General features: G+C 42.2%; 2 protein-coding genes across 2 annotated transcripts in view; one reads left to right on the top strand and one right to left on the bottom strand.

Annotated features, from left to right (window-relative positions):
• The window catches only part of SYPL1 (synaptophysin like 1), a 14,555-nt gene extending 3,909 nt beyond the window's left edge, over window positions 1-10,646 (top strand). The window contains exons 2-5 of the mRNA XM_041405407.1: window positions 5,883-6,001; window positions 7,204-7,408; window positions 8,325-8,513; window positions 9,379-10,646. Coding sequence (XP_041261341.1) covers window positions 5,883-6,001; window positions 7,204-7,408; window positions 8,325-8,513; window positions 9,379-9,495 — 630 coding nt within the window. The 3' untranslated portion in view covers window positions 9,496-10,646. The remainder of the gene's footprint in view (window positions 1-5,882; window positions 6,002-7,203; window positions 7,409-8,324; window positions 8,514-9,378) is intronic.
• Window positions 10,647-26,631: 15,985 nt separating this feature from the next.
• On the bottom strand, window positions 26,632-66,163 carry CDHR3 (cadherin related family member 3). The gene is made up of 19 exons (XM_041405322.1): window positions 66,115-66,163; window positions 57,175-57,377; window positions 52,689-52,857; window positions 50,272-50,357; window positions 49,212-49,306; window positions 49,003-49,107; window positions 44,840-44,988; window positions 43,324-43,513; window positions 42,857-43,025; window positions 41,287-41,386; window positions 41,029-41,127; window positions 40,196-40,422; window positions 38,400-38,571; window positions 36,554-36,798; window positions 33,825-34,000; window positions 32,451-32,464; window positions 30,941-30,972; window positions 29,828-29,876; window positions 26,632-26,876 (listed from the first exon to the last, which is right to left on the bottom strand). Exons 1-19 carry the CDS (start codon window positions 66,161-66,163, stop codon window positions 26,632-26,634), a joined length of 2,574 nt encoding a protein of 857 aa, XP_041261256.1.
• Window positions 66,164-72,089: the final 5,926 nt, after the last annotated feature.

Here is a 72,089-nt window from a genome sequence, read left to right as displayed (position 1 = left end):
ATGCATTCCCACGGCGTGCGCTGTCTCAAGGCGCCGCTAGATGGTGGAACAGGACTCCGCACAGCCCCGCATTCCCAGACAAACCCTTCCAAAAAACAGCCCGGTCAATCCTGCCTGAGGATCCACAGCTCTACAGTGCAACTTAGAGTTTTATTCCAGCTGCACACACCATATTCCTTGTCCTTTACAGCTAATTGATATCTTCCAGAACTCTCTCCAGCGATGGTTTTCCAAGGAGCGCTCGGAGAGCCAGGCACGCAGCAGCAGCACACTGCCCAGGGCAGGTCCCATGGCCCCCAACCAACACCCACAGGGGATAAACTATGGAAATTAACCGCAGGATTCGTCTGTAAGCTGTGATCCCGTGTGTGGATCGCATTGCCTGGGAGGCAAGGGCAGCTGTAAGAAACTTCTGCTCAGAATCGTCTCCCAGGCGAGCCACCGCCGCTCTGGGCAGGGCTGTGTGCCCTCTTGCCCTTTGGAAATGGGCACAGAAATGTGGGGGGTAGGGGACACGACTCCCTGCTCTTCTACAGGTATCAAGGAGAATAATGAGCATTTTTCCACAAGCAGTAGTAGAAAATTTAAATTCAAGGCAGCAAGGATACCAGCAATAGCTCAGAAATAGCTAAGCTGATATGAGCAAATGAAAGAGAGGCAGTGTAAAATAACTAGATGTTTTTTATGGTACAATATCTTGTAAAAACTAACTTGTATTAGCCACAGAATTTAAACCTGGTTGGATGTAAAAGATGACTGGCACATGTGGTGGAATATGTCTCAAGGACTTTCAGCAAAGATCAAACACACATTAAACAGTGATTTCCAAAGTTTTGGAGTAAAGGCAGAGGTGTGCTACAGAAGTCAGAAGAAAAGGAACAATCTAACTCAATGTTGTTATTAGAGAGCCAGCAGGAAATAAACTGAATAATAAATATACTCACAGGTGTAAAGAGGAAAGATTTAAAGCGCCAGAGTGTACAAGGAAATAGAATTATGCAGATACTTGAAAACATACAGATAACTAACAAAATGCAGATCATTACATGACAAGGAGCTATTTGCAGACAGATATGTGGCAAGTAAGCTTTATTTACTATGGGAGAAAGAAAAGTACTTTCCTCACCTGGTGTTTCCAGCCCTGCTGAGTAGACAGTGATGGGGACATGTGCTGAGGACAGAGCAGTCCTGGGCAATGGTTCCTCCCCTGACAGATAAGTATTCACTTAATCACCCACTTTTGCTTTATCTGCAAACACAGAGCTCAGGACTTCCCTGAATTAATCCCTGTTTGGACTGCGTAGGGGATTGGATGGGCAAAGAACACCATGAACCATCAGGGGTTTTCCACTGCTATCACAAACAACAATATTGCAAATATTCTGAATTCCCTATAAAACAACTTCCAGTGTTTATCTTCTGTTGGAAGATATTTTAGAATCTCACACTTTATGTTCAATATAAATTATATTCTTTGATTACATGCAGGATCCCTTTGATAAAACTGTCTCAGTATAAATCTCTGCCTTCCCTGCGTGCACTCCCTCATAAGCCAGCAGTAATACCTGTTAGTTACCCTGCATTTTGCTAAGCCACCCAAGCTCTTTCACTCTTAGAAAATGAGCTCTCTGTGACTCTTAATCATCCAGGTAGTTTGAAGTAATCTTCTGCAGGCATTAGTAAAGGAGACTGCTACACCATGCTTCAGGGGAAGCTAAGCCACCCGAGCTCTTTCACTCTTAGAAAATGAGCTCTCTGTGACTCTTAATCATCCAGGTAGTTTGAATTATCTTCCACAGGCATTAGTAAAGGAGACTTCTACACCATGCTCCAGGGGAAGTTCCTGTCTCCTCACTTTGCTGTCTCTGTTGCACACACACCTCTGGGACAGCCAGGAATCCCACTGGTCTCTCTCACAGCTTTGTCAGACACCATGATATGAGACCAGATATGTAGATGCCACAGGTTTTGTCCTTTTTTTAACCTCCAAGGGATGGGACTCAGTATTCTGAGATTTTTGGTTTTTTCACTAATAATATTGATTTTCAGTTAAAGCACAGTAAGGTACCTGTTTTCTAATTAAATCAGTGATTACATGAGTTTTATAGGTACCAAGAGTCATCAAATAACAGGCATAACAGGCCAACACCTCACAGAACCTGAAACTATGCTACAGTGTCAAATATTATCTATCAGCCCAGTCTTTGGATCAGCTTAAGCATCGGCTAATCAGCAAAACCTGACTCCCAAACAACCGTGCAGCTTGACATTAACCGCATTGTTCTAACTTAATTCCCTGTCAAGAGGGTTCTGCACCGTCCCCCCACCTCTTTTCTTAGGAGCAGAGATAAATGGATGGGCCTGTACTGCCACAGCAGTCAGATCTGGATCTCAGCGTTTCACATCTGACCGTCAGGCATTGTCCGTATTAACAGAGCTCCTTTATCAGCCCTGTCCAAACTGGGGTTGCTGGGTATTGACAGCTGATATGGAAGCTTTAGCAGATGTGACTCAGCACTCCCCTGAGCCCTGCCAGAGTGGAAAGGATTTATTACATGATTAGCATATTAATTCTGTCCTGCTTTTTCCCAAATACAGAATGCAATACTGGCTGTTCCTTCTTAATTTTTTTTTTCCTGTAGTTTTTTATACTTTGGTCACTTTTTCTCTAAGCCAAGCTGATTTTGCAATCAAAATAATTTTTTTTTTTTTTTTTTTTTTTAGTGAACTTTTTCAATGCTCCTTACAAATATAGAGTCTTTCTGCCTAAATCTTCCCTTGCAGAGACTTGATCCAGAATTGCTTTCAGGTTATGAAATTAGCCATTCAGAAGAGCCACCTGCATTTAAATGTTTGGTATCACTTTGGAATAAAATCTACAAGCAGAAATGTTCCAAAATATTTTTAAACTCAGAGAAAAGATAAGTTACATGAAGTGAAAAATTAAGAGCCCTTTCCAGTTTTGAAATAACAAGCCCACAGCTAGAACATTGTATATAGTTCAGAGTACATCCATACTGGACATCTGACAAGGCTTGAGGAAGAAAAAGCATAGAAATCAGGGCTAAGAGTCTTTTTGAAAAATGCTTTAAACAATAAAATGGTTTTAATTAACTGACAAGTGGAAAAGCAGAGTAATCAAACCAATGTCTATATGTATTTTTAGGGAGATGCATTGTTTACAGGATTGAAGTAAAAAATGCAGAAGAAGGAAGACAAAAAATTACAGAGGCACATTGGATGAGAGGACAAAGAGTTACTTGGTTCATTTAGGCTGAACTAAGATTGCATATGCCACATATATGGAACAGATTTTATTTGGCATGGAGTCAAGAAGATGAGCAAATAGACATTTCATCTTGGTCTGTCCCTGGTTTTACACTCCTATTTTACTCCTTAAAGGCACTGGCTACGCAGGCAGTGAAGCTAACCAGGGTGGCTCGAACCCTCAGCACACTTGTCTGGATCACGGTGGATTTTCTGTGAGATTTATGTGCTATTTAACAAAGCAGCAAAAGAAAGGAAAGAGCCATCATTTTCACAGCTTTAGCTTGTACTCCCTCCAGGATCTGCAGCAGCAGGCAGATGTCAGCACCTCTCTTGGTCATTGCACAGAAAAATTCTCCTTGAATTGCGTGAGAATGGCAGACCCTGCAGCCACTCAGGCAGCTTGCAGCAGCACAGCCCCAGGCCAGCTGAGCGCTGCCTTTTTTACCATTCTCACAGGTAGTCCCCAGCCTGGAAGCTTCCTCCTGTATTCCCACCTTCGGCTGGCCTCCCATGACTTATTCACAGCAAGGACATCTGTTACACAGCAGACTCAGCCAAGCCCCCAGCCTCCACAGCCCTGAGCAGTCCTTCCTTAGCTGCTGGTCTCAGGTCCATAGAGCCCCAAGGCTTGTCAGCCCCAGGACTGGAGAGCTGCAGCCCCTCAGCAGCTCCATCTGAGCCAAGGGAGAGCTGATCCCAGCAGTGCTGGGACTGAGACCCTCAGCACACCACCACCACCACAGCTGAGCACATCTGCTGCCCTGGGGAGGCTGCAGGCCCCCCTTGGCACAAGTTGCTGCAGCCTCTAGCTACACCCAGGAGCTGGACTCAAAGCCAGCTCCTCCACTGGCATCTCCTCAGCACCTCCTTCAAGGCTGCCTGGCAGCAATAATGGCACTCAGCCGGGACCTGGGCCTTTGGCCAGGGTCTGCTTGCAGGTCTTGCTATAAACTGCCAGATCCGCTGGATCCTGCTAGAAGCAGCCACAGCCTCCCACAGCCACCCCTTCCCAAGAGCAGCATCAGGCACCCTGATGTTCCTCAAAGGCCCCCAGCAATCCCAGAAGAAATTCTCACAGAATCCTGAATGAGAGCCAGGAAACTGGCAGTGAGTGCTGTGCCCGTGGCCACCTTGGCTATCCATGGTCTGGCCAGGGCAGAGGGCAGCCCCTCTGAGAGTCCTCAAACCTTCTTCACCATGAGTTTTAGCTCTTCACTTTTACTGATGATTAACATATCAGCAACAAAGTGCAGTCACAGAAAACAATTAAAGCTTAAAGAGTCAAAGGCAGTCAATGAGATTTTGGCAAGCACATAGACTGTCAGGTGCCTGTGCCTCGTTTGCCATCAAATCTTCAAGCTCAAGGTACAGCACACAGGACTGTCTAAAGTGTGCTGGGCGGGAGAGAGGAAGAGGAAGAGGAAGAAGTCACAGCTGCCTTGTGGATGCCAGTCAGTCAGGGAGAGAAAAACTGCAATCATTTCTCACAGCGGCTTGTGAGAATTTTTAGGGAGTTGTAAGAACATGATAACTTGCTTGTATAAACAATCTGCAGGTGGTGTTTTTCCACTTTGTTTTCCTGTTCTTGTAATAAACCCTTCTTTTCTCCTCTTGCTTTGGGTCCCTCACCTCTTCTTATGTCATTCTTGGAACAAGGGTGACACTGCCTCACGGCACAAAATGGCCAGTGCTGTTCCCCCTTGTGACAGCCAGCATATCCCCAGCCAAGGCTGGGGCTGAGGAGCCCCAGCTGGTGAGTGTGGGTGGGTCCATGCCCACCTCCAGGTGAGGGGTGGGGCAGGGGCTGCCCTTATAGGAGCTGCCCAGGAAGCTGCAGCAGATGGCTGGTGCTGGTTCCTGCTGGCTGCCTTGGTCTCTTCCATGGTGGTGGGCTTGAGGATGGACTTCAGCACACTCCTGGAGCCTCTGGGCTTTGTTAAGGTCCTTGAATGGGTGAGTGGAGCTGGGGGGGCTGTTTTCTTTGCTACCCCAGGGGAGGTGTGAGCCCCTGGGCTGGCAGACCCTGCCCCAGGTTGCTGCTGCTGGGGTCCAGCACTGGGCTGCCCCTCAGCCTCACCCTTGGAGTGCAGATACGTAAACTTGGTGTGTTAATTACGAGTGTGTTGCAGCAGCTTTTACTGCTCTGTGCTTTGTGTTCTGATGATTGGAGATTTAAGGTCTGGATAGTGAAAAAAGGGAGCATAAGAGCTATTTAGAGAGTCAAGTTGATGTGTGATACTCTGAACATGTACTTGCGATCTGAATTCATAGTTGTGGATGTGCAAGACTTGTAAAAATATTTCCTGTATCACCTGCAAGAAATACTATGCTGGCTGTTAGCATACAAAAAACCCAGCAAAACACAAATCCCAAAAAAATTTCTGTGCAACTGAAAATAAGATATACAGAAAGCACTTTTTAAATGGGGATTGGTTAGCAGCGTTGCTTACACTTTTGGATTTTAGAAGCTTGGCATTTTCTTCTTGACATCACTTCAGCTTTGCTAACTTTGTTGCTATTTCTTGTCTTTAGCTATTTCAGCTAGATGTTGAGTTTGCTTCCTTTGAGCACTAGTGGTGTGAACTAATGTGTCTCTGTATCAATTCCTACAGGTTCTTGCCATCTTTGCTTTTGCCACGTGTGGGGGCTTTCAAGGTGAAACTGCTCTTCTAGTTTCCTGTGAAGGTGTGGTAAACAAAACAGTTACGGCTGCTTTTGCTTATCCATTCAGGTGAGCGTTAGCTCTTCAGTTATTGCTGGACAATTACTTTTTATTCCTCTTTTCCCTATCTGCCTCCTTATGATCATATGCTTCCTGTATAAGTGAAGATGTGAAACTTCTGGCTTGCTCTGTAGCAGCAACAAAATATTTAGCTGTAATCATTCAAGGCACTGTATTTTGTTAGTGCCTTATAGACAGAAGTAGTTAGAAATGGCAGTAGGCTATTATGCTCTGTATTACTCTATCTTAAGCTCTAGTCTAGCAGTGTATGAATGCTACAGAAAGTAATTAGTAAGAAAAAAAACCCTCAATCCATTTTGACAGCCTAATTCTCCATCAATTTGTAGCTGCTTTGGAGGTCCAGATAAGATTATTTTGAATGTGCCATTATCTTATTTTTGTTCAGAGACTGAATGGAAAATTCTTTTCAGTTTATTCCAGCATTATCTTGGTGAGGATGTTGAGCACATAAAACCTAAATACTTCAGTGTCATTGCAGTGCTCTTGTAGAGACAAGCTCCTTTCCTGGAGCAGGAGGAAGAGGGATTCCTCTTTGCTCTTGCAGCTGCACAACTAGGAAGAGTGCAGGGTGGTTGGTGTTCCACATGTGTTCAATAAATATGATAACATAAATTGATATAGAAATTAATTCAATGGACAGCCAGTAAAAAACAATACAAAAGCAGAGAATTTAGTCACAAAGACCAGCATTGTGATAGCATTTGGAGGGGAGAGTGGGGATCTGAAATAATTCTGTGCTGGTCACAGAGTGGTCAATGGTAGTCACACAGCTTTATTTACTCAGCTTCAGTGCTTGTGTTTTTTGTAGCCATAATGCCTTTTAAGTCCTTATCACCTTGTTTAACTGCAAGTCTCTCAAGTAATGTTGCTGTCTGCTTCCAAATGGAGAATTTTTTGTTCAACTGCTCTAAGAATGCAATTAGAGTTCTTCTCCTGAAGGTACTATTGTATATCTTTGTGTAGGATTGAATACAGTCTTCAGAGAGCTTGACAAACCTCTGTGTTGCATAACTGATTACTTAGATATCTATAATGTATCTTTCAGAGTAAACTTATACAATCAGAATGCTGAAGCTCTGTTGCTGTGAAGCATGGAGTATAATAATAATGAAGTATAATAATAAGGAAGTATAAATAATGAAACTCCCACAGTATAGCAAACTCTGACTGCATGGATATAATCTTCACAGGTTGAATACTGCTGTATTTAGTGCACCAGACCCAAAAGGCTGTGGTGGTACTTGGACTGATGTCTACCTCATGGGTGACTTCTCCTCTCCTGCACACTTCTTTGTTACACTGGCAGCATTGGTGTTCCTCTACTCTATTACTGCCCTTGCGGTCTATATTGGGTATAAACATGTGTATCAGCAAAATAACAAGTTTCCACTAACTGTAAGTAATACTGAGATATTTTAATGCTTTGACTTTGAAGCTGCAGAAAGATGAGCAATATTGCTAATGCAAGAATAATTGGTGAATATCCAGTAGTTACTTTTATTCACCCTCCATTTAACTTTTGTATCTCAGACTGGTCCCTACAGCACTCGAGCAGAAAAGGGGCCCAAAGCCCTTGGCCATCCATGTCACCACACCTTATGCAGTTATTGAAGCAATGGAATTAACTTTCACTTTTTCAGGGGAACAGTATCTTCACCACAACTTTTCTTTTGTATCATGCAATTGAGTATACAATTGTTCCATAGGTGGGACCTCCTCTGTTAATGTGAAATTTTTCTCTGTATAGAGCACTGCTGCAATTGGCAGAGGAAAATAGTTGCATTGTGGGTTTTGGACACCTTCAATACTGAAGCTCTGAATGAGAAATTTCATAACATGCTTGAAAATGGACTTAGGCTAAAATCTGGTTTGAAAAGTCACTATCAGCCATCCAGATTTAAATCCTCTGCCCTTATCCCATAACCCTCACTTTACTTAACTTTGGTTTAAGTTCTCATAAAATACGTGCTAGACATCAGATTTTAGAAAGAGATTTCTTAGGTTAACATTGTCTTTTGCATCTCTCAAAACTTTGGTTTAAGTTCTCATAAAATAGGTGCTAGACATCAGATTTTAGAAAGATTTCTAAGGTTAACGTTGTCTTTTGCATCTCTCAAGCTCAAGCATAAAGTTTTGTAGCTGGTTATCAGCACTGAGTTGTAACTATAACATTGTTAATGACTAAATTTCCTAGTGATTGTTAGCACTGATGTAGTTATCTTGGTCATATAACTGATACTGCCTCTGCTTTGCTCTCATGTATATATTCCTGCATTTTTAAAACCTATTAATGAGTATTTTTCCTGTGTAGGACTTGGCAATCAGTGTTGTGATAGCCTTTCTGTGGCTGGTCAGTACTTTTGTTTGGGCAAAGGCCCTTGCTGACATCAAGGTGTCCACAGGAGCCAGTATTGTTCCAGGAATTGAATCCTGCAAAGCACCAGGAACAACTTGCCATTTTCTTTCTGTGACCAGCATGGGAATCCTGAATGTGTCTGTGGTATGTATGCCTTCCACCTAATGGGTACAATAAATGTGTTGGGAAACAACAAATGGTACCTGAGAGTGCTGTTCTACTGATTGCATGTGTTGCTCTGTGTTAAGATTTCTTTATGGGTTATTTGTCATTCAGGTCCATTAATACTGTGGTAAAACACTGAGCAAATAATATCTTGGAGGAAACAAGTTTTTTTCTAAAGGAAATTAAGAGAAACATCTTGCAGGATCTGCCTCTAGAGCTGTTACATGCAGCATTTCTAGACACATTTGAGTGTCTATTTATGCTTTTAGTCAGGAGCAACTTAAAATATCTCACTGAGCCACCCAAGTGGTTTGATGACTGATGTAAGTAAAGAGGAAATGCTGTGCTGGTGCTGAACCTAGCTTTTTACTCAACTGTGAGCATTTTTACACATCAGATTGAGGTTCCTTGTATCATAATGGTATGAAGCTTATGTTCGTACAAAGAACGCTTCATATCAGAGCAAATTAGGCTTATTGTATGATCTGCCTAGTGAATCCCACTTTTCTAAACTCAGGCTGCTATTCATTGGCCTAATAATAATCAGTCATTTGGTATGAGAGTGCATATGTGGGGGTGCTCAGTGCTGAAAAGAATTCGTCTAACTGTGCAAAGTATAGAGTAAATTTAACTATCTGGTCTACAAAGAGCTCTGTTAAATGGCTAAAATAGCTTATATTAATCTGTAGAGATTGAAAATGTCTTGTCCAAATGAAAGGAGTGCTAAAGATAGTGCTTGTTTATGGTCTGGCTTGTTTAAAAAAAAAGAAAAACAAAACCCAGTAAAACACAACAAATTTAATATTGCATTTCTTGTCCCCCCTTTTTCTTTCTTTACCTACAGGTGTTTGGCTTGCTTAATACAGTTTTATGGGCAGGAAATGTTTGGCTTGTATACAAGGACACCAACTTACACAGCCAATGGAACAGGATTTCTGAGAGTCCAACTGAAAGGGTATAAAAACAACTTGATATTTTGAAGTGCTTCCACTTTCACATCACACTACCAAGAGCATGGAGCCATTAGGATTCATTTCAGTAATGACTGATAATTCATACAAACTTCTATTTTGTACTATGGTTTGATGTAAGGTCTTGGGTACTCCAACTGAAGTGTTTAATTATCATGAAATATGTTGTGTCTTTTAAGGCTATGCAGCATAATATTACAGTTTTTGAAGAGTGAAATGAAGAGGTTATCTGGATGCTGACCCTTTCTGGTTCTTAAATTAGCCTTATAGGGGGCATGGCTGAGAAGGAACTCTGTCTGGGTTATTACTGCATCATGTTTAGCTCTGCCAAGTCTTCTCTGAAAAATGGAAAGTAAATTCACCCAGAGCAGGTGAAAATGCAGTTTAGTTTCTTCCTTCCACTGACATCTTGCAAAAGTCACATGAGTAGAATCATAGCTCTGCCAAATTTGCAGCCAAGATGTGTAGGTTTCCAGACAGTCCTTTCAGATCATTGTATCAGATCTGCTGCTGGGCCTGTCAGGGAGGACATTACTTCTATGCTTAATATGTTGTTTCTGTTTAATGGCTTGAGGATGATCTCTGAACAAGGAAATTTGCTGAATGAGTTCATAGCTTCTAGTCTTGCTAATATGAGGGCTTGTTATATGGGTGCAATAGATAATTTAAACACTTGAAGGAGGTGGGGGTGGGAGGAAAAATAAAGTATGGCCCGAAACACCTACAAATACTGTAGAAATCAAAGTGAATATAGTCTGCTACTGCTTAGGCTTCTCTCTATTACTTTTGAGGTGCATGAACAAAGTTTGTGCATGAAAGGATGTAAGAGGAGATGTCTGAATATGACAAATTCTTCATTGATGTTCAGCTCATTCACTAGAAATGATATTTGGGTCTTCTCATGTGGCCTTCTTTATTAAGTTGTCTACTCCCTGTGAATTGCCCAGAAAGAATGTTTTGACAAACTTAATATGAAGGCTGTTCAACTATTTTTGGTTTGTTTAAACTGTTTGTGATGAAAAGATACATAGTAGTGTGTACATAATGCAAATTGTAATTGTTTGGTGTGCCAGAGCTATTGACCTTGTGATAGTAAACTGTGGTGTCAGAGTGTAATAAAGTCAGGATGACTGCTGCTGAAGGAATGTGCCTCGGGTCTTTACTGCTGCAGCAGGGGATGCAGAGGCATTGCCTTTGCAGCTTCTGGGGCATGGCTTTAGCCATGGAGGGGCTTTTACACAGGGGCCCTGTGGGATTTTTGGTCAAGAGGGCTATGTATCACTCCTGCAGGCTAATGCTGCTCAGCACTTCTGTCTGTCAGTTCAGAGCAGGGCTTTTGTAACTGGTAGCTATCCAGAATTTAATTTGAATTGCCTTTTGGAAGAGGTAATAAGGGCAATTTTCACTTGTTTGCATCACTGTGCAGGTTTATTCATTTAAAAATACATATTTCATCCTAAAATCTCAAACTCCTGTTTTCATATTGTCTAAGAAAAAAATATGGTAATTACATTAAGTTTTTCAGTCTTTGGGATTTAAGGTTACATATGATGTAGCAAAAAAAAATTCATTAACCTTTAATATTTACAACAGAATTGTTCCTATCTATTTATGTTCTTCTCTATTTTGTCACAAACAGACCTGTTAGTCATTGGCATGGCCTAGTTGTGAAATGGTAGCAGTATTTTTGCACATGTGAGCTGTAATGGATTAGATCAGTACAGGCCTTACTGATGGCTGAGGTCTAGCCAACAAGTGAAACAGAGATGGAAATCTTAGCACACTGATTGTTTCAACAAAAACTTAAATTTCATACTCACTCAAAAAGACATCCCTTGTTTCCTTAAGGCTGAAATTTACCCTTAGGCTTTTTGTGAAAGAAACAAGTCTGTCCTATCCCAGAATGCTTTCTTTCAAAAGATGAGGAGATGGAAGAGGCAGGACTGTAGCTGGTAAACTAGAGATTCACAAATAAGGGATTATGTTTGGTACAAATTCAGGCTGCATGTGTGTCTGTTCCACAGAGCTAAATGCAGAGCCAGATAGCTGTTAACAGGCCAAGGTAAGTGTGATGTGTAATCCACAGCAAGCAAGATTTTTAAAAAGGACAAGTGACCCCATGTGCACTTCTGGCTGGTGAGGATAAAGCTTGTTTCCCTTTGTGGGGAGGGACTGATGCAGAACACTGCAGGCTTTGATGGCTGCTGGGGTCCTGCAGCTGAGATGAAATGGAAAGCATCATGCAGCAGGGGCAAGCAGCTGCTCTCATTTACCCTGGGCACCCACAAAGGGCTGAGCAGTCTCTGCCTTTGCATTAACATAATATTTGTGCTGGCAGCACCAAAACATTCTTAGTTACTCATGGCAGGGGAGGGGACAGCTGTCTGATTTACCAGCTTTATCTTGAGTGCACAAGAGTCACCACTGCCATCAGGAGATGGAGTGTGCTTGATCCCTCTGTACTGAGGGAACAAAGGGCCTGGATCTCTGCCAGCTCTCTACAGGTTTGTAATCCTCAGCTGGCAGCAATTTTGCTTGCAGCCATCAGTGGAGCAAGCTCATAAAAATCCCCTCATACTGCAGGAATTATTCTGGTAGCAGCCTATAGCTATGCAACCCTAGCAAGACAAAGCTATGCAACCCTAGCAAGATAAGTGCTGTGTGATCCCTGGTGTGATGCTAGAGTGGGGAATTTTGATCAGAAACCCACAGTGGGGAGAAAGGCTGTGGGGGATGATGGTGAAGGAAAATAAAGCTGAGGGGTTGGCATGGGGTAATAGAGAACTCCTTAGTGAAGGATAGACTCCATCAGCATTAGGAGGTGTTTAAGGAAGCAAATGCATTGTGTTTTAGGCTGCTGTGGCCAGTGATCTGGGGATCTGTGACAATGCTAGAAGTGTATATTCTGCATGTGCTAACGCCTGGGAGTGTCCCTGCGGTGTGAGCTGGCATGGTGTCAGAGTTGGCTGAGAGCTTTGCCACCAGCCTGCAGGAAAAGCAGGAGGAAATTAAATCTAAGAGAGGCCTGGCAATGTCAAATCCTCAAGAGCCAGTGCCAATAGTGCAGAATGGAGTTGCTCTGGGGTCTGTACCACTTTGGCCCCGTCACCTCAGCAGCAAACCCTTCTGCAGCACAGGCTGGGGCTGGGACACTGAAACACCAGCTGACAGGCCAGCACCATTGCTAGAATTGATTGTACAGGAGCCAAACAGTGCCTTGTGATGGGTGGTGAATTCTTCAAGGCTCTGGCTCTGCTGCACACTTGGTTAGCAGTGGAAGACATGGGTGTGGGGCTGCCACTGAAGGGAAGAAAGAAGGCAGATGCCACCTTGATGTGAAGAGCTGTGCGTCTGTGGGTTCATCACCTGCTCCTGCACACAGGGTAGCTGCAGCCTGTTTATTTTTCCCTGTTGCCTAGAATTGAGCAGCACATAAAGCTGGGGCTGTGCTGTGCTGGTTTGGCTGCCTTCCCTACTGCAAACTCCTGGGGAGCTGGTAGGGTACCTCACTCCTGGAACCTGCCTGAAGACAGTCCCTTGTGCTTCCACAAAGGCCCCACTCCTGGGCAAGTCATGACAGCACATCAAATATTCTGGATCATCTGCTCCTATTCTTGTGGGTGTACTTAGTGTGTGTTCATTCCTAACAGATTTGCTGTATTGCCTAAAGCAAAATTGTTGTCACAGAGACCAGAGTCAGAAGCAAGATTTTGCTGCTTAATCACCTTGAAATACTAAGCTGAATAATTAGTGAAAAGAATGGTACAGGATAGGAGTGCATCCCCATCCCTTAAATATTGCCTCGGGTCTTTACTGCTGCAGCAGGGGATGCAGAGGCATTGCCTTTGCAGCTTCTGGGGCATGGCTTTAGCCATGGAGGGGCTTTTACACAGGGGCCCTGTGGGATTTTTGGTCAAGAGGGCTATGTATCACTCCTGCAGGCTAATGCTGCTCAGCACTTCTGTCTGTCAGTTCAGAGCAGGGCTTTTGTAACTGGTAGCTATCCAGAATTTAATTTGAATTGCCTTTTGGAAGAGGTAATAAGGGCAATTTTCACTTGTTTGCATCACTGTGCAGGTTTATTCATTTAAAAATACATATTTCATCCTAAAATCTCAAACTCCTGTTTTCATATTGTCTAAGAAAAAAATATGGTAATTACATTAAGTTTTTCAGTCTTTGGGATTTAAGGTTACATATGATGTAGCAAAAAAAAATTCATTAACCTTTAATATTTACAACAGAATTGTTCCTATCTATTTATGTTCTTCTCTATTTTGTCACAAACAGACCTGTTAGTCATTGGCATGGCCTAGTTGTGAAATGGTAGCAGTATTTTTGCACATGTGAGCTGTAATGGATTAGATCAGTACAGGCCTTACTGATGGCTGAGGTCTAGCCAACAAGTGAAACAGAGATGGAAATCTTAGCACACTGATTGTTTCAACAAAAACTTAAATTTCATACTCACTCAAAAAGACATCCCTTGTTTCCTTAAGGCTGAAATTTACCCTTAGGCTTTTTGTGAAAGAAACAAGTCTGTCCTATCCCAGAATGCTTTCTTTCAAAAGATGAGGAGATGGAAGAGGCAGGACTGTGGCTGGTAAACTAGAGATTCACAAATAAGGGATTATGTTTGGTACAAATTCAGGCTGCATGTGTGTCTGTTCCACAGAGCTAAATGCAGAGCCAGATAGCTGTTAACAGGCCAAGGTAAGTGTGATGTGTAATCCACAGCAAGCAAGATTTTTAAAAAGGACAAGTGACCCCATGTGCACTTCTGGCTGGTGAGGATAAAGCTTGTTTCCCTTTGTGGGGAGGGACTGATGCAGAACACTGCAGGCTTTGATGGCTGCTGGGGTCCTGCAGCTGAGATGAAATGGAAAGCATCATGCAGCAGGGGCAAGCAGCTGCTCTCATTTACCCTGGGCACCCACAAAGGGCTGAGCAGTCTCTGCCTTTGCATTAACATAATATTTGTGCTGGCAGCACCAAAACATTCTTAGTTACTCATGGCAGGGGAGGGGACAGCTGTCTGATTTACCAGCTTTATCTTGAGTGCACAAGAGTCACCACTGCCATCAGGAGATGGAGTGTGCTTGATCCCTCTGTACTGAGGGAACAAAGGGCCTGGATCTCTGCCAGCTCTCTACAGGTTTGTAATCCTCAGCTGGCAGCAATTTTGCTTGCAGCCATCAGTGGAGCAAGCTCATAAAAATCCCCTCATACTGCAGGAATTATTCTGGTAGCAGCCTATAGCTATGCAACCCTAGCAAGACAAGTGCTGTGTGATCCCTGGTGTGATGCTAGAGTGGGGAATTTTGATCAGAAACCCACAGTGGGGAGAAAGCTTTATTTTCCTTCACCATCACCTCACAGCCTGAGGGGTTGGCATGGGGTAATAGAGAACTCCTTAGTGAAGGATAGACTCCATCAGCATTAGGAGGTGTTTAAGGAAGCAAATGCATTGTGTTTTAGGCTGCTGTGGCCAGTGATCTGGGGATCTGTGACAATGCTAGAAGTGTATATTCTGCATGTGCTAACGCCTGGGAGTGTCCCTGCGGTGTGAGCTGGCATGGTGTCAGAGTTGGCTGAGAGCTTTGCCACCAGCCTGCAGGAAAAGCAGGAGGAAATTAAATCCAAGAGAGGCCTGGCAATGTCAAATCCTCAAGAGCCAGTGCCAATAGTGCAGAATGGAGTTGCTCTGGGGTCTGTACCACTTTGGCCCCGTCACCTCAGCAGCAAACCCTTCTGCAGCACAGGCTGGGGCTGGGACACTGAAACACCAGCTGACAGGCCAGCACCATTGCTAGAATTGATTGTACAGGAGCCAAACAGTGCCTTGTGATGGGTGGTGAATTCTTCAAGGCTCTGGCTCTGCTGCACACTTGGCTAGCAGTGGAAGACATGGGTGTGGGGCTGCCACTGAAGGGAAGAAAGAAGGCAGATGCCACCTTGATGTGAAGAGCTGTGCGTCTGTGGGTTCATCACCTGCTCCTGCACACAGGGTAGCTGCAGCCTGTTTATTTTTCCCTGTTGTCTAGAATTGAGCAGCACATAAAGCTGGGGCTGTGCTGGTTTGGCTGCCTGCCCTACTGCAAACTCCTGGGGAGCTGGTAGGGTACCTCACTCCTGGAACCTGCCTGAAGACAGTCCCTTGTGCTTCCACAAAGGCCCCACTCCTGGGCAAGTCATGACAGCACATCAAATATTCTGGATCATCTGCTCCTATTCTTGTGGGTGTACTTAGTGTGTGTTCATTCCTAACAGATTTGCTGTATTGCCTAAAGCAAAATTGTTGTCACAGAGACCAGAGTCAGAAACAAGATTTTGCTGCTTAATCACCTTGAAATACTAAGCTGAATAATTAGTGAAAAGAATGGTACAGGATAGGAGTGCATCCCCATCCCTTAAATATTAGGGAATGAGGGTGTTTTCTTCAAGTTTAAGATCTAGTCCCTGTATATTAGCAACACTCCAGAGTTGCATTTTGGAGACTGACTCAAATGTGGGATTCCTTTCTGTCATGTCAAGTGAATCCAGGTGTACCCTTATAAACACTGATTTCCTACAGATGCTATATATTTAGAGCAGGGAGAAGAAATTAAAAATTTAGCCTTGTGTTTTTACAAATTTTCCTTTTAATATTCAGTTGTAATGTGCAAAAAATAGCCTTTACTCAGTAGCACTCTTCCTGCCTAGATCTTTCATTTTTCATTCTGAGTTAGGAAGGCAGCAAGATAGAGCTGTGTTGTGCCATCCTTAAAATTTGTGGCCACATGGACACAGTCAAAGGTTTTGCCCTTTGATTCAGGGCAAGCATTCTAAGGGCTAGGGAAATATGTGCCAACCCTGACCATGATTTTCTTTCATTCTTTCTTTGAGAAAATCTTATTCTCTTTTATCCTTGTTTTCAGTTAATATTTCACTGTAGGTTCTGCTTGGCTGCCACATGAATGTTTCCTCAGGCTTGCTTTTTTTTCCCCCTAACCTCCTGGACAAAACCCATAATAGTAGAATATTCTTCTATAAGAGTGTTCTTCTAGCTCTCTAAGTGGCTCTCTCTCATTCTGCTACATCAGTATTTGTGGCAAGCAGTAGGGGTGTATTTGGACAGCTGGCTCTCACAATCCATCAGGCCATGGAATCTGATTGTTGTTGCTGCCAGGAGATTGTACCTGCTGCTTGCAGGTACCTGTGCCCTATCAGCAAAGGGTGGTTTGTGCTTGCTATTACATCCTGTCAGCAATTGAGCAACTCCTCATTTATTCATAAAACTTGCTCTGTCTTTTCTTGGCTTGTGCCTTCATGGTATTGCTGCCAGCTGCATTTCCTCCTTACCTGTCTGTGCAGCCTTTTGACTTGATGCAGCCATGGAGGAGGCTGTCTGCTGATCTTTAACTCACAATCTGAGTAAAAACTGGTATTAGCACAAGCTTTAATCAATTCACCTGTTTCATTTCAATTTAATTCAAAGGTTGAAATAGCCTGCACTCAGATCCAGAGCTGCTGCTTTCTGTGGCCTAAGATCAGCAGCTGAATCCCTGGGTTATTTTTTGTCATGTAAAGCAGTAGTCATTTCATATTCTGCACCTGCCCTGCCTTGGGATGGCATTCTATCTGTTGGTATACATGTCGATCTTCCTAGCGCCTTTTTATTTTCTCATTTACACACAACATCCCCTAAATCGTCTTCCTCTAGTGACTTCAAATCTAATTCTCCACTACTTTTTGCAGATACAGCAGCTATTTTTAATTTTTGCATCCCAATCTGCTTTTGCAAGCATCTAATTTTAGCTTCACATTTAATATGATCAGGGTCCTTTGGAGCTCTCTTTTGCTCTGGGGTGAATGGCTCCACTGTGCATGCCAATCCTTCTGCTGGATTCTCCTTTATGCTTCTGTGGCTTTTCTTTCCCTTTTTCTGAATTGAAAATACTATATTTCACTATCACCTTTATGAGCCACTAGACTCTACTCCTTTTCAAGCTTTGTAGTATTTTCTTTTTAAACACCTTTCAGATCAGAGAAATTAATTTCTGCTTTTACACTGGCTCTAGCAGAACAAAATGTTTTAGCTGCTCCCTCAACAGCCACATTAATACAGGAATTGTATCACTCTAAAATAGCTAGAGAACACTTATTTTATATTGTGCCTGTTCCTATGAACTGAAATGGCACACCTCTTCTTCCACAGAGAGGTGGCTGTAGCATGGAAGATCTCAGGGGTGTTTTTTTGTAGATCCGCGTACATTGCTCAGATTTTCAGTTGGCATTTGGGTGGCATTAGTGGCTTGTTGAGGTCTCTGCCTGCAGTGACATAAAGATTGCCGTCCAGAAAAGAAACAAAAGACTGGGCAAAATGTAAAGGACAGATGTTGGCTATCTAATGAAAAAAATCTTTTTCTGGTACCATGCAACTGCCTAGTCTGCACAGAGCAAAAGGAGGCTGTGATGCCTTGAGACTGAATTTGACCTACTCTTCCACAAGGAGTTTTGCACTGGGAGTTTTCCCTCTCTTCAGAAGGGCCACTCTTGGCTCTGGGCCCTTTACTGATGTGATGTGCTTCTACTGCCCTGGAACAGGTCCTGTCTGCACTGTGGAAACAGCCTGCAATTCAACTGGACATTTACTGTGAGCTGACCAGCAAAGAGCCCTGATCAGCAGCAAAGAGGAGAGGACACAATATTCCAATAATGAGTCCAGAGGAGAAAAATGGGGATGGAGCCCTGCAAGCTGCAGCAGCTCAGAGGTGAATTTGGGGTTTTCAGAGGTTCCCAGTGGTGACTGTGGATGCAAGGTATCTTTATGAGAGTGTGCAGGCAATGATCCAGGCACAAAACCAGCAGCACCCCTGGAGAGGGCTCATATAGAAATTGGCATGATACTGGGAAGGTCTTTCCCTGAAGATCATGAGTGCAGGTAGATCAAACAATCACAGTTAGAGAATAAAATAGTATGTGCTAGTGGAGGAGATGAGGGTGATTATTTTTAGCTTTAGTTTCCACAGAGACTGTGCATCAAAAGTAATGAGAAAGGACTGGCAGGCACAGGAGGCTTTTTGCATTCTGCTCCTTGAAGAGCATCTCGAGAATGAAGATAGACCAAGAAAGGAATTGGAGAAATGCTTTGCTAAAATAAAAAAGCCAAAGGGCCTGTATTTCCTTTTTGTCCTGGGGCCCTGGAAGCTCTTAATTAAGGAAGCAATTTAATTTTGACTTTACTGACTGTCTGGTTTAATATGTGGCCAGTGTAGGCACTTCAGAGCTTTCAACATTTTCTTGCTGGAAGCAGAGCAGGACTGCTGCAAACTTGGAAGACCTCTACTTTCTTCTTCAAGAGACCATGAACTTATTTTTCCATGAGCTGGGCAGTTACTTGTAGGGATTTACAGCAAGTGCAATAGGCCTCCAGGCTGGAGAGATGGAGTTTTAGTGGCCATGCATATGTGCTGATGCCCCAAAATGGGCAGAAAGGATCAGTCCCTTCTGGATTAATCTCTTGAGCTACCATTCACTTGTAACCACCTGCCATGACCTACAGCTAACAAAGGACAGTGATTCTTTCATGCAAGAAGAGCCAGCAGAGTGATTACAGCCAAGTTCTGGCTGGAGGCACCCTGGGGCTGGCTGCTGCTTTATTTTGTTAAGAGGGTAAGTTCATGCCCTTTTAACTCTGTGGGAAAAGCTGGTTCAGTGATGGGGCAGGATCTCTCCAGGAGCATGTAAGAGCATGGTATTGGTTCAGCACTGGCTGTGCATGAGGAAATCCTGTCCTGACTCATGTGTCAGAGCAGCACTGAAATGCTGTCCTGAAATGTCTGTTCTCTAGTTTTTTGTTGATCATCCAAGCTGGCTCCCCCGCTGCATGTGCACCAGTGGTGGGGAGGGACAAAAGGGTGTAAGGTACAAGCAGCAGCTCTGCTGTCCTGGAGGCGAGCTGCCAGCTGTCCCACGGACACCACCACCCTGTGCAGACAGACAGACAGGCTTGCACCAGTTCACTGCTCACTTCTCCCTCATCCCCTCCAGCACCAGTGGGGGTGGTAGGATGCCAAAACACATCCTGGCATCAGGCAAAGTAGTTTGGGAAATTCTTCACTGAGGTTTATATACCACTGAGCTTGTTATGCTGCTGTTAGATACTGGATCTCCCTGGGCAGGCTCAAATGGGGTGCTCAGATATTTGGGGAGGCTTTTGGGGTAGTGATTGACAGAACAAGGTGTCAAACTTCTTCAGACACTTTCATAGATGGGTAGCATCTAAATAGGTGAGGTTTCATATCTGGATTTTAGTCCTTGCTTTTTAATATTTCATAGCAAGCAAATACTGCTGTATTTTGGTATAGTGACTAGGAAATATCCTTCGGCAGAAAGTCACTGGCACAAATTAGTGTCCGCTTTTATGTCTTTGAATGCTGTCACGATAAAAAGCCCAAATAAAACTGTTGTGATAAGGCACAAAATGATGACACAGACACTGCTGCTCTCGAGGGGAACAAAAAAGAAGCACCTTTATTTTCTGACTCCAACATTTATAGTTTTCCAAAGGTGACAGTGGATTGGAGGGCGACATTGCCGCCTCTCCAATGTGACTGGACAGACCAAGGGTCCATCAATTCTCTCCACCTCCATGAAAGAATGCAAAACATAGGTTATTTACAGAACTGTGTGTGAGAAAGTTTGTTGAAAGAATGCAAACATCAGAAGGCTTAACAAAGTCTTATAAAATCAGGGCGACATCTAATCTCATAGATGTTTCTGCCACAGGCTGCAAGCTTTCACATCTCTAAGGACATTTCAAAGTGTATTAGACAGCTAGCCCTGGTGCTGGTAGTTAACAGAGAAACCTCAGCCTCCTCTCTAGGTGTCAGTGTTGTTATACTGCTTGCATGAAGTGGGAAGATGTGATCAGGCTGGATGTTACAGGGAGGAGCATCTAGAAATTCAGTGTGAAAATGGATTGAATATGGTTCCTCCTTGCTTGGTGCCCATGGCTGTGCAGAGAACCGCTGGAGCATCCTTCCCTGCCTGCCGGTTGCATCCAGTCTGCACGGATCCAAAACAGCAGGCGATGAAGTACAGGAGCCCCATCCTGTGTCTCAGCTAAACAGCAAGGAACGGGTTCAGTTCAGCGTGGCAAAGGGAAGAGCTCAAAGCAAACAGAAAATAGGTCATTTGATCGTTCCTGGAGCGACCCAGGGCGCTCTGCAGCGGATAAATCCTGTAAGGGGATCATCTCTTTCCGGATACGCCTGCATCTCCCTCGTTTTTCTCCAATTCACTTTTCCTTTCTGCCTGACCCTCTCTCACGGGCCCTGCAGCCGCCGCCCCTCCGGAGCCCGGGCCCGGTGCGGGCAGCCCGAGGGAGCCCGGGCCCGGTGCCGCCCGTCCCGGCTGCGCTCCGTGTCCCCGCGGAGTGGGCAGGGGGAGCCCGGAGCCCGGGGAGCCCAGGGGGCAGGAGCAGAGCCCCGGAGCCCAGGCGGCGGGAGCGGGCCTCCCGGGTCTCCCCACAGCCGTGCTGCCCCGGGGCAGGCCGCGCCGCCGCTTCCCCGCCTCAAGCGCGGCCGATCCCCTGCCTGCCTCTGCCGGCAGCGCCTGGAGAGCTGCGGCTGAGCAGCCGCTGGCCGGATGGCACAGAGCCCTTCTCTGCGATCACTCTCAGTACAGGAAAGGAGAAATGGCTGGAGAGAACTGGGACCAGGCCAGAGCAGGGGGTGCTGGGGCTTCTCCTTCGCCTGGGGTGCTCCCGTTGTTACAGAATCACAGAATTAGTGTTGGAAGGGACTGTTGGAGAGCATCTAGTCCAACCCCCTTGCCAAGGGAGGATCACCAAAATCAGGTTACACAGGAACGTGTCCAGGTGGGTTTTGAATGTCTCCAGAGTGGGAGACTCCATGACATCCCTGGGCAGCTGTTCCAGTGCTCTGCCACCCCCAACATAAAGAAGTTCTTCCTAATGTTGAGGTGGAATTTCTTGTGTGTTTTTGTTTGTTTTTTTTTTTATGGTCGTTACTCCCCATCCTGTCACTGGCACCACTGAAGAGTCTGGCACAGCCTCTTGGCATAATTGAGATTTTTATGTTGAGATCCCCTCTCAGTCTTCTCTAGATTAAGCAGGCCCAGTGCCCATCTCTCCTCACAAGAGAGTTGCTCCAGACCCCTCGTTGTCTTTGTTGCCCTTTGCTGGACCCTCGCCAGCAGCTCCTTTTCTTTCTGCCCTTCCCCTCACAGGGTGCTGTGCCCAGAGCTGTGCTAAACGTGCAGATACAGCAGATTATGGGTCCACCAGCCCCGCTGCCTACAGGAGCAGGAGCCAGGCTGCAAACCCTCCCAGAGTGAGGCTCATGTGCATGGGATACAGACAGCCCCTCTGGAAGCAGCTGGCTGTCACAGCTGTCCAGCAGGCCCACAGAGGGGCCAATCCTGTGCAAACACAGAACTGCTGCTCCAGTCTGCATGGCCCCAGCTGGTGTCCACAAGCAGGAATCAAAAATGAAGCACAACTGCATGGCCAGACCAAGCTGTGCCCTGCCCATGTCATTCACCAGCTGAAATCCCAGGCATCTATTGACTCACAGCAGCTGGAATTTGGTACCAAAGAACTGCAGAGTGGTACCATTCTTGAATACGATTTAGAGTCAGATGCATTCATCTGTTTTGTTTGCAAGTGTGTCTCTCACTCAGTAACACCGAGCCTGCTGCAGAAACTTGCTGAAGCTTGTATTTGACTTTAATCTCCTGGACAGGCTTTTCTGCTGGGCTGCTTTGATGCACATCTCGTGACATCTGCTTCCAGATGCAGAATTATCCCAAGACAGGTCCCAGAGAGCAGACCTTGGAGCACTGACAAAGCGTGGGTGGTGCCCCATCTCCCCCTGGGATCTGAGCAGGCAGCAGCAGAGCCTGGCTGACCTCCGTGCTCAGTTTTTCCCTCGTTTTCAGCTTCCCCAGGCACTGGCGCAGTGGCTCGGACCTGCCCTCACCTGAGCAACCTGGGCTGAGACTCAGCTGATTTACCTTTGTGTGCACTCTGTAGGCATTGATATCTGATCTAGGCATCCAGGAAGAGCTGCTTTCAGGGCACAGCTCATCTGATCTGTTCTAGATGTCTGCTTTTTAGTCAGTCACCCCCAGTGTCTCTTTCTCCCCTGTGACAACATAGGGAGCTTGCAGGGACATGTTCAGACCAGGCATGTGCAGATGGAGCCCAGTGGGGGCTGAGCTTTGCAAAGGGCCTGTTGTGGCTGGGGGTGTCAGACACCCAACCGGCTGGGGCATGTGCAATGTGCAGTTGTGGCTGCTTGCTGTTAAAATGTTACATTATGGTGTTGCAATCTGGCTGTCATAAAATAAGCTAGCAGCCAGATTCTTTGCTCAGGAGGAGAAGGATTGCTCCCCTTGTCTGACCCTCCTTCTGTGAGGGCATCCAAACACCATGTCCTGCTCCTAGTGAACAGTCACAAAGTGGCAGCCTCCTGGGCAGACCTTCTCCATCTCTGCAGCTGAAGTTGTTCTCATGTGTAGGTCTCTTTCAGATCATGAAGAAATGTATTATATTCCTTGATATAAATGAAGCTACATTGCCAGAAGCAGAGACTTCTGATGTTTATTACAAGTGCTATTTACAATACCAGCATGAAAGCAGAGCCTTTGGAGAAAAGCACAAAAACTCCAGTAACATGATCACACATAAACTGCTTGGGGGAATTAGACCCCACCAGGAAAAGTGACCTGTGCTCTTTCCTAATCACTCTTGAAACTTTCAGAGCAATGTCAATCCACAGATCTGGAAGCACTTCACAGATGTGTAATAGGTGGAGACATGGCAATTAAAGGCTGTGGCAGATCTCACACTGATTTTTGTAGACTTCAGATAAAATTACTGCATATCATGTAATAGGCAGCTGTAGGTCAGGAGCTGTTGCCCCCAGCCAGTGTGCTTGAACCACCAGGTGCCTTTCCTCCTCTTCTAGTCCCAGCTTATCAGTGTCATCACTCTAAAATAAATGGCACCAAAGTTCACACTTTGTCTGTTCACAGAGACTAACAGAGCTGTTGAAGACTGGAGAGGCTGTTCTCATCATCTAGTCTGACCCTCTACAGCACACAGCAGCTGTTCTTGACCTCTGAAGGCTTCAAATGATGGAAAGGGCCCATGGTCTTGGCTAATTGTTCCAATAATCAAATGCTTTTATTGTGTAGAGCTGCACTTAATCTTTGCTCTCAGTCCATCTAGTGGCAATTCTAGACACTGACTCTGTGTTCTCAAAAGACTTCTGAATAAAAAAAGCACAAAAGCTCCTCTGACAATTAGAAGAGGTTTCTAACATTTAAAGTTGTACTGCACAGTGTATTATAATCTCTATTTTATGAAAAAATATATGTTGTTTTTATATTCAAAATATCTTTTCACCTATTGTTTGATAAGTAACAAGCATACATCTGGGTCAGTCAGTTCTACCTTCTCTGCTTTTGTCCTACCAAAGACAAGCCAGAGACATGAATGGATGTGCTTTGGCTCACTGAGACTGAGAATTCATTCTTGATTCCTTCACAGGAAGGAGCACTGTTAGTAGTAGAGGCAGCTGCCAGGAAAATGGTGCCTCTTTAGCATAAAGCTGTTGCTCATGTAAAACCTTGTTATTCCTTGACTTTGTAGATCCTAAGCCAGGGAAGTATTCCTATGCATGTCCAAAATAAGTTTTTATAGGAAAGATCAAGGTGAAGAATGAGTTGGAGCTGGAGATCAGCATTTTGCACCAGGAAGGGTGAAGCTGTGCTTTGTGGTCAGCACTGGTTTCCACATGTAGGAGCTGCATGGGACTCACAGGATGCTTTACCTTGCTTAAACCTGCCCCTGCAAATGCTGAGTACACCAGCTAAACACACCTCAGCTGGGTGCAGGCATTCTGGGCAGTGTTAGTGCTTGGATCTGGCATCTCTTCTATCCATGGCTCCTCTTAGTTCAGCTGTCAGCTATTCTGAGACTGGAGTATGAGAGCACCACTCCAAGAGCTGTTGCTTTTCACCCAGCTGTTGCCCAGCTGTGGGAGACCACGGCAGCAGCAGTGTTGGCCATGACATTGTGTTTGCAAACATGGAGTTCAGAACCTGCAGAACCAGGTTATGCTGCTGTTGGGTTTTTCTGTTGGCCATGACATTGTGTTTGCAAACATGGAGTTCAGAACCTGCTGTGGTACCAGGTTATGCTGCTGTTGGGTTTTTTTCCCTACGAAGGAAGGAAATAAGTTTGTGCAGTTCAGCAGCAGGAGCAGTAGTAAAGAAGGATGAGTATTCATCTGCCTCTTTGCCAGTTTTCTGGCTGAAACTATAGCCTGTCTCTCCCTTGCCTTAAAAAAAAAAAAAAAAAAAAAAAAAAAAAAAAAAAAGCTATAGAGCTACAATAATCAGAGAAATACCCAGGAAAGTAAATACAAAAACCTGTGGGTCTTCCTGTCATGAAAATAATGCAGTTAACTTCTTCAAGTAACAAAATCTAATGTCTGGAGGTTCAAGGTGTGCCTATGGGTAGATTGGTGTCAGAGTGCTAGGAAGATCAGAGTTACAGCAGCACTACCAGGTACTGCAGAGTTTCTTTATGTCACTGGGAAGCCACCTGAATAGAAACTGAATGTGCTGTATTTACAGCTAAAATATGCAAACAATGGTGGGTTGGAGCACTGAATGTGTGGCTGCCCCTGTTGGTGCTGGAGGGTCAAACAATGTTATGACAACTGCCATGGACACAGTAAAGTGATAACGTGCTCAGGGAGTACAAATCAGTCTTTCTTATCTGTATCATTGTGGTGTTCATTACACACTGGGTTTCTGATTGTGCAATGAAACAACATTTGACTGAAGATTATTTGTGTTTGTTAGGGAAGTTACTCCCAAGCCAAGCCACTCCTTTGGAGCACAGCAGAGCTACAGCACCATGAGAGCTGTTTTTGTGAAGTGTAGGATCCAGTAATTTCACTGTGGATTTCTCCATCCAGGTCCTTTGTTTTATGACAAAAACAATGTATGTGAGAGACTGAATATAATCTTCATTGACTGCCGCTGCTCAACTTAAACTGAAATTTTCTTTTACCACCCGATATCAGTCCCTTGCTGTCAAAAAACATTTTTGCAATCAGGAAAGAAAACAAGCTAAGACAAGCCATGGAGTATTAAGTCATCATTTGTAATTACTTTTCTTCAGATTAAAATAATTTTATAAAATCTTGTCGGGTTTGTTTTTTTTATATCAGGTTTTTAGACAGCACTTACATTATATATGCTCACACTCAGAAAAGATTATTTCACTCCATGTGTTTACTGTCATTATTCTTTTGAGTATATTCCACTTGATCCTGTAAAGCATTAAATGTGCCAGAGGAAATACTAAAGGTGAAGATATTGAATGCTCTTAGTGTTGCAAAAGATAAACAAGCTGAGAGTGTTGACAGCCTGAGATGCCATAAGAAGCTGTGGATTTTCTCTACTCCAGAACTGCTTTCAAGCCATGGACTTTTCTACAGCAAGACGGGAGGGCAAAGAAGGGCTGAAATAAAATACTGAATGAAAAGAAAATATTTTTAGCTTCTACCAGCAAACATTTCTACCCTGGTGTGCTTTTCATTCATTTGGTTGCTCAGCAGGGACAGGAACGCCATTCACTGCTGAAAAAACACATCTTTGAATGCTGCTGTTCCCAAAGGCAGTCAGAGGATGGGGCCATGCCTGCCCAAGGGAAACTACAGTGTCTGCAGGAGGCAGTGGGCACTGAATGCTTCTGTCCATGACTCTGCTTTGCTTCCTCTTCTTGTTTCCTCTTCTTCTCTCCTGCTCTTACATGTACCTGCCAAAGGTGCATCCAGATTCATCCTGCCTTTGGGTCTGGTTTACACATCTTATGGCCACCTTTTGTTTTACAGCTGAGAGAGAGACAGCAATCACATCTGATTCTTTGGCCGTTCAGATCGGGGGTCACTTGGGAGGTGTCTTGGAGTCTCATGCACTCTGGTCTAATAGAAAAGCAGAGTTCATTTTGGGAGAGGAGGTCAGTTCCTGCTTTAAGGGACTGGTGAGGATAAGCCCCCATCCTCAGACTCTTCTTTCTTCTTTTGCAATCTCAGCCCAGCTTAGCCTGCTGTTTCTGATTGCCCTGCTGAGGGCTTGGCAGCTGGTTTTGTTGCTGCAGTCAACTCTTTCCTCTTCTCTGAAGACTCATTTTTGCTTGGTGCTTCTGCTCTATCCACCCCTTGGCCATTATTTTCTGTGGTAATGGACATTTCCTGCATAGCCAGCATTGGCTGCAGGGGCTCATTGCTCTTCTTCCACCTCCGGGCCCCCGACCGTGTATTGAACTCATACATTCTGCCAGTAACTTGAAAGAACAAAAAGACAACAGATTAAAATCATTCTTCCTTTATCAGATTAAGACATGACAGTTCTCAGCATGGAACTGAGATGAGAAACGTGAAGCACTCAGAATTCAGCTGAGCTGGGGAGGCAGCCCTGAGAGGGAAATCCTCATTTCTGTGGGGAGCTGGGCATTGCAGTGGCTGCTCAGAGGAGATTCTGGCTGTTCTGCCACTATAAGAATTGTCCTTTGGGGGTTAGGGAAACGGGATATTTAAAACATTACTGTTCCAAAAGAAATAAATTTCTTATCACCTTATAAATCTATCCAAGTTCCAGGTACCAGGGGTTAACATGGGCAGTGTAGCAAACACATCCATGGTTGTAAGAACAAAACTTCTATCTTCAGCCATACCGAGCAAGACCATTGTGTATGTCTGTGCCTGTTTTGTCATGTAGACTTGCCTACCAGAGGCAGCAAACCTTGCTTAGGAGTACAGACATTTTCCAGACCATGTCAGCTCATCTGGACTGACCAGGATTTGGAGACCCAGTGAGTCTTGACTGCACACATTCCTTCTCCATTTACACAAAATGTTTTCTTCCAGGCTTGCTGTCCACTTTGCCATTAATAGAGTGACGTACCGTGTGTTTCATACAAGTACATGATTTTCTCATATGGATAAAATATTGTTACGTTTGTGTTGTTTAGCAAACATGGCTATCTCTCACTGTCAGAAAGACTTCTGTCTCTATTCAGGTTTTACGGGTGATTTCTACTTGTACATTAAAAGCAAAATATCTTCTCCTTCAGTTCATTGCTACCTAGAGATAAGTGAAAAAATTGGTGTGTGTCCAGTGTGATCACCTCACACTCTAACTCACTGTATCTTGCTACAAAGAGAATCAGGAGCTATAATGGCACTTTCTGTAATTAAGCAATAGAAGACAAACAAAAGACCATTAAGGCTTGGAAAGAAAGAGTGGTTATGTGTTACTGAATGTTGCAGTTTGTATCAGAATTAATGGTTTGTGACACATTAACACAATTTGAGCAACTCAAGATGAAACTGGACCTCTTTACATGTTATTTTTTTTCTGACTACTTACAAGTCAGGCATGTTAAAGCAGCCCAGATCAGGAAACAGCTTCTGACCATCCCTCTTAATCATATTCAACAGATTATGTCCTGGGAATTATTAAATCTCATTTTCAAACCAGCAGCCTTTGATCCTCTAGGGTTTGCAATGAGTTGTGGAAAATAGAGAGGAGGAGTGGAGAGCACACATATCCCTGTTGTCACCACAGAGCCGTGTTAGAGCTTAATGTTTGTGTCAGGCATGACACAAATGCTATGGCTCTGGATGACTGTTTGGATGGCCTCAGCTATCCTTAAGTCCAGTATGGTCAGGTTTGTTGAGAAAGGGAGCCCCAGCTGTTCTGCAAGAAGACTGGAAAGCAGCTCTTGCAGCAGCCTAGAGACTACCCATGTTTAATATATTACAAATGCAGTTACACAGGGAAAAAAGCAGGGATTTTGGAGCCCATTCCTCCAGATCTCTTTATAAATAGCAGGTGAGCTTGGACCTGGATCAAACCAGCCTTGAGCAGCCTTGTGGATGGACTTAATTGCACAGTAGGGTCCCACTTGTTTGCCCAAATTGTACTGAAGTCTCCATGCCTACTGTTTCCCATTAGCTCAACACATCCAACAGCTCTGAGCCAGCTAATAAGAAACACAAGTTGCAGGCACTTTGGTGGAAATTGGCCAGATGAATCCAAGCCTTGAAACAAGCCTGCCTTCTTCTGGATGATTTCTAGACCTATTGTTCCAGGCCTATGTTCAGATCTATTATTTAAAAACTTTTTTTCAGATTGTCACATTTTACCAGCCCCTCATCTCCATGCTGGGGCTCTCAGCCATCAGGCACGGGGCTGGGCACCCTAATTCCAGACCAAGAATCAAACTAAGGGGCTCAGGCAGGGACTGTGTTTCAGGAGAATGAGGTAAGCCAGATCAATCCTCAGTAAAACAAAAATATTTTTCCTGTAATGAGCCCTGCTGCAGAACAGTGGCTGTCACTTGGGGAGCAGGATGAGCTTCCCAGCTCATCCTGAGCTTTATAGCTTTCACCTTATTTTTGCTTTTCCCAGCTGGTTAATCAGATATGCCCAGAATGTGCATAGCTGGTGGCACAGTAGCTGTCGCCAGCTGATGGCCTTCCCTTTTCTCCCCAACAAGGGATGCCTGAGCCTTGGATAAACAGCAGCAGCACACTGTTGCTGTAAGGGAGGAGGTTTGTGCAGGAGCCAGTAACTCACCTACCCACTTCCCCAGGAGAAGTTTAGGAGCTGAAGGCAGCACTTCTGCAGTGACATTAATCTCCTGGCCATCTCCCAGACACGAGATGGGTGAGACCACGTAGCTATGATACAGCAGCAGCACACTGTTGCTGTAAGGGAGGAGGTTTGTGCAGGAGCCAGTAACTCACCTACCCACTTCCCCAGGAGAAGTTTAGGAGCTGAAGGCAGCACTTCTGCAGTGACATTAATCTCCTGGCCATCTCCCAGGAGATTAATGGGAGATGCACTCTCACAAGATGGGTGAGACCACGTAGCTATGACAGCACCAGAGCACAACAAGCAGGAGACTTGCAACACATTCCTTCTCCTCCCCCACCTTCCTATTCCACATCCATACATTCCAGTTTAGCAGAGGAGCAGTGAATAGTCTGACCATCAGATGTGTGCTTTCAAGGGCTATAAGTATATTCTTACATATACTCTATATATTCTACCATTACAAATGTTACTGAGACACTGTCTTGATTTTCACTATCTGAGATGTAGCTCCCATTCTCCTTGGAAATACCAAACTGGAAATATGAAAAGCCAATGTCAAACGATATTTAAATCAACTAATCCAGTTTGTTTCCAGCCTAATGTTCATATCCTCTGTGAATTGCTTTTTATTACCTGGGTCTCTGGCTTCTCCATCAAAGACTGTGTTTAGCTTTGTCATTGTCTGTGAAGAAACACAAAATGTAAAATGAAACCTGGGAATTAAGTTAAGTCAGAAGGAGGAGCAGTGTCTTGGAAATGTGATTTACATGGACGGAGGTAGATCTGTGTGACTTGCATACTGCATTCCTTTAGGCTGGGTTTTATTTAACCCAGACCAATGGCAACACATTGGACCACAGTCCAATGGCAACAAGAGCCATTTGTGGTGTAGGGTTTCCTCACTAGATATTTAAAGGAGAATTAATAAGTTCTGACATGCTAAATGTCTCCACGTGTGTTACCACAAGAGGATCTCCTCCACCCAGAGTAGGCTTGGGAATCTCCTCTCTGAAAAATTTGGGGAGAGGGAGTTCGCTAATCAAAGTGCCTTGCAGAGATTCACAGAATATCCGGAGTTGGAAGGGACCTACAAGGGTCATCACAGTCCAGCTCCTGGACCTGCAAAGGACCACTTCAGCAACCACACTATGTGCTGAGAGCATTCTGTCTATTTATGCAATTATGCAGCCTTTATGCAATTATGCCTATGAAAAGGAAGGAGCCCTGAGGTCCAGGAGCAAAGAAACATCTCCAACAGTGGAAACATTTATGACATCTTGCTGCAAAGACCTTATCAAGGCCTAACTCTTTACAGCCTGGGTGTGCTGGCACACCTTGCTGGTTGCACTCAGGTGGATCAGAGTTGGCTCCACAGGTCAGTGGAGTCTCAGCAGTGCACTGCTGCCATCAGTGAAGCTGGGGCACTTCTTGTCCCACCTCTGCAGCGAGTGTCCCTGTCATTGCTGTGGGCACAGCCTGTCAGGCTCCCAAGTACAGCATTTGGGCACCTGGAAGCAAAGGTGCCCCAGTGCAGGTGAGCACTCCTCACACCCCTTGTTGCTTCCAAGCACAGAGGCCAGCTGGGACAGTGAAGTGATTTGCACTTGAGGGTAATAATTATTTCCTTGCCTATCATTTCTGTATTATCTTCGGAAAATAGACACCATTCATAGAAAGAGTCCTATGGTCATATTTCATGATGGGGCTGGCAAAACTGGGGTTTCCTTTGAGGCCGGCAGTACTTACCACAACTGCTTCTTTCTTAGACTTCTTCTTTTCTACAGAAAGGAAAATGCACATTTTTAATAATCAGAATTTTCTGATAGTGACTGTAGACACTAAAGTCAAGATTTCCTGAAAGAAATAGACATTCTTTCTACTCAAATGTTGAGACATCTTAAATGAGTCTTATTTATTTTCAAATGCTGAGTGAGAATACACAATTGCCAGTGACTAATCAAAAGACTAGCCTTGAAAAGTCAGTAATGAATGAATAGTAATTGTTATTACAAATTTCCCTTTCTAAATAATATGAACAAATACAGAAATTCACCTTTGGGAATATCTGAACTGGAAATGCAGATTATTGTTTTACACTAATGTTTGTGGTTGCAAAGCTTGTGTCAAATATCGGCTTGGATACAAAACATGGAAGAGCTGCATTTTCAGTCAAGTAAAATTGAGATTGAAGAACAGTTTGGTTGTGTGTGAATTTACCACACTATTAGCTCATCCCACATGCAGACAAATACAGCAGCAGTGCCATGGGCATCTCAGCAGCATGGATTTGTGGATGATACCCAACTAGTTGCTATGATTTCTTCTCACTCACTCCTTGCCAATTTGTTTAATGTCCTTTCTTTGGAGAACTGTGCCTGGCCACAAATGTGCTTTCCAACCAGTGGTGCAAAACTCTGAAGTGCTGCAGGTGGATCTCAGCTTGGGCACTGATGGGAAACCTGCTCTGTTCTGTCCTTTTCTGCCCAGCATTTGGGAACCAGTTTTTTAGAAAGCAGAAAGCTTCACTTATTGGAAACCACCCAACACTGAAATGTCTCAAATTGGGCAACCAAGAGAACAGCTGATTTTGTGGGGTTTGTTATTCCTGTGTTTTTTTCCAGTTGGGAGATACTGACTGAGGAAAGGGGAATTACAAACACAGGGTCCTACTCAGCCCAGATGAACAGTGCTTTCTAGCAGAAATGTAATGGGACTAAAAAGAACAAGACTGCTTAAAAAAACCCATGCTTTTCCATGCGTGATTTATCTCCTTGCTAGGTTATACAAACCCTTTTGAAAGCACCAATACTTCAAAATAAATCTTTATATATGTGAAGTAATGGTGCCAAGGGAGCAAATGATCAGAGAAGTGATCAGAGAAAAGGGAATTAAGAGTGCAGAGGATTCTTGAAGGTGCTGTAGATGGCTGGGATTATTTTTTAACAGATAAATTACATTATTTCTTAAGAGATAAATAACAGCATATAAATTGCATGTGAAAAATACAGTCATTCTTTAGCATCTATGCCAGAATACCAGACTACTCTGAATTTGGATTTTGCCTAATAATTAATAGATTTTAAGACTAAAAAGGCCATGAAATCACTTTGTCAGGCCTCCCATAATTGGCCAGGATTATCTAATCTCAGTACCCTTCTACTGTGTCAAATTTCTATCTAGAAATTAATTTACAGGTTTTGCATGGACAAACAAGGTCTTATTTTGAAGCATTAAAAGATAGAAAAGAGGTACACACCTGGAGCATTTATCCTGTAATGAAAAGAAGATTAAGAGTTAACAAATGTCATGGTTTTCCCTAAAAAAAAAAAAAAAAATTAATTCTCTTTCACTTGGCAAGAAGGATGTGTTTCCTTGAGTTGTGAGATTTGCTTGATTTATTTGGTTTCTGATTTTGCTTTCACAGAAAGCCTGCATCATTTAATGCTGCTCTCAAACAAGAAAACAGTTCTGAGCATTGCTCTAACACTTCTTCAAGAAGGAATGCTCTTAAAATAATAAAGTCTTATTGATGATAGCATAATGGATTTATATAATCTGGAAAAATGTATTTTCAGATATATTTTCAGATATTGTGATTTTGTTCCATCGTGGGAAAAAGGTAAATTTTTTGGATCAGATGTGCTCAGAGAATGTCTTTTAAAATATCTGAAAGTTTATAAATGTTTTTTGAAAATATAGAAATTGCTTTTTAATGGGAGACACTGGTTCCCAATAAATCATTTGCCCAATTAGTAAATAATAGCAGTATCTGAGATTCATTTGTCATTTTTATCACAACCTTTTACTGCCTTGCACACATGATCTGAACTACAGTCACAGTCATTTAGTAGTTCTTTACATTTAATGTAACTTTTAAATTGATGTCCAAATCCTGAGAATCCTAGTATGAATCCTTTTTTTTTTTTTCTTTTTTTTTAATCCCAGCCACTTAAAGGACTGCTTATCTTTGTTTTGTGAGGCACAAAGTCAACTTAGAGGCAGCCTGGCTCCAGCCCACTGAGAAAGCAGCCAACAGGGATCTCTCCACATCCCACAGTGAATCAGAGCTGGTCCCAGGTGCTTCCATGCCTTTTGCCAAGCATGAACACTTAGAGGTAAGCTTTATGGGCCAGAGCCTTGTAACTGGTTTGGTAAAACTCCAGGAAATCTGCAGAAGTTTTGCCAGAGCAATGAATTTGGCATGAGCACCAATATTTGCAAAGGACACTGGGATCCATAGCTGAGAGGGAGGAAAATGCATTCAGTAACTACCTAGATGGGAGCTCCCTTGGAGAGGGGGTCAAATACAAACCAAAATATTTGTGGTCAGCATAGTCTGGCACAGGCTCCAACTGAGCCTCATGAGCATGGCTGCCTTTAGATGTTATAACTGCTAATTCCACTCCTACCTTCCCCTAATGTTAGTGTTACTAAACCCATGAGAAAACATGCCATGGACACATTTCCTCGAGTTCATATCAATAACACCCAAAATCGCTGTACCTGGTATTAGCATTTACTGCAGTACAGGCTAGAAAAGATTCAGAGCACCACGGCAGAAAGGCCTGAGCCATCTCTGTCCCTGCCAGGTGGTGCTGGGACTGCCCAGAGTGCCATGTGGGGGACTCACAGAGGGGTGCTGCGTGCCTTCCCTGGCGGGGGGCAGCGGAGCCGGGCGAGCAGCAGGAGCCCCAGGTAGCCCAGCAGCCCGAGGAGCAGCGAGGCGCCCAGCGTGAGCACGAAGGGCACGTACCACGCCGACGGAGAGTAGAGGTTCTCCCTTCTCGTCACAACAGTGAAGCCAGGCTTTGAAAACAAGACAGGAAGAGTTCCTCAGGGCTGCATACTGACACCAGCGTCACCTTTCATCTGGATGAACTTCTGCACTGAGGCAGCCCAGCCTGCCCCAGGGCTCGGCAGGTGATGGGCACAGGGAGGTGAGGCAGGCACTGACTCATGCCCTGTGCACTGCCAAGGCAGATCAGGTGGCTGGGATGGACCACTGAGCTCCTGGGGCTACCAAAGGCAGGTGAAATGGAAAACACAAGGAAAAGGGGAGGTTCCAGATAATGTTTCAATATCTTATATCAAAACAAGCATGGCGGGGGTTTAAGAGCTTCAGGTTGCCTGAGAGGCTGTGGGCACACTGGTGGAGGGCGAGAAAGTTCAGGGAATTCTGCCATTACTGAGATACTGTTTTCTTTTTACCTAAGGCAAAACTGGAAGTAGGTCATCTTCACTGCAGTAATCATTCAGACTGCTTTGTAAGAAGAGTTGAACCCTAAGGAACTGGGTAATTGTATAAAAAGAAATGGAACCTTCTTTTTTACCCAGTGACTTGTTCCAGAAGGAAAAACCACACTTCCTGAGCAGTTGCAATCTCCCACATCTTCCTGAGTGTCAGGAGACACATCTCTGAGCTGGCACATCACTTGGTGCTAACAGCTCATTCATTAAGGTCCCATCATGAAACTATTCTCACGCATTTCACTCTACCTAGTTCATTACCTAGTGTGGTACTATTAGTTTTGATCACCTACTGAAGTTTTTATTTAATTTTCTGTAACACATTTGTAATCACATTGAGTATGAAATTGAGCAGGCTATCTATTTCTTTCCAATTTAAGGATAATTTTAAAATAATCTATTTAGTCTTGTCAAAAAAAAAAAAAAAAGATACATCCAGTCCTTAGAGAAACATTCAATCTCAATATCACACCACCACTTTCTCCTCACCTGGACTCAAGTGACAAGTGACATTTTGTAATGGGGCTTCTTTTCTATACTACCAGCTTTCCAGCTTCTGACTCATCGAGTTGCTGCACTGAATGCATGTAAAGAGTAGTTATGGGAGAACTTGCTGTATTGGAAGTGCTCTTCTGGAAAATAGCCTGCAAGTGGAAGGCTGATATCTCTGGGGAGACAGATTTAATGCTGTGGTATGTGGTTGAGACTGTTTGTAGTTGTGGTATAGCATGGGAAAGAAATACAGAATAAGTTTTTTCAGCTTAACTTTTCATTTCCATATCAAGTTGGGGGAGTAGAAGTCAGTGAAAAAATCATTTATTCCTTCCCAAAAGAGCATTAGATAAGAACAGGGTTATTAATCAGTCTGAAAATTTGGATCTAAGCATGTTCATAGCAAAGCAAACCAGACTTGGATTTGCTGTTTGCAGGATCCTTTGGTTCTGGCTCCGTTACCAGAAGCCTCTAGAAGACACAGAACATTTTACAGCAAAGGCCTCTTTTACCACTTCATTTGGATATTCATGCTTTCATTCCTGCATGCAAGAGGGAAAAGGATAATGCCATCTGCAGGCAGGGAATGGATGGACTGTGGATGATGGAAGATGGTGCAGCAAGGCATGAAGGGGTGACTGATACAAGGACAGAGACAGAGTGATCTGCGCCCTCAGGCAGTGTCACATCTACAGGAAAGACAAAGGCAAGCTCTCTGTCCGTCCTGCACCAGCCTGGTGGAAATCAGCTTCAGAATTGAACTGGTGAGACAGAGGTCAACTGCGATGGCTGTGTGAAGAGGTGAACAGTATTGCTGGGACACAGGCCCACAGATCCACAGGCTGTGCAAGGTTAGATCCCACCTGGGCTGCCAAAAGCTGTGCAGGCTTACTCAGCTCAGCTATGGACCATCACATGGGCATGCAGCTCAGGAAAGATCCATCCTGCCCCTTTGGATTTGCTGTCTGAAACCTGCTGAAACCGTAGCGACACACTGAGGCTGTGCAAAACTGCTTCATTTCCTGACATGCTGCTCCAAGTTTTACATGACAGTGACTTCAGGTCTGGACAAGAAACCCTTACGGCAGATGAGGATTTGTTGTTGTTGCTGTTGTTGTTGTTGTCTGTTTTAACTTTGATAGCCACAGATTAATGTACTTCAATGATAAAGAAGCCTACAAAACTGCAAGGCACATGGGGGAGTGAATAGTTATGAATAAAAAAAGAGGTAGTGCAAAATGCATGAGGTAATTTTAAGGTTCCAGGCAAAGGTTAATCCCTGCTCTTTTCTTATTAATAAAGCTGCCAAAATCTTTAACTTTCCAGTTGTATGGTAATGGCAGCGTGCCCGGTCCTTTGGCTTCCTGCCCTTTTTGTTTTAGAAACTGAAATACAAAACACATGTTAAGACTCTGTACCTGGGGCTAATCCTTCATGACACTAAGCACATCAACCACCTCTGGCTTCACCATAAGAGCAAAGGGCTCAGAAACTCCCAGGACTAGATGCACTCTAGTGTTTTGCTTTCCTTTTGCATACATCTATCCTCTTCTCCTTACTCCTGTGGAGATTACTCCCTAAAAGAAATGCAGAACTGGCCATAAGTTTTAGTGAACTTACCGTAGTGGTTGTGGCAGTAGTTGGGCTTGGGATAACTCTGATGCTTAAAGTCACTGTTCCAGTTTTAGTTAAGTGTGTAGCTTTGCCCCTGGCAGATGCTAAATTGTCGTCGGTTATGTGGACACGCAGACTGTAAACCCAGTTTGTATCAAGGCCACTCTCATAGTCAAACATTGATGCAAGAATCAGACGAGATGTGTTGGAGCCAGCACTTGGTGAAAAGGTGAAATGACTGTTCTCATTGCCTGCAAGAAGGTAATACCAAAATGCAAAAAAAATTACTTTAATCCCATGTTAAAGTAAGTGTGTGTAACAAGCAGTGAAGTGTGGTAAAATGTCAATGACAAGAAGGGCTCCTTGATCTTCCTTGTACCATATAAAATAATTTAAAACAATACAGTCATAAAAGCATTACAATCTAGAATAAGACCTTCTATGGGGACATAGCAGAGAGGAGCCTGTGGAGACACTTGAGATCCACAGGGCACACAAGAGGTCACCTGAATGACCTGAACTTACAACCTGGGGAGCACTCAACAACACCCAGCAGGGGTGAGGACCCTGCGGTGTGGCAGGGCTCATTCCACTACTGGGGTGTCCCTGGAGTGCTGTTCCAGCCCCTCTCCATGGATTCTCCATCTGCCCAGAGGCAGTGGCCTTTGAAGAGAGTTAATGGCTCAGTGGCACTCATTGCCTCCAGTGCTTTGTCAGCACCATGGGGCAGGGAGGACAGTTCAGAAGTGGTGGTTCCCCACCCCTTGCTGTCTGTCCATTGTGGCTGGAGAGATGCTCATGGCCTGGGCTGCAGGCAGATCAGCTCCAGCTGTTAGGATCTGGACAGACCACATAAACAAGAAATCAGAGCCTTGAAAAGGCACCAAATGTGCTTTGGTTTTGCTCCTGAGGCCCCACAGAGATCAAGAGTTGACATGTCCTTGAAGGTCATGCCTGTTTTATAGCACAAAAAGGGCCATGAGCTGTTCTGTGGCTCAGAGGCCAATGCATGACACAGCTCAGGTCTGTACCACCAGGACTGGGACTGATTCACTAACACAGCCTTTCCATTTGTATGGAATCATGTGTCAATACCATGTTCCATACATCATCTTGTCTGCAGATTCATACATCATCTTGTCTGCAGAGCTCCTTCTGTGGCATCAAAGGGCTGCAGTAGGACAGAGATTCTCTCTTTTGATACACACAGCTTTTTACTAGCACCTGGACAATCTGCTCCCTCCTTCACAGCAGTCACCTCAGCAACAAAAGAAGGAATTGCCCCAAGAGAGTGTGTTTCCATTTTTGTGAAGCTGAGTGTCATCCCATACCACTGCAGCTCTCAAAGTGGATGCAGCTGACCACAAGGTTCAAAGAAGGGTTTTTAAAAGGAGGATTTATTGTATACAGCATGGACCTACAACATGCATGTTCAAGCAGTTCTTTTGAACATCACACCTGCATTTATGTGATGGTGAGATACGCAGAAATACAGAACTTTCCATTGTTTCTCAAGATTTACTCTGCTGTAATTGGAAGGGAAATTTGACACTGCACACCATTCCAGCTCATTCTTCTGAAGTTCTTGTCAACTGTGTAACTACAAGCCTATTAATTAATATGGCAGGCAATCCAGCCTTACAAGGGAGTGGTTCTAGCTGCTAGCATCTGTAGCACCAGTAGCCAGCTTGTGGAGAGGATCAATGTAATGACGTGCAGAACTTGTGGCTCACAGCTAGTTCACCAGGAATTAGCACACAAACTATGTAAGGTATTTGTTTATAAATATAAGTGAACTATCAGCATTTGGTATTTTTTCCACTGTTCCCACTTGCCCACTGTGACACAGTACCTTCATTAATGAAGTAACGGAAAGACCTGGGATCAGAATCACGATCTTGACATTCAATCCTGAAGCCATTAATATTGGTCCCAACAGCTAAATTGACTGGGATTTGAAGTGAGAAGAAATTGGGTAAACAAACTGGTTCTTCATCATTTACTTCCAAAACAATCACAGTTACCTAGAAGAAAAGACAAATAGCAAGCTGAAGCTGCTTCAATGTGCTGAGACAGAATTTTGCTAACTTCAGAAACTGTTTGCTTTTGCCCATTTTGTTCTTTTGATCAACAGCAGTTGAAGAGCACTGAAGTGCCCTTCCAACCTAGCTCCTGCCAGAAAATGTCTGTGATCCTTTGTCCCTCAATTCTTGTGATCAGCACTCTTCCGAGAACAGGTTCTGTCACCTGAGCCATCTTCCAAAAGTGAAGGGTTTTCAAGCTGATATGTCTGTTTGAACAATCTGAATTGTGTTATAGTTAAAATGAGAAATAATAATAGTACCACAAAATCATTAAAAGCCTAATCATTAAACTCCCTTCCAAAACTCTCAGTTTGCTTTACAATCATTAGTTACACTTCTTAGCATATTTAATAACCATTTAGAGTATGATCCATGGAAGGAAGAGAGTTTATAGACTGTTCCCAGTGGGAGAGAAATGCGGGTAATGGCCTCCTGCATGGGTAGGAGCACCCTGAGTAGAACCAGATGTGTTTGATGTCATCTGGGATTAGTTAGCTAAAAGAAGAAGGTTACCTTTCCCAAAGTTCTTTCTTCTAATGTCTGTTTGTCAGGCAACAGATAAGCTTGACATTGTTAAAAGCTTCTGATGCTAAATTGTCATTAATTGTCACCTTGAAAAGTTATAGATGATAAAAAGATTTAATACCTCCTAAATAGCAACTCCATGGGTGGTGCTTGGCTGGAACGAAAAGCAAGCTTAGTACCTGTGTCACCCCCAAGAGATGTGTAAAAATCAAATATAAAGCAGTCATGAGGGAGAAAGTGTGAAAGAAGTCAAAAGGAGCCTGTCCGTGAAGGACACTGGGATTTTTTGAAAGAAGTTCCTATAAAATACCTTCTTCTGTGGATATGGCATCTATACTTTTTCTTCTGAATAAAATAGGTCTGGGCAGAAAACCTAAGCCAAACCCTGCTGTCAAAGGTTATCTTGGTACCTGGCATGGTCTTGACTTCTGCCAGATGGCACCATCAGGGAAAAAAGTAGATCTTGGTCAGGGCAAGGCACAATTCCAGAAGGCCAAGTGGACACAGCTACTGGGCTGGCCCTCTGACACTAACCCAAGAGGCCACCCAAGCCCTCCTCCCATCCACATCCTCTCTATAGCACTCCATGAAAACAAAGTTTTGATACGCTGCAACACAATTCTCACATTACTTTGGATACTTTGCAGGGAAAAAAATAACAAACAAAATCAAAAGTATCCTTGAGTGTCAAGGCACACTACAAAGACTCCAAAGACAGTTTGCCACTAAGCATGGCTACAATTCGATTGTGTTGCCTGGCCTCAGGACCCTGTTCTTTTTCTATTTTCCAGGTAAAATAAGAAAAAGAGTCTGAGAAGCAAACATCATAGTTAAAAATATTAAAATACTATTTTATCCTTTTTGTGAGAAATAAACCAAGACTGAGTAAGCAACACCTCTTTCATCTGAGTAATATATAACTGGGCAGGGTTGCACTTGCCTTTTACAGAAAGTGCTTTGCCCAGTGTCTCACTGTTCTTGCTAGGAAGAAGAGAGAAAGATGTAGGTAAAGGTGAAGTAGTAGAGTGGATTTACTCACTGATGCTGTTGTAGACTTCTCTTGATCTGAGGCCTGTACTGTGAAAATATGTTTCTGAGTTGTTTCATAGTCTAACCTAGCTAAAATCCTCACATCTCCTTTTGTTGGGCTGATCCAGAAGATATTTGTGTAATCGCTGGTGCCAGCTCCAGCTACAATGGAGTAAGTGATGACATTGGGTGGCCAGTCCTGGTCTATGGCATGCACTCTTCCAATGCTGGATCCAACTGAGAGACAGAAAATCCATATTTCATTAATATTTAAAGTAACAGAAGGTACAGATGAAACTGAACTAAAGATTTGGTTTAGAGTTTTTCACCCAAGAAAATTAAAGCAAAGGTATGATAAGCACTATTTCCCTGTGGTGTGCTATGGCTCCCCTGTACATGGGCTGCTAGCAGCAAATACCAAAACACAAGAGTGTGTAGAGAACCTCAGCAGAAGTGCTCCATGGCTGGGCCAAGGGAGTCCTCACTCGTCTGTATCAGTCTGTAAAGGTTTCTGTGCACCACCACAGTCCCTCCAAAAGGCTAATTTAGCACGAGCAGAAAGACAGTCTAAAACAAGACATCTGAGTTCAGTTCCTGGCACTGCCACAGATTTCTTGTGCAATTGCTGAATTTGTCTGTGTCTCAGCTTCCATCTGTACAATTGGAGTTTTTTGCCAGTTTAGTCTATTTAAGGGTAGTAGATGGCTGTGTGGTGGAGACCCTACTTGAACTGGAACTTTGAGCCATTTGCCTCATCTACATATATGAAAATTCATTTGGAGCAAAAAGGCACTTAACAACATGGCAACATTACTTCTATAATTTAGGTGCTACTTACTGTACCTTTAGTAATTTCTGAAACACTAAATACGTAAGATAAATTACGGAAGACTGGAAAAAATTCATTCACTGGCTTTATCCTGATGTAAATGTAGATGATATCTGGAAAATATAACAGAAGATTAAATCAGAAGATTAAATCATAGTTAAGTATGGCTGTGAAATTTTCTCATACATATATTCAAAATACATATGGTATTCCTCTCTCCATGATGTTACAGCACAGAAAACTATCAAAAGAAATGTAAAAGGGATACTTGCTTGAGTAGTTAGGATGGGCAATATCTTGCACCCTGACAGTCAAAGTATAAACTTCAACTCCTGGATTAGCTGGGTTTTCTAGATCAATCATTTCAGTCATCTAAATAGAAAGGAACATAATCATATTTATACCTTCACACATTAAGTCACAGTACACAGGATGACAATTACTCTATTTATCATTCTGTAAATATGATTTGCCCCTTGGGTATAAAGAACTGTTCTATAGGAATAACACAGACTAATAGTCAATTTCAGGATTAAGTTCCAGGCTTTTTCTGCATGCTCACACTTCTGCCAACAAAATTTCTTCCCCTTTAGAGCAGAAAGTTTAATCATTTGGACAATAAGGTCTTGACCTTTTACCTAGTCAAGTCAAAGCTTGTGTAATGAGCTGGCTATTTATGCTGCCCTTTCTTGGCTCAACAAGGATCTGTGATTGCTGACAGTAATAGCTTGAGCTATTGCCTGAGCTCATGCTTGCAGATATTAATAAAAAGGTATCAGGTCCAGCCACAAGTGTTTGCCCAGGAACCAAGTTGTTACTAAATGGTAGCTCACACAGATTTAAATCCTAATCTTCTCAGCTCTCTATCTTGCTGTGGAAGCCTCATAAACTTAGAGGCAGGGGGATTAACACACAGGCATCCACTGCTGGTTGTCTGTTCAGGGAGGTTCCTGGAGGAACAGGTTACTTGGTGTAGTCTGTTATATTGTACATACACAGGGATTAAAGGCTTGACAACAATCTTATCCTGTGCAGGAAGAAAAATGCTTTTTATGTTGGCAGATGAAGCAGCTAAGGGCAGTTATTATTGACACAGAAACCTCAGTTCTAAAATTAAAGTAAACAATACAAAATCATTTTACTGCTCCTGTAGCACTCTTGTCTTTTAGACAGAATGCCTATTTTCTGTTGTTTCCCTTTTTCTGTAGTTGCCCATGGATATTTTTTTAAAGCAAAAAACAACCACCATTGCACATGTCCAGGAACTGGTGGGGTTCCGGCCAATGCCAGTTTGCCAGCAGCTATCAGCATAAGGAATCCATATTTTGACATGTAAAATCACAGAAGTGCAAATCTCACCACACTTTTGTGAAAATTTGCCACTCAAAGTGATTTTACGATTCTGACCAGTTACTGAGTTACAGAGTGTGAGATTTCTCAAGTATTTAAATTCTTCATGCTGAATAGCAAGGATCTTCCACAGTCTGTCATGAGTAAATGGGTATGAAATGGCATCAAATTTCTCTGTTTATTCCATATCAAAGTTGGTGCTTCACACTCCCTAAAAAAGAATATTTTTTTTAATCATATCTAGCACATTTATTTAAAACTGAAGAAAACACTCTCTGTTCACTAAATTCTGTAGAATCCTTAGAAAGCATCCTATCTAGGGGTATATAGTTCACAACCAGTCAAAACAGTCATTCTGCACATCACACCTACTGTGAAATGGATTACAGTAATTTTTTTTTCTTGTACAATAAATTTTAAAAATCCCTTTTAATATTTCATAAGTTGACTTCTCTAATGGGGTAATCTAACATAAAGCCACAAATGACTGACCACAAGTCTTCCAGACACATTGGACTCCAGAGCAAAGTAATTGCTTCCAAAACCAGATAATCCAGTGAAAATAAATTGGTTGTTTGATGGATCAGCATCAATATCTTTACAGTAATTTCTAAGATCAACAAGAAATGTCCCAGGAGCTGTATTTTCATTTGCTTCTTTCCTGTTTAAAACAAACACATTTCCCATCAAAGCAACTTATATTTCTCCTTTTGAACTCTTTATTTATCACAGGCCAAAACATTGATTTACTTTTTAAGTGAAACCCATCTAAATATGCAACCATGGAGGAAGCAACCCAGACACCGACCCACGTGCTGTGATGGATGACACCCCTGTACAGTGGGCAGGCTAATGACAAATGTCCACGTGAGCCTCCAGCTGCAGGTCTGGGGATGTGCCCTGGTCTGCACACAGGCCTGGGGCGGCAAGGCAGCCAAGGCAAGGAAGAGACTCCATACCTGAAGGAAGAAGGATTGCATTCTGGGGGGTTGTCATTGACATCATCAATAACAATAGTGATCTCCATTTCTCTGGCATGGCCACTGCTGGGGCTGTCCTCCACCCGGACCGTCAGTGAGATGTTGGGATGGAGCCGCAGCGGAAGCGCATCCCGGTCAATTCTCCCGGTCACCTGCACCACTCCAGTTGCTGTGAGAGAGCAGCCAGAATCAGACATTCACCATGGGGGGAAGCAACAAACAGTCATGGTGTACATGCAAGAGGGCAGGGCAGCTCAAGAGACAGATAGCAGAATAAAAAGTCTTCTGTTCTGTGCAAATCATGGCTGGTTTCGTTATTTTTTTAAGTGATGCAAAATGGCTCTGAACATTCTGAGTAAGATTAATGGTTAGATACCATTGCTGAAAAATGTGCCTTAGGAGGCCTCAGCAGAGGGCTTGTAAAGCATTTAGGTTTCTCTTACTCTCAAGCCTCTAGTGCAAGGCAGAGTTGAGTGTGTTCACAGAGCATCAAGGACAACAAGCTGCTAATGCCAGTGCTGTCCTGGCTCCCTAGCTAGTAAAACAGCTTCTCTTTCCACTGTTATCATTCAAGCATCTGTCAGCACCTCCAAATCTACTCACACATCAACAGAGCTGTGACAGACTGTGCCAAGTGCTCTGGTCAGCCACTCACTTAATATTTTTTTTTTGCTTCTCTTAGCCTCTGTCAGAAATAGAAGATTTTTATGGCACAGTACTATTCCCAGAGCACAAAGGGGTTAAAAGAACAGTGCATACATCCTCCATATTTTGGAGTGTAATGAGGAGGAAGGTGGCAATACAAGGCCAAAGGGCATAGAGAATCCAAAGCATTTTTGGATCCTCCTGAGCCCCCACAGTACTGTGTTGTGTGGCACTTCTTACAACTGTGACAAACAGCTCTAAAACAATAGCAGACAAAGAGCAAAGCTGTCACTCAATGCCAGCCCTGGAGGAAAAACTCCTGGTGAACAGATGTACAGAACCCCGAGAGCATGAAGAAATAGGATCACCATGAGAAAGAGGACTCTTTTGGATGGCCTTGCCTGAGGAGGGTCATAGATGGAACAATGAACTTGAGGTGTAGATTTGCTGAGCACCTCAGTGCTAGAGAGGATTTCAGACGGGAGGGAGGACACCACAGTCTAACTACCTGCAGATATTTCAGGAGCCCGAGAAGGGTCACTGCAGTCCTCAAAGATTAAAAATAAGTCAGCAACCTTACTTCCACCCAAGGAACTGTCACCCTCCAACAACAAGTCAGTATTTGTCAAGAAGTCACCTTTGGTCTACTTTCTTCAAGATATCTTATCATGTCTTGGTCAGCTGACCAAAGAATTTCACTCTAGTAAGGGACTGAGCATTCCTTATTGCTATAGGGAACCACTAAATAAAATAAGTCTATTTAAAACTAAGGCAAAATAATTTCTCCAGAGTAGATAGTCTTTTTTTGTTATTTTTCAGCTGTCAGAAGTCACATTCTTGTTTGTCTGACCTGGATTTATGGAAAAGTGTCTGTTAGATGACTGGATGCTGTAGAAAAGTCTGCTGGGAGAATCTTCATAATCAGGATCTTTAGCTGTTATATTGGCAACAATTGTGCCTGGGCTTTGTTCCTCTGGAATCCTGTAGATTCTTTGTTTTCTACAAGATAAAATTCAACAAAGCATGCATCTTGTTTGTAAGGGCAGCTGATTGCAGACTTAGCTGAGAAGCCAACTGTAGCAGCAGAGCCATGGCACTGCTGGGCTCAGAGATGGCGATTTGCATGTCTGGATAAATATCCCAGGCATTGGTTCTGCCAGATGGACATGTAGCAGTAGCTGAACTGGCATGTGCTCATGAGGCATGACACAGCTACACAAGTAAGTGTTCTTCCTCTGAAACTTTTCCACAGTAAAAGCAATTTGACTTTCACAGGACCATGGAAACTGAAGAGGTAGGAGGTCATTAAGTCATGCCATCCATCTCCTTAAAGAGCCACCAGCTCATAAAGTCATTTCCTTTAATTCCCTTGTTTTACAAGAGAAAAGCAAAAATCACAATAAATAATGTAGTTACTTATTGTAGTTACAAAATCATCTTTTGGAATGAATGCTGGAGCTTTCTGGGGGGCAACAGTATTACAGAAAAACTGAATTGTCGCTGCAGTAGGCAAAGGTAGGAAGGAGCACTCTTCTGGGTGCCTAACAGATGAACATGCCTCAAACTCCCAGAGCATCTGTCTATCTGATGCATTTTACCTCAGGAAAATGATTCTCTACTGCCACTAGTTGGTATGCCAGTGCTCCCAAATTTCCCATGAATTGAATTTTATAAGTCAGATACCGCCTGGCAGGCAACTGTGCAGGATTGCTTACAGTGGTTGCAGTTTGATGTTCACATGGGTACTCAGGTGGACAATTTCAGTACTTGTAGCACATGCAAAAATAGGCATGGGCCGGGACAAAAATGGTGCAAGGAATTTCAGAAGACTGATTTATATTACTGAAACACACACAAACTCACAAGCATCTCCTAATTCTAGAACTCAAAGGAAGTTGAAGGTCCTCAAGAATTCAAAAAACATTGGAAGTGTGTTTCAATACTAAATACTTTTTGTACTTTTAAAACATCCTATGCCACCACTTAAGTAATTGACTGCTCTGTAGTTCCCAGCACAGGAAGACACGAGTCCTTGGCTGTTCTCTGAAGACACACATCATGGGGCACTAAGCAATTGGAGCAGAGAATTGCAGAGGCAGAACAAAAGATCCCACACCTCAAGATCTCCACTTGCAATTTTAAAAATGGTTATGAAGACACACTATCTTCAACTGTTCTGTCAGTTCATATGAAAAGAGGCAAGCACACAGGAGAGAAATCACATAGGTTTTTCCCAGTAAAAGCACCTAACTTACAGCCAGAAGAAAACAAGGAGGTTATGAAGCCTGCTGTGTCAGTTGTTTATTAAGTTTCTAGTCTTGGCATTGAATCCCTTCCTTCCTTGTTCTCCTGCTGCTTCCAGAGTCATGCAGAAAGAAACAGATTCCACTCACTCCCACAGTTCTAAGTGGTTTTGGCCCAAAGTAGGATACTCCCTAGGCCCACTGGAACCCCAACCCCGACCTCTCTGTGAACAGCAAACTCACCACAGCTCCACCCTCACAGCCTTACCAACCCTTCTGCAACCTGGTCGTTGTCCCATCCCCACTAGATATTTTGGGAAGAAGTAGGGCATTATTGAGCACACCCTCCTAGCACAAAGCACCAGTACAGCTGGGGAGGAGCTGGGGCTACTTCCTACACAGCTATGTCTGGAATGTGTCCTGTTGTCCGTCTGTCTGCCACCTGCCAGTGGCTTTTTACAGGACGGTTCAAGCAGACCTTTCAGTCACTGCAATGTAATTGCAAAGGAAGCATATGCTTGTTTTCTTGTCTTCTCCTTTGCTTTCCTGACTCCACAAGTTTTCCACTGATTTTAACAGCAACAGTTTCAAAAGGCTGAATGCCAACGTGGTGTTGTGAACACCAAAACCAGATGTGTTTGCATATACTATGGGAACAATTAAAAAGACCCTTTGAAACTCTGCTCTTGACAGCTAGGATTGGGGTAAAATAAAGGAGCCTTGCCAGCTCCTCAAGCTTCCCCAGCTCTTACCCCAGCACTAATTACTACAGTGTCAGGCAGTACTCAGCCCCAGCATGCAGCTCAGATTGTAGCAGGGGACAGGCCATACATGTGCATATTAAGGATAGATCATTAAGTGAAATTTACTCTAAAATTCTTTACAAACTGAGCTGCTCTTTTTGAGCTGTAGTGTCAATCTAAAAGGGAGAAGATTCAAACAAATACCAGACTCTATTTCTGCCATATAAGTCTTAGAACTTAGCTGTTACGGATTCTCAAGTCACTGTAGTTTTCACTAATTCAAATAAGTAGATAAATATTTTAAAGAGCTCTTCTAGCATTCCAGACACTAGGATAAATACACAGAAATGGCAAAATCAGGAGGGAATAATCAGTCTAGAACACAATGTGCAGACATTAGCACTGGAAAGAAGATTCCTTATGATGCCTTAAGCTTTAGCTTTCATATTTTCCAGATTGTGTACTGTGTTAGCATATAACTCTGAACTTCATATAAAGTGTTAGCAAGTTCTCTTCACAGTTTAGTTAGACAAAACAATCCTCCTCCAGCTGGAGAACCAAGGACACCATTGTGTCCAAAAAGGATAAAAACAAGCAAATTGAGGAGAGCAATCTGGGAGGATGGGACTTCATAACCTGAAGTTGTAATTGGACAATTTACCCCAATATGTAAATGGAATGAAACTTCTAAAAGTGTGAAAACTCGTGACCAGTTGTCCACTTTGGGTGTAGCCCTGGCTGGGCTTTTGTACTGCCCAAGGTGTGTCCTTTGAAGGCCTTTTAATGAACACCTACTTTATTCCTTTAACTCTGCCTAGCCTCTGTTCTAGGTAGCCTCCCAAGGCATCACTCCTGCTTGCAGAAGTACAGTAACATGGAATGAGTTATTAACGTTCTTGTTTATTGCAGACATGAGGTTCAAGTATTAAGTAGGTAGAAAAAAAAAAACAAAAAAACAACAGCAACAGCAACAACAATTCATGCCTATTTCTAACATTTAATTCTTTTGTTTCTTCAGATTCTTCACCTCTTTATCCATCAAGGTCCAGATCATTGGCCTCAGCCCAGGAGCCATGCATTGCTCTGGGTTGAGACAACATGCAGAAGATTGTTCCAAACAAGAGGCTGGAATCTCCTGGCATGGCCCCAGGTGCTATCCTGTCTCCACTTCTGCAGAGGTGGCAGGAGAGGAGCCATCACAAATATTCTCAGCAGGGACCTTGTAGAGTCTCACAATCAGGAGACACAATGAGAGTGCCTTAAATCCCATCAGTGTCTCATGCAAGTCGCATAGATAAATCAATAACAGAGTCAGATCAACTGTAGTAATTGTCAAGCTCCTTCTTTAGAAACAGCCATCCATTGTGCTTTTCACAGCAAAACAGCCTGCTTGTAGCACACGCATATTTGTTCCCATTTTTCTAAATTCTTAGTATATCCTGACTCCATTAGTCTTCAAAAGCTATTTCTGACTTGTGTGTTGTGACACAATTTCCTGCTTATGACACAGTAAGAGACAACAATATTTCAAAGATCACCGGGATTGTTTACAAGTGTCTGGGAAGAGAAGACTGATCAAAAGGGAGACCTTTTTATGTCTAGACATTTCTGCATGAATAAACACAATTATGGTGAAATGCACACCTGCACAAGGAGCAAACCCTATATGATTGTATTCACACCGGGTGAAAAATAATTTCCTTGTCTGAACTTGTCCACAGATCTTTGCATAGCTTTAACCTCTGTAAGTGCTAACAAGTAAAACAAGCTTGTTTGGCTGTTCTTAGCATGAAGACAGAGCCTGGAAAACCTTAAACTACTAAGAATACAAATAAAAATAAATGAGTGACATTAGGAGGAAGATTTCCAGTATAAGAATAGGAATCATAGCAAAATTAAAGTACTTTTTAAAGTCATATTTTGTTGTCACAGTTATTTGCCCTTATGTTAAACCCTCCTACTCGTGCCAAAGCAGTAAATCTGAGAAAACACCTATATTTTGAGTGCAATGGAAAATTTTTACTCACGTGGTAAAGTAAGGCCTTTCATCATTGACGTTAATTATATTTATGTTCACTGTTCTAGTTGAGTTGAGTCCATCTGGATCTGTCACTGTTATGTTTAAAAAGTAACTGTTAAATAAGAAAAACAGAACAAGAATCATTCTGTGTATGTCAGAAGACATTTCTCTGAATACTATAGGCTAATAGGCCATGGGAATAAAATACATTCTCACCAATGTGGATCTTTCTCATAATCAAATTCTTTTGTGGAAAAAATGTCTCCATTTTCCTTGATTGAGAATGGCACTGTTGCAGGGAGCAGTGAATACTCAAATAAAGAGAACAAGAAATCAATCTTTTTATCTTTAAACATCTTTCCATTCATTCCTTGCCTTGCAGAGCAGGGAAAGTTACAAAAGGTCATGCGCCACGTGAATAAGCTGCAAAAGTCACTGAGCAGATCTGTCCAAGGTGTACCAGCAATCTTTATTTGTAGCTTCCTATGCCTCGGATGTGTCAGGGCTTAGAGGGCACATGGACCTCACTGCCAGTGCTTTCACACACCAAGCAGAGCTAAACCCCCACAGTTCTGCTTCCCTCCTCACCAGCTGGGTTTGCCTGGGCAAAGGCTGAGGACAGACTTCAAGCTAATTGCTTTCTTGAATAGCACTAAACATGGAAGTAGCATCTTTGGGTTCAGTTTTTGAACGTACTGTATTTTATAAAGCCAAACTAAATAAAGCAAAGATATAACATAATTCTCAGCTACCAACTTATCATTTTCCATAAGTTTTTATGAATAGCAAGAGTATTTTCAGATCAGCCAACATATTTTCATAACTGGAGGTAGGTCACATCTTGTTCTGGGATTGTCAAAACCTGATATTCATTTGCCTTGTGATTTCCCTACTGTCTCATTTAAAAGAATTTATATTGTGATACAGAAGGTTAAAAATTTTATTTACTTTTAGTCACTCTTATCTACAAGAAAGATTTTGTAAGCCTTTTTTAAATTTTAAATTCACAATTTCTACTGTCTCTCTAATTAACTATATCAAATTCTGCCTTCAATATCCCTTAATTTTGGAAGGCTGAGAACTTAAAATACAGTTCATGGCCAAGCATTAAGGGTGATTTTTCTTAATTTAATATTGAGAATGTTTCTTTTATTCCAGATTAAACTTTTTCCTGCGTTTCTGATAAGGAAGGAAATTGTTGAAAGATTATGGTAATTCACGTTTCAGACACAGCAGACTATATAATCTCTGGAGATTTTTCTTTAATACAACTTACTTTGAGTTTCGCATTTTCAGGATCAGCCGCATCAACTCGGTATATGCGTTCTGGAGGTGTCCTTTCCAGCACATAGACTGTCACAGCTGCATGGATGTAAGACTAAGTGTTATCTGAATAAAAGCAAAGGGCACAGCAGCAAAGACACTGATGCACTGAAGCTGTCAGGATGTATTACTGCCTGCTGCACCTTCTCACTTCACAAGTGTAATTCCAAAATCATCACAAAGATCACAGATACTCAAAAGATAAAAAGAAACCAATTACATGTCTGTAAACAGGCAACCACCACTGCAGTATGAATTGTCCCTCCAATCTTCCCTTATGGCCTGTCTTGAGATGTTCACAGGTTATGGAGTAAATTGTGCATTTGGGCTACATCTGTGGGGTTTTTTACTATGCAGATGGGAAGCAGTCCTGTGCTAGGTCCTCACCACCATCCCCTTCCTGTCCACACCCTGTGCCCTGCCAGGAGAGCTCAGAGCCTTTCCTCTTCATTTCTGCTTTTCCTTTACACATGTGAGGCAAATAAGTAGCAAATGGTCTGCACTGACTTAAGTGTTTGCTTTACTAAGGCTGATAATTCAGTGCAAGGTACATTTCTTTCAATGCCAGGGATTCTCACAGCTGGGCTATCCCATACTGGACCACTGGCAACAGGCTCATCTCTCCTTGGGCAGAGTAATTAACAGGACAGCAGATCTTCAGATCACATTATTTGCTTTATGCCCTTTTGTGTCTGCTGGATCTGCTCTTTCTGCGCTATTAATTTCCACTGTGACCCCTACTGACTGCTGCTCCTCGTCAGAGCAGTGGGAATCCCAGAGCAGCGTAATGAGTTGTTCCCAGAGGACAACAACATGAATACAGAGTTTAATGAGAGGGAGATGCTTTTTCATAAACAGCAAATGCGCAATTAGTGTCTAATTGTGGCTGGTACTGTAACTAAAGCCACACAGTTAGACAGATCAGACATCTGTGCTCACCAATTTATGGCAGCTCTAGCTGAGAGTTAAGCTGATGCCTTTATTTGTAACAAGCTCCCACGTAGTGTGTTTCATGCTGTGTCGATCCCCCGAAGTGTCAGATTTAATTATTATTAGATTCCAGTGGCACCCATGATATGCAAGGCACCAGCTATACCGAGAAGATGACACAGCCTCTTCCCTCGGGGAAGCTAATTTGCTTTACAAACTAAGTATTGTATGGAATCAGGGATATCAATGTGCTCAGGAGGCATCAGTGAGGAGGGCTGAATGTGAGCAGGCTGCTCTGAGCACATGATGAACACATCCCTGAGCAGCAGGAAAAAGTCAGGATGCAGGTGGGCTTCACCACTCCAGTGTGGTCAGTGCAGACCTGGGGTTTAGCAGCCAGCTCTGAGTACCAGCCACAAAGGGATCACAGTCTGGCATTTTCAGATTTTCTAAAACTGAGTATTGAAGGAGGCTAGGCCATACAGTGCTGATAGGACAGCAAGTCTTCAAACAGGCTCTCAGTCCTTTATGGAGTGAACTGAATTGTTCTGTCTGCATGTGAGCACACAATAAACAAATCATTATATTCTGATGCATCTGGTACAATTTTTGCAGGTCTTCTTCATTAGTAAATAAGCAAGATAAAATCTCAGGGAGTAGGACAGTTATTTCCCATCCTCTCTGTCAATGGCAGTGTCACTCACATCAGGTACAGCACAGCTTGCAAAGCCTGCACTGGCCACAGCTGCAGTCCAGGCTCTCCAGCCTCATTCCTAAGGCTCCTGCACATTCCTCCCCCTTGCACCTTTACCCCTGGCCTAAAAGTCAACATGGTTGACATCAACTGCCCCATGTAGGAGACAGAACTCTCTGCCTCTTTCCATTTGTAACACCATAGATCACAGTCTCTGAGGCCTCACTCTTAAGACTGATTTCCAACTTAATTTCTCATGTGAAGGTGCAAATGCAATATGCAGATATAAAACATCTGCAAAGGAAGGTTTTTGTGGTTTTTCCACAGAAATTCTTGCACATACAATATGCACTTGTTGAAATTTATCTTGCTTGTCCAAATCAGTCCAGTTTTCAACAAACTACATACTCAATGGCTACAATCCCAGAAAACTCCAATTTTCTAATTTAAAAATATGCATTTAATGGTTTTGGTTTTCCTCTCAATTCTTCAGCAGCTTCAAAATGGCTAAAGAATTTTGTTTTAATTTCAAGAAAAATTTGGCATATCCAGAGATGAAGCATACCAACTCTTTGTGTAAAACAAAGCTCTAATAAAAAGAGTGTCCTGTTCCTTCCTTGTTTTCCTAAAGGAAAATGTCTAGACTACCTTACAGGTAGACAACAGGCACTTTATGAGCTCAATTTTTTTTAAGCTGATGGCATCTTTTCAAGTATTGTTCTTTTCAAATTCTACCATTATCTTACTTTGAATTGCCATATTTCCTCGAAATACAGGATGTTCATTTTTGTCTGTTACTTGAATAGTCAATATGTTAAGGTCAGTTCTTCCAGTTGCATCTTCAACAAAAATCTCCAAATCAAAACTCTTTGGCATAGTTTCATAATCTAGGACAGGGTTTCCAGTGGTAACAACCTGAAAATAAATGATTATTTTTAGCACATGATGCGAGAGATGAAACTTGCAGTCCAAATGAGCGAATAAAAAAAAAGAGACACTTTCAATCTGTAAAGAGTGAGTGTTTAAGATAATCTTTTACTTGTTGGCACATTTCTCATCAGTGGCAAAAATGTGACAGAAACAGACTAAAGAGACCAAAATGTTATGTGGCTTCATGGAGCAATTCAAAGATCTTTTGTGTGAGGAGCAGTTTGAGGAGGAGATAGCCCTGAAGAAGCTGCCCTGCCTCACAGCTTTTTCTTCGAGTTCAGGACTACGTCTTGCAGGTATGTGTCTGTTTCAAGTGTTTTCCTTTCCACATCATGCTCCAGGAGCATTCAAGGTGTGATGAGACTGAGAATTCAGAGGAAGCCTTGCAAGACAGAAGGGCAGTTTCACTTTTTCTGTGAATTAGGAGGAAGACCTTTTACTTGAAATAAAGAGCATTGTAGGCAGGAGACCATATTGTCTAGCAGCTACCAGAACCTTCCTTGTGTAACCTGCATATGGGAGAAGACTTGCAGGAAAACCAGAGAAGAAGGTAGCTCCATGGGTACATTATCTGAGAGAGGCATCATAATTGTTTGGGGAGAACGCTGAACAAACTGAAAAATTAACATAGGCCTTGAGTTTTGCAAGATTGATAAGGCAAAAATTTGGTCTATTTTGTTTTGGGGATTTTATTTCAAAGGCTTCCAGCTCTGCATATTGCCTCTTAACACAGAATATGTACTAGCACAAGACTGACATTCTATGAAAAAAAGTAAAGTGCAGTCATTCTGGATTTAGGATGAGGCCAGAGCAATAGCAGGATGCTGTTGCCTCAGTCTTCACTGCTGAAACCAATAGGTCTTCCCTTTCTTGGAAAAGAAAGGAAAAGGTGACAGTTAAGCTTTTTGTGTGGCTAACAAACTGTGAAACTTGAACACAGTAGCAGAGTGCTGTGAAACTGGAGAAGGAAAACTGTTGGGGCTCATGAGTGTATGTGACAAGTAGCATGTCAGTGTATTTACAATACTGCAGAATAAAGGAGGCTGAAGAGCATGCACAAGGAAAACAATGGAATAAATCCTTTGAGATGAGATGCTGTGGGCCAAAGGACAAACACAAAAGTGATGTCAGCACAGTTAGAAGACAGAAGTCAAAATAGAGACAAATAACAAAGAGTTGGAGGGGAGTGAAGAGAAGCACAAATGTTTGGTGCCTTCTGGTACATAAAACAGCTTCTGTCTGGAACCTCATGGATCTTTTTGTTACAATACTGCAAGAGAAAATAACTGTGTCCTGGATGGTCTCCTCTCCTCCTACTGTACAGATACAAGTTTCCCATAAAAGTGATGCTAACACAGAAGAAACATTCTAAAAAGATTGTCACAACAGTGGCAAGCTTTATGTTCAAAATGAATATTTGATGGAGATCTAAATACTGTAAACACATACAATGAATTCATCATTTTAAAGTGTCCAGGTCTAAGCAGAAGTTATGTGTTCTGGAGATCATCCCTCCGATTCACAGCCAAATACTTTCCTTGGTGCTGTAACTACAGCCAGACTAAATGTGTCTAAATACACATCTTCCACCCTCCTTTATAAAGGCCTTAGAAGTGAAGATGTGAATCTTAATGGTCTCTTTCTACGTTGCCTTTGAACCTTTTTGGGTTCAGCCCACTGGTGTAGGCTGTGAGCCAGAATTCACCTTTCCTTCAGGTAGGAGCAAAACATACTGATAAAGGCAGGACTGCACACAATTGAAGCAACTGTAAGCTTCATGAAAGGGGATCTAGAGTCACCCCTAAACTGTCTATCACTCATTTCACATGAGAATTTCACTGCTTCTTACTCCACCACCAATATGTTCAGACAGCACCACCAAGAGCACCCAGGTAGTTTCAAGCATCAGCAGATTTTTGTGCATTCCATGCATCTTCTGCTCTTGAGAACCTTCAAACAGGAGCAAGGTGAGGAGGAAGGGACAGGACTGAGATCTCAGAAACTGTTACTTTCTCAGAAGTCTCAGAATATACCAAGAAATGTGATATTGTTTTCTTCTGCTGCAACAGGACTAAATGTGCTTCATAAATACTGAAGAGCCTGTCCTAGCAGGTACTTAGTAATCTCATAATTCATTCATTAAATACTGCCTTTTTCTGTATCTTAACAAAGATTTTATGGTAGCAGGTAGAGCTGAGGTGTCTGGTTTTGGATCACATAACTTTTGTGAAATACTGTACAGATCTGCTACAACATAGCATAAGTAATTAAAAGTAGCAATCCTCATCAAATAAATTAACTGAGAACAACCATGTATTTATCCTTGCTTTATGGGTTGTAATTAGAACTCCTCTTCTAATTTGCAGAATTTGTAAGTAGATTGCTTTATGATTTTTTCATGACTGATATTCATTGGCTCCAACTCTTTGTTCTAGTCCTCCAAGTAACTTAGGAAACATTGAGAAACGCAACAGTTCAAGAAAAACATAGAAAGATTCAGAGGCCATTCTGGTAATGTGACTGTGGTATGAAATGGATAAAAAACTGGCACTTTGGAAGAAGCAGCCTCCAGTCTCCAGCTTTTTTCATCCTTGTGTCACCCTCCACTGTTCTGGAACAATTTCTCTATCACCCTTGCCATGAAAACAACCAAGAAGGACTTTTTGTCTATTATTTTTCCTCCATATTAACTTCTCAGTCCCACTCAATTAGCAGCAACATAAATTCTTGTGCGTCATAACATAAAGATGGCATGGGAGAGGAGCAAGCAGGTATATAAAAGGACTGAGGGTAGTTTTGCACCAGAAGGGATAACTTTAATTCAAAATGCCAAAATGAAGCTTAGGAAGGGATGTATCCATTTCCTTCTGATTGCTATACAGGAGTCAAGGAAAGAGCATGGAGCAGAGTTCAGGGAGGTTTAGGTTAGATATCAGGCAAATGTTTTTCACCCAGAAAGTGGCTAGACACTGGAACAGGCTCCCCAGGGAAGTGGTCACAGCACCAACCCTGGCAGAGTTAAAGAAGTGATTGGACAGTGCTCTCAGGCACATGGAGTGATTCTTGGGGTGTCCTGTATAGAACCAGGAGCTGGATCAGATAATCCTGAAGGAACCCTTCCAACTCATCATATTCCATAATTCTATGATTCTATGATCTCTTCAGCTGACCAGTCCACATGTTTGTACAGTCCCACCGTATGCTTCACAGGTGAAAGATGGCTTTTTTGGGAGGCTTTTTAACCATTTCACTGACCTGGCTGGGAAGCAGTAAAGAGCCATCAGAGCTGGCACATGTGAGCTTTGTACTCTGCTGGGAAGCTGGAGCATGGGAGCCACAGCAGCTCCCTGCAGGCTCATCAAATCCATGAGCCAATACCACCCAGGGCCACAGCCTTTCCTTTCCCAAATTTTCTCCCAGAATCACCAGCAAAGAGAACTAGAAAAGAGCTGTTGTATCAATTCTGTGAAAACCTGAACTTCCTTGGAAACACCAAGAAAAGGATATCAAACCACCTTTTTAAGACTCTGCACCATTTCTCTCTGTATCTATTAAAGACATCCTTCAGTGTCACTGCTCAGGCTCAGACATACAAGCAAGTTGCAATGGGATGACAAGTTATCATGCGTCTGAACACTCATTGCCTGTGACAAATGTGAACTAATGCTTGCTGATTTATTCAACAATGAAAATCAGCCTGAAGTAATGGAAATTGCTCTGCATTTGCCATAAGACAACAGTGTGCAAAGGATAGAGACACGTCGCAGATGTGTGGAAAGGTGATAACTTCTATGTCAAGATGACTTCCTCATGTGTCACAACCTTTGTTCAGAATTAAAAATTACTTTGATCTAATTCAGCTTCATTTATTTTGGAAGTGAGACAAATTAATTTTAATTCTTGGTGAGAGTGGCCAAACAGAAGCTGTATGTGGATTAAACTAAGGCACTTCAATTTCACAGTGACTTCATACATATTAAGCTGAAAAACTTTGGATAAAACCTCAAAACAGAAGCAGATTCTCCATGTTCTTCTTTACCTCTTATTTTCTAAAAATCACATTTTTTCTATCATGGAATTAATGGAATTATTGTGATGAGTGATTTTTCCTAGATGCAATTAAAAATCATAATTACTATTGCTATTCATCTGTCATATCAATTACTGCATTTTTGAATACCACCACAGTCTGCATTTAAAATTCTTTTCTGATTAAAAGATGAGACATTGTGTACTGTCAGTGCTCAGTAATCCAAGGAAACCTCAGCCTACAACTGAAAATTACTCAAACTTAAAACTCACCCTGAATTCAAGATCTCCTTTTGGTTCAATTTCAAAAGCTTCTGTGAGTGGATTTGAATTTACTATGGTAGGAAGAATTGCAACACCTTCAGAAGCCAATGGAGAAACAGTCACATTAAAGCTATAGACTGAAACACCAGCTGCTGAGTTTTCTTCAATAGTGCTTGTTGCAGGTAAGCCCTTAAGCAACTGGGATCTCTTTCCTGCAGATGAAAATGAACATAAAATTACTTTAGCTAACAAGTACACAGCTTTTGTCAAGAGCTGCCATTAAGGAACACAAAATGCCCTGACTTTCTTTTTACCTATGAAAGGGGGTCATGCAATAGGAAATCCAGTGTTAATGGCAAAAGAATCCATCTTTTCTGTAATTCAGTCCTACAGTGTTGTCATCTAGAGTGGTCATTGTTAAAGTATTATTTTACTGCATCATTTGCCTTCATATATATCTTTATACAGAAGCAAAGAAGCCCTAAATGTTTCTATTTTTTCATTTTGCCCACTAATTAGTGCCTCTGTTCACTGTTACATCAAGAAGTACCTTGAATCACACAGACCCTAATACTAAAGAAACAATGGATTTTTGCAGCCTACACTATCTGCAGCACCTATTTCCATTTTCCCTCTTCTAATTCTTTCTATGGCAGCTGTGTGCAAGCCTGGCTCTTGAGTAGTGTGAGTTCATAATAATTTCATGGGTGGTACTGTCATGTCTCCTGCTTTGAGCAAGGAGGAGTCTTTGGAGAAGATGCAGGCTCACAAAAGCACCATGGTTCAAACCTGCATGGGAGCTGCACATGCTGGTGAGGCATCCAACAGATTTGCACAAGCTCCTTGTTTGTCCAGACCTCTGGACTCCCCAACAAAACTTTTTGCTTTCTCTGTCATTTAGCTTCTAGTTTTTGGTATTTTTGACAAAGGCCTGTTGTGCTTCATCTTATGAAGAGTGTCTAGAAAACTTTAATCAGGACTGCTTTTGATGCCCTGAAACAACACTTCAGTAATCTCACATCCCTGAGCCAGCAATGTACCTCAACACCGGACTGTGGCAGGGCTGACTGTTGCTTGGGGATGGATGCTTCACTGGCTCATCCAAAACACTCTCCAAGAAAGCTGGCTGCATTCAGCCAAAGTTTCTGCACACTCTGTGCCAAGAGGGAGACAGATAGTGCCCACTCAAGGGTCTGGACAGGCTCTCCATACACCAGCAATTACTGTAGCAAAAGCCCCATGAAGTCTATTTTTTTTTTTTTTTATTTTGCTGCATAGTGCAAGGTGAAAAGTTGCTAGAGGAGCTAGTCTGAGACCATTAGAGCTGCCCAAGGGCCCCCCCCACAGCTGCATGGAGATTCTCCTGCTCTCACACTGCAGATACAGCAGGTCCATGGGTCACTGATCCAGCTGGGATTACTCTGGCATTTATGGAAAAAATTACATGGGAGATACTCTACAGGTACAGGGTGGGATGTGGGACACTGTGAGGTGGGAACTGCCTGAAAGAGTGAATCTGAACAGGTCTGAGTTCAGCTGAGCTGTTACTGATTTATGTCAGCAGGAGCAAGATACAGTGAAGGACTAATTTTTATTATTGTTATTACAAATTCTGGAAAACATCATCAACAAAAAATCACCCATGCAAATGAGGCTGGGCTGAGAGGGGCTTCTGGAAATACAGTTCAATAAGTGGAGCTGAACTTCAAATGTAATCTCCTGTGGACAGCACTTGATGAATTCAGCTTACTCATCAAGCCACAGTTCATTAATGGAAACAATTTATAAAAACAATGGAATAATTTACAGTATTTAGAAATGTAGAAAGGAGTTGCTATTTTTGTATTATGTCCAAAGATTGCATTGGCTGTTTATTCAGAATTTGTCTTTCTAAATCAAAAGTTCTAACCTCTTGCTCTTTATTTTAACTGAAATTTTAGGTGCTGCATATGAATGGCTTCTTCTTTTTCTAACCAATTTTACAAAAACTCTCCTTCCATATTCACAAATCCTTGCTTACCTCTTTACTGTGCAGAACAAAATATTTCTGAACATTATTTATCAGAATTATCAATGACAATCTTTGACAAATGATGAGTCCAAGACAAAGCAATAATGAGATTATTTTGGAGAAGTTTATGTATATTTAAGACTTATTTATCTGTGATGCGCCAGTCTTTAGAGTGTGCTTGAGTAACACCTTCAAGATTTTCTCTATCCACAACCATGCAGGTCAGAAAAATGCTATTTTTCAAAGAAAGCTGAAAGTGGCAGGCAGTGTCCTAATCACAGTTTTGGGAACATCAGGAAAACCAATGAATACTGCCAGGTTCCTGAGGGATGGCAGAACTCCTACAGTTCCTTGAGAGCAAAATGACCCTACCTGAGCAGGTAGCTTACAGCAACACCAGTGCTTCGTGTGCCACGCAGTCAGTTTGAAGATCTACTAAGTTGCTAATGTACAAATACTCATATTAGCAAATCTCCCATGTATTTACACTGATCAAAGTTAGTTATGTTATACTACAAATATTGTCCACAACTTTCTTTCTGTTTGGCCCTATTTGGTTGATTATTTTACTTTATCAAAGAGAAATGTTATCAATATCTAAAAGGAGGATATTGGAGAGTAACTACTAGTTGTTTCTTGGAGAGCTGACCTCCTTTCCCACTCCAGTGCTGTCACACTGAGCAGTGGCTATTAGAAATGAAGTGCCTCAGCCAAAAAAGAGTTTTAGCAAAGAGTCATCTTCTCTTCATTATACTGCTGTAACCACAGAGCCCAATCTATTTCAGTAGGAAAATAATTGTTACTTGATTTTTCCCATCTGTGTCTGATCCCTAAATATGTATTATAAAGTTCCCTAGAGAAAGTATAACAGCCAACAGTGTTCTAATTTTAGCAACATAATGAAATCATGTTCTTACCAGACACTACTCCCAGCAAAATTAGGAAAAGGAGCATGCTCTTCATTATCTTTATGACCCTGTCCTTCATGTTCCCAGGATGCAAACTGAAAGAAGATCACAGTATGTTTTCCCCAGTTTACATCAGCTCCACCTAAATTCTTCCTCTTTTTCATGTTGTGCAGTGAGAAATTAAACAAAGGACCCATGTCTCTAAGGGAGTTTCCAAACACTGTCAGCTTGTTTGCTTGTCAGGGAACTGCTCCTTGCTGACACTTCACTCACAGCCCTGGTCTGTACTTGGGAAAACAGTCATTAATTGTCCTTTCACTATAATCATCTTATTCAATGGAGCATTATGAAGAGAATCTAGTATGTTTTAAATCTGGAAATACCATGCTGCTTTCACCACACTGGCAATGAGGTGCTCTCTTCACTCACCAGAATCAAATACTCATGGTTTTTTTACCCAAACCAAGAACCTGAAGTTTTCTTATTTTTCTGACTACCAGAGAATCACTCAGAACACACATACCATATACTTGGAGGTGAGGCATGTGTACATGATGAAGTTTGTACATGATGCAGCTTTGCTGTAGCTGTCTCAGGAACACCATGGGCCCCCACAGAAGTGCACTGGTTCCCTTAGACTAGGCATTTAACTTGCTAGCCCACAATACAACTAACTTTTTTTTTTTTAAACTAAGGACAGTTCTAGTGTTATTTCATGGAACATAGGAGAGAAGTGACATGAATACTGGAACTGGGTGCAATATAGGTGCATTAGAATTGACTCATAGAATAATTTAGCCTGGAAGGAACCTCTGGAGGTCACCTAGTCAAATATCCTGCTCAAAGCAGGCTTAATTAAATCAGGCTTAATTAAATCAGGCTGCTCAGGGATTCATCTAGTTGATTCTCAACACCTCTGCACAAACTTAGCAGCTCTGCTAAGAAGCAGAATTTTGAGATTCAGATTTAACACAGCTGTGGAGAAACCTGACTGATTTGTGATCTAAGCTGGCATCTCTAGATGTGGTTTGACCTCTGTGGTTGTCCCTCTGAAAGCTGACAGTAGCTCAGAAAGTTCTGTCCCTTGCTTCTGTGTTTGGTGTAGCATGAGCATGTTAATTGAACCTGTTGAACATGAGCAGCCAGTTTAACACCAGGGCAGGCACTGCCTGTGCCTGCTGCATTCACACCTCAGGCTGTGGTACCTATGTGGCCCAGAGAATTCTGCTGACACAATGGACCTGGAAAAGATGCATCAGTAAAGCCCACTGATTGGAACTGAACCATACTTACATGTCACATACTGATTTGAGGAATCTTGAGAAATTTTTATGGCTTAGAAGCACTATTTTAAAGTGCTTCTAAGACCTTGTAACTGTTTAAAGTGGATGTGGTCACACAGTACCATTTGGGAGCACAACTTGTAGTACCAAGGAAGCTGATCTTCCTTTGTCCCAGGAAATGTGTGCCTAGACTTCACATTAATAAAAAAAGTGCATGGAAAATCTCATTCACAAATTACCTAGTTAAGCTGATAATAATGTAAATATATTTATTTTGTCAAAAAATTCTAACCTGTCCCTTTACCTACCAGATCATTGCCCATCCCTTCATATGCATTTCCTGAGTTCACAAAGAAGCTTTTGGTGTGACTGGACACCTCACAAAGATGAGGTCTTGAATTAGGCTTGTACAATGTGATGTCTTGTGCACTGATCTTCTACTAATTACCAGGACACTTATAAACTGCTGCTAGCTTTATTCCCTCCTTTTAGTTGTAATGTGTAACCTATCCCATTATAAGGCTGTTTCTTTAAGTCTTGAAAAAACTATAGAGACATCTGGGACAAGTTTCAAAGTCTTTCAGATATATTTCTAAGTTTTCCCCATTTAACAAGGGATAGGACTGATTCCATCCTATGCTCTGGATAGACAAGCCTTCTCCAGAACTCAGAGGTCACAATTTTATCCTTTATTTTCTTTCTTTTCTTCTTAGGCTGGGGTTTGATGGGGAGGAGGGAGATTTGGTTTTGGTATGGCTTGAGGTGTTTTTTGTTCCTATAAATATATTTTTCTTCTTTGTTTTGGTCCTCTTTCTGACAATGTACACAGATCTACTTTCAGTGAGGATTCAAAGTCCATAAATTTATGATGCAGACACTATAGAGAGATACAGGAGACATGTATGGAAAAGGCATCAGGAATGTACACATGCTTGAAATGTTATCCTGAGCCCAGCTTCACCTGGGAATGCAATGGGTAATTGTTTCAGGTACTAAGTGAATACCCATGGAGTCGTTAATTTCTGCTTTCCCTCTGGGGCTTTAAGTAGTTCCTGTTAAGCCTCATGGTTCAAGGATGTTGTGAGGAGACTGTAAATGTGACCATGGAGATGAGGGGAGAGCCAAGCAAGCATGCAGGAAGGGGAGTGTGGAGAGCAGCTCACATGGGTGGAGTGAGGGTGAGCAGAAAGGGCTCTGGCTCCTTCTTCCTCCTTGAGTCCCTTCCAGTAGGTCTCATTACTTTCCTTAGATCCCTCATTTCTTATATTCCTCCAGGTGGATTTCTGTGGTTCTCTGTTCAACCTATCAGGTTGTGAGGCATGAAGTGAAAGGGTAGCCAGAATTAAAAGAGAGCCTAGAAAAACAAGTAGAGAAAAGCATACAAGCTGGTTAGGAACAGGTGAATTAGGAAAAGGTGAGCAAGGCAGAAATTCACTGGCAAGTCTAGCAACAGCAGCACTTACACTGCAAGGAGGTCAGGAATGAGCTTCCTGGGAATATAAAGCAACTAGATGAAGAGAGGTCAAGGCAGCACAAGCAAGAATACAACTAGGGAGTTTTCAGGCAAAATAGAGGGAAGATTAATTTTGGACAAATGAAGGGGACAAAAAAAATTTTGAAATTCGCTGGTTTTCAAGATTATTTGCAACTTTATTTGGGTGCTTTGGAGCAAAATAAAACGCACTTCTGAAAAAAAATGTCATCTGGATAACGAGGTAAAGTGGAGAATATGAGGAAGATGCAACATCTTTCAAGAGATTAAAGAATCCAGGCTTCAAGGAAAAGATCAACAGGTGGGAGCATGATAGAATGCACTGGTCTGTGCTGAAAACAAGACCCCCCATTACTCCAGCAGTTATACACTCAAGAGATGAAAGCATTTGCCAGAGAAGAAGGAATCCTGAGAGTCTGTCATTTGCAACAAAGAATTTGAGCACTTATTTTAGGACCACTGGAAATATGAAAGGCATTAAGTTAGCAGAGATTGTTCTGATCTTCCCATTCTCTCTGCTTCATCTAGACAAGCGTGATCTGAGACAGACAGATGATTACAAGGACATGAATTCAAGAAAGCTCCAGAGGTACCTGAATGCTCCAAATGTGAAGATCAAGTGACAACAGCAAAGTCACACAGAAACTCCAGAAAAGACAGAGGTCTTAGTCCAACTCCCAAGCTCAATCATGACAACTGTAAGACACCATGACTGCAAAAAACACATGCTAAATATTTTTCTCTTTAAGAAGTTCTTGTGCTGCTTAAAAATATTATATTTTCTTCTGCCTTAACAAAACATGGAAGTCAGTGATAACAAGTTTTAGTATTCATTCACCCAAGCAAAAGTAGATGTTACCAGCAAGTATTCTGTGTTTTGTGATTTGAGATGAATAATGTGTTGTGGCATAGAACATTTGGTGCCTGCAAGAAATTGTGTCACTTGACCATACCAAATATGTTTAACACTTGAATTTTAATCATATCTTCCAAGCCAAGTTCTAGTGTCATTAAAGATACAGTGAAAAATGTGTTGAGGCCAATGAAGTCTTCTTTCTGCACTTACTGGTTATTGGATGAGTGCCTGAACCCATGCAGCAATACTTTGTACCTCATGATATAGCATTTACTGCATATTACACGTTTGTTATTGTAATTCCTTGGCCACCTGAGCTGTTTGGTAAATACATAAACCAGGGTTTGAATAGCAAAAGATGCAAGAGCAACAAGAAAGAATACTCTGGGAAAATATGGGTACACAAACACTAAGGTTTCTATGTACACAGTGTGATGCACTTCATTTAGTCAAGTATTTTATTATATCATCAAGAATTACTTAAACAGGCCTTTGCATCACAAAACATGAAAAACATTCCCTGTTTTATCAGCAAAAGACATTTGATTATTTTTGCAAAAGCAACCTTGCATTTTAGCACACATTAATTATTTTCTATTGACTTTGAAAAAACAACCCACAGAAAAGTGTGCAACTAAAAGAAAAGGGCACGGCTGGGCACAGGGTGAGGGGTCAGGTGGGGTTGGTTCACATGGAGATAGATGGGTTTCTACACATAAGTTCTCCTCCATCCTTTGAACAAGAGGAGTGAGAATAATTCACTACTTCCTAACAGTGTGAAATTTTGTTTGTTTACGGTCTCAAGAACTTTGAGATCTTCAGCTCTGTGGCTCTCCAGGGACCAGAAAAGGGGTGTGGTATGTAAGGAGGGACATTTCACTCTCTACTTTTGTTATAGAGTACTTAATTATTGGAAAATCATTATAATGATTGTGGTCTCACAAAAATCAATGACAAGCCTGGTTTTGAAAGGAACAATTTCAGTAGACCTGGACCTTGATAAAGTGGTACAAATGCAAAATAAATCCTCATCACTCAAAGGAGATGGACAATATTCAGATAGACAATTGCTGGCCCTTTTCCTTGCTGTTCTCGGCTGACTAGAGGAAACCTTTAGAAATATCACACAGGGAAAGGGTTAAATTCATCTGGGTACAGACAGAATTACTTTTTTACAGTTGCTGAGTTTAGATTATGCTGATTTTATATGAGAACAAACATGAGTGGAAAAATAATCCACTTACAACTGACATGAGGCAACATTATATCTGAGTAATGACATGACTGAATCTGCCACCACATTAATACACAAAAGGCAGCAGAAAACCAGTGCAATATTCCAGATGTATATATTTCTTGCCTGTGGATTTGAGCATCAACATCATGGAACAGCCTGAGACCATAAGAGCTTTCTTAATGAAGCAGAAGATCCCACACAGTAAACCTAGTGTCCAATAAATGTTTTGACAGAGAACTATGAAGCTGTAAAGGTAGGTGGATGAACACACAGAGATTTTTAAAAGCCCTGCAGCCCAAACTGAGTTTAGTCACATAAAACCTGGCTGTTATAATATGAGCTACATGGGTGACAACAAGGAAACAAGGTCAGGATGTGTCCCTTTGCTGTGTATGGCTCCCCTGACCATTGCAGGAGCTGAGGGAATATTGCCATCTAGTGCCACGCAGAAATCCAGCTGTCTAAACAGAAAAGAGCCATTTAATTCATGCAGGCAACAGTTACAAAGCATCCTAAAACCCAGGGATATTATGCGCCAGGGACATCATTTTGGTCAGTGTCTTTGCCAGGCTTGCTATTAGAAAAGGTACATTTTCTCCTTTTAAAAAATGACTGTGTTGTGGGAGCTGAGTCACAACACTTTGGAAGAAAGACCCTGTTTAGTTGTTTTGAGGTTGTGAAAAAGTGCAAAATATTCTCATAGCAGTTTAGCAAGTAGCTGCCAGAATTATGGGATGCTGTTGAGAATGGGATTTTTCTTGCCTGTCTTAAATTTACTAAAACACAGACCTGTATATGTCATTGTTCTATGGCCACCTTAGACTTGTTTTGGAAACAAAGAGGCACTACTAGGGCACAACTGGTGTGACCAGCTTTAGCAGTTGCATTTAGGATGGGAAGTGATGTACTTTTGAAACATTTGTTTCTCTGCAGAGACAACAAGGGGAGTTTGGGATGTCTGGTTCTGATGTTTGGAGCCTTTGAACCTTCAGTGCCTGTCTCTCTGGACCATTTTTTAACCAGATAGGCAATAATTTTGAGGACCTGTTGGTGGAAAAATAAATACCACCTTTAGACTTCTAAAGCCCATGATCTCCATTGTGTGATTCTCATGGAGGTTGTGAGGACAGGTGCTCCCACAGAAGCTCCTGCTGGCCTGTACCGGGGCACTCGCTGCTGGGCAGGCGCACGGGCCATGGCACATCTCCCATTCACCCCTGGGTGCAGCAGCTTTATGAACTTCCTCCTGTTGCCATGCCAGAAAGGGCCCTTTGGGGGGACAGAGCAGTTCAGTTCCCTTCAGCAAAAACCCTGCTGGCCCTGAGATGAGGGCGTTTTTAATCAGCACATATGCTTGGATACTTTTAATGAGGCCATCAACTCGCTTATCTGCGCTACCAAATACCTGCCAGATTATAACAATTTTCAGTCATTGCCCATCTGGAGCAGATTCAAACCAGTGGTTGATTTTCAAAAGTGATTTGAAAATCAAAATCAGTAAAGTAATCAAATCTTCCAAATCTGCAAATAATGTCCAGATTTTCAAGCCAGCAACGTCATGTTTATAAATGTTGACTTAAAATTACTTAAATGTCCCACCAGTGCCTCTGAGTTAATTGCCATGTTATTGCTTGTGACTGCGACTTTCCCACTATTTCTGCCCCCTAGTCATGTAAAGGAAAGGATTAAATCACAAAGAATCAGAGTCAATGATATAAAAGAATATTGTTTTTCAACCTGAGAAAGTTTTAGACACACACCACTCCTTTTCTTTTAAATAGCATGAGTGCCAATTAAGCAAGAAGCTGCTAAGTTAATTTTATATATATAAGTATATATGCTTATATTTTTAAATCCATTATTTCACATCAGCAGATATAAATCCCTACATCACATATACATCTTTTCCTTTTCTACACTGATTTTAAATACACTGCAAAAAAAGTGTATCTGAAGTTACCCCGAATGAGGAATTGTTTAGATAATGAAATGTCTCACAATAATAGTACCGTATATAGTTACTGATGTCAAACTCTGCCAGGATTTTTAGGGTTATTTTCTTTGCTTTTGCTCATTTGACAAAGTCCTTAAATGTGGTATTAGAAAAGAAATAGAATATGTGCACTCTCCTGAGTGTCCATAATGTGAATTAAAATTCCATCTAAAAAAGAACCTGAAAAGCAAGGGTTGTAGATTTATAAACATATTTTAAAGCACCTAGAAATGTGACTTTCCAAAGCCCTCACTCTTATCCTCTCAGTTCCCCATAACTAAGTTTGGCTAAAAAAATCTAAGCTAACAGCTTCCAGAAATAAATAGCAAGAAACTGGCAGTAAATTCTGGAACTCCCCCATACCTCTTAGTCCACAGGGACACAGACTGACCTTTCAGATGCAACCCAAACCCAACTGATTTCCTCAGGCTTTTGCCTGACTCAGACAGTTTGGGTGTTCTAGGCAGGCAGGAAAGGATTACTAACATCATCTATATCTTAATTGCTGTATTTAAGAGGCTGACTACTGCTGGATCCAGCACAGAGACAAAGCTCTTATTGACTTCACTGGGATCTGGATCAGTCTTTCAAAGTTTGAAGGAGCTGGGGAAGTGGGAGGAAAGGAGCAGCAGTGGGATGACATGCCAAATCCCTTTAAGAGTCAAGAGGTGAACACCCCAAAATGTCCACACACCCAGCAGTCCAGTTGGATGAAGTCTTAATGCAGAGAAGGGTGATGTCCATTTAACCTGAACATCAGCACCTATGGATCTTTTGTTTCGATCAGCATTAATGGCAAGTGGCAGGGCTTGCCTTTTTTACCTTGCTGATATTTGCAACATCTGAGACTGTTTCCTTGCACAAAATATTTTTCTGGGCATGGACATTTTTCTTGATGAAATCAGACTAAGCTGCACTGTCCACTCAGTTGTGTCACATCAGCCTGGGCTGTCTCAGGCTAATGCACCTACACAAGTGCTGGTGTGGATGCACAGGGAACTGGATCCATGAATTGAGGCTGGATAAGAACTGAGCAAGTGGACGACATGTACAGGAAAAAATGGCCAGGAAATTGGGGTCGGAGCAAAAAAATTCCTGAATGTGCAGTAATGCTGGTCCAGTTTGTGGGATACACCAAAAATGGGGTTTTAAGGGCCCTGAAGCCCCTAATATTGTTGTTGTTTGTGACTACAGAAATTTAGCCTTGTTTCTGCTTTTTTTTTTTTTTTTTAAGTGCTAAACATTATACTGTTACCTTTTTTCTGTTGAATTAAATTCTCTGTGAAATAGCAGAGGGACAGTCACTATGTCCCAGCAAAATTGTTTGTTTGTAGCAAATTATTTTCTATTCTTAAGGAAAAAGAATTTAATCAAGTGTCAGAAACAAATGACATCTTGACAGATTAGCAGGATTGCTGCTGTTAAAATAAATTTGCTGCCAGATTTGTTTACAAAACTTATTTTTTCAGGGATGGGTGAACTTATTGGCATTTGCCAATCTTTTGAATAAATATTGTGGAGGATTTGTAAAATGAGAATTAATTAAAACTTTTCCTGTGAGTGCAAACCAGACATTTTGCTCAGTGTAAATAAATTTCTTGAAAGCTAAATGGAAGACTTTGAAGGAGGTGGGTGGAGAGGCAAGGAAATTTGAGCACTGTCTTTCCTTTTCCAAACAAAATATGGAGTATAACAACTATGACTAATACAGGAATTGTAATTTCTATATCAGATTTTATATATCCATTTTTAACTTCCTTTGCAGTTCTGAATTGACCTCAAGACATTTCACTACAGCTTTCAAGCTTCTCAGAGATTTGTTTATTTTTCTACAAATCTTTTTGGTTTGGCTGCTTCTGTATGATATGTGGCAGAGGTGCTCATTTCTGGATGTGGAGCTTTTTGATACTGGCTCTTATATATGATTTGTGATGCTTTAAGAAGGCCTTTCAGCGTTACCTTGGGTGGTATCACCACCTCAGACGAAGAGATAAGCTTACTGTCATCATCCATTCATTCTGCTGGGGTGAGAGAAAGAATCAGATCATGAAATGCATATCCTAGCCAGGGGGAAAACAAAGACAAGTATTTGCATTCCACCTTTTCATTCACTGCAAGTTGGTTTTATTGGTGGGATTTTAGGTGTTTTACTGTTTTTATGAGTGATCATGACAAAAATATTGTTCATCTATGAAGCAGCAGACAGCACTTCTACTCTTTCATGGATAAAGTCAAGGAAGTGTCACTAAAGAGCCTTAGAATGATTTTTCAGTGACTCCTTTGGAAAGGAAATCCAAAGGTAGATTTTGAACAAAAAGACAAACATTCCTCCCACTTAGATGAAGATTTTGAAGATTTTTCACTTTTTTTTTTTTTTTTTTTTTTTTTCCTGGCCCTAATGTCCCTAACCTAAGAAATTTGTCCTGGACAAAAGCCTTCAGTGCTACAATTTGGAATACATTGTTTCTGACAAAGCCAGGGGCAGATGTCACTCTGGCAAAGGATAGTCTGCAAACAGTAGCAGCAACTCGAGGGACACCGGTACTATCCAGGTTAATTAAGTACACAGGCCATCAGTAAGTCCCACAAATAAATTACAAAACAGTTCATGGATTTCACAGAAGACACAGGAATTTACACCATGCAGTATTCAGGCAAACAGTCTTTCTTAGATTCTTTAAGTATCAAATCAGAAGGATTGATTCTTCCCAGTCACCTTTCCCTAAAAGATTTCCAGCTTTTAAAATTACCATGACTGCTCTTAAAGGTTTGATTAGTTAGAGCTACCACACAGTGCTGCTGTACTAATTAAATTAAACTCCACTGGGTCCATCCTTCCAAAGCCTTGTGCATTTGAGCAGCGTTTCCCACGGTCATATGCAGGGAGCTGCATGTTGGCAGGAGGGATAAGCATCTCTGCTTTAAAGACAGCCTCAAGCTTTTGCTTAAAGAGGCTAACACTGCCACTAACAACTAGGAAATCCTGGCAGATAGTCCACATGAATATCTCTTTCTATATTTGCACAATGTCAAGCACACTATCAGCCCTGAATAAATAATAATCATAGAAACCTGGAGTCAGCCAGGAAATAGCTGTGAACGAGACATTCATATTTTAAAACCTGAAACTGCAATATTATCTTGTTATGACTCTGGGAAAACTATTCTTTTCCTTTTCTCCTCTTGTTTTTTGGTTTGTTTTTTTTTTCCTAGAAAAGAAGAAATGTTCATACTGCTGCTAAAGGTACTTAAAAAACTTTATTTGGCCCTGTATTACAGATTGAAACATCTGAAATGTTCTGCCTGATAAATAGACGAAGAGCAACATAAAGAACAGTGCTGATTTTAAATCCAAATAATTTATTTCTAAGCAAAAAACAAAATTAGAGATGGACTACAACTGCAACTACAAACTGGAATACAACAATAATTACATGGGAGGAAAAAGAAGAGTAGCTGAAAAATGGCTTAACAAGGCAATATTGCTTTTGATAATGTCTTGACAAAGTTGAATTTTTTTCTAAATTTAATTGAAACTCCCTGTTTAAAAGCATTTACATTAGTCATAAATCTTTAAAACAAGGAGCAAAGTTCATGAGGAATTCAGTCTCCATCTCTATAGAAATAATAATGAAAGGCAACTCCCTCTAGTAAAAGTAGTTGAAATTGGTAATTGTCACTTTGTCAGATTCTTGACAAACATTCAGAGTTACTCCTTCTTCACAAAAAGATCATTTATTTCTCCTTTTCTGTTCAGATGTGGGCTCCTATGCAGACTAAGCATGTTTCAAGACTGTATTCTTACAGTTACAGATGAGAAGAAACAGATTCATACTTTAAAATCTGGTTTTATAATTGATGACAGGGATACATGCACAAATTCTTTTTCAGATATTGGTCACCTTTAACAGAAATCCAAAAATATCTGAGATCTGAGGTCTGTCTCAGTATAATCAGATTGCAATTAAGTTAGTCCAGAAGCATTTGTCAGAAGGCATAATGGCAAGGACTATAAAGAAGAAGAATAAAACTGAAAACACAGAATGCCAAAAATCACCATCTGCTGAGATGATGGGAGTATCATGCTCAAAGCTGTTAAGGTGTTACTAGAGCTGTTGTCTGTTACAACACTAAACAGTTAATTGCAGTTCATGGGTTTTAAGTAAAAGGACTGGGGACTGCTTTTTACCATAGCAACCACAAAAAAGAAATCTCTTCCAGCATGTGTGCAACACACGCCACCATAAAAGCAAAGAAAATAATTATATTTGGAATTCGGCATTTAAACTATAATTATTTGGAGAAATTCCTGTTCCAAATTTACATTCAGAGCATCCTGGAGAGAATTAGATGCTCATTCCAAATTTACCAAATGTCTTTCCTGAGGGACAAGAAGATGTATTACATTCTGTATCTTTTCCCACTAACAACTGTTAGGATGACTCCTGCTGCTTAGGTAAACAAGAGTAGGGAAGAGAAAGAATACAGAAGAAAGGAAAACTTTATCATCTCACTAATGTGTGGCCACGTGTGCTGCAGGCAGGGCATGGGTATAAATGCATAGGTCGAGAACACATGTGTACCATCACTTACCTTCTGCCACTCCATCCATTTCTGCTCCGTGCTGAGGTCAGCCTTCTTGTGATCTTTGGGCATGAGAAACGTGTTATGGTGACAACACTTCTGACTGCTTAATCCCAGTCCAGGTCAGGTCAAGTTTGAGAGAAGGACAGGAGAAAAGGAAAGCGACAGTTACATCATCATCATGCCTTAAATACTAACATATAATATTTTGGTGCCAATGGAACTTCTTAATGATAGAACTTTTTGAAATAAAATGCTGATGAGTTCAACTATCTTTCCAGACATGGTTTCATTTTGATTGAGTACTTATTTTGAGGCATCATTTTTCTGAAGTCTTTGCAAAATCCAGACAGCTGTAGAAGCAGCAGATCAGAGAGGCAGCCCAGGAAATTACCTGGAGCAGTGACCTAAAGGGTGAGACAGGCAGGGGAAAAGCAGCTAGAAAGAGGGAGGTCCTCCTGGTTGCTATCCCTGGAGGATGTCCCAAGGGCAGGAGACAATAGGAAGGATTGTATTTCACTAACCCTGAACTAACTAAAGGTTTGAATATGGAAATGTTT

The sequence above is a fragment of the Onychostruthus taczanowskii genome, unplaced genomic scaffold, assembly GCF_017590055.1.
Source record: "Onychostruthus taczanowskii isolate IOZ18803 unplaced genomic scaffold, ASM1759005v1 scaffold23, whole genome shotgun sequence".
Taxonomy (NCBI): domain Eukaryota; kingdom Metazoa; phylum Chordata; class Aves; order Passeriformes; family Passeridae; genus Onychostruthus; species Onychostruthus taczanowskii.
The sequence above is the reverse complement of the archived record's forward strand: the minus strand, read 5'-3'. Positions and strand labels throughout refer to the sequence as shown.

Bases quoted from the DNA above. Each gene is read 5' to 3' on its own strand.
- CDHR3 (XM_041405322.1), bottom strand. From the start codon at position 66,163: ATGGGAGATGTGCCATGGCCCGTGCGCCTGCCCAGCAGCGAGTGCCCC. The intron at 49,108-49,211 runs GTGAGAATGTAT...CTTATTTAACAG, and splicing joins TATGAGAAAGATCCACATTG to TTACTTTTTAAACATAACAG. The intron at 29,877-30,940 runs GTAAGTACTGCC...GTTTCTTCACAG, and splicing joins CTAAGAAAGAAGCAGTTGTG to ACAATGACAAAGCTAAACAC.